Source organism: Rana temporaria, chromosome 4 (assembly GCF_905171775.1).
Source record: "Rana temporaria chromosome 4, aRanTem1.1, whole genome shotgun sequence".
NCBI classification, from domain to species: Eukaryota; Metazoa; Chordata; class Amphibia; order Anura; family Ranidae; genus Rana; species Rana temporaria.
In genome coordinates this window covers 441,730,111-441,802,199 of record NC_053492.1, presented here as the reverse complement: position 1 = coordinate 441,802,199, position 72,089 = coordinate 441,730,111, and positions in this window count along the sequence as shown.

Here is a 72,089-nt window from a genome sequence, read left to right as displayed (position 1 = left end):
TTACACTGGAAAAAGCCTAACGTAAACGACATAAAAAAATGCGCCGGGCGGACGTACGTTTCTGAATCGGCGTATCTACCTGAATTGCATATTCCTTGCGTAAATCTACGGAAGCGCCACCTAGCGGCCAGCGTAAATATGCAGCCTAAGATATGACGGTGTAAGACACTTACGCTGGTCGGATCTTAGGGAAATCAATGCGTAACTGATTCTATGAATCAGCCGCATAGATACGACCCCGCAACTCAGAGTTACGACGGCGTATCCGGAGATACGCCGTCGTAACTGCTCTCTGAATCCGGGCCATTAACTTCTAGCAGTTTTTTATTGTGGGACTTTATTTCCGCATTCGTTTCTGGATGGAGTTTAGAACTTTTCTTAAATTTGTATTGCTGTCTATGTCTTTGTTGGGTAGGGATCACTAATGGAGATTTAATGGAGACATTTTATATATATATACACATTGAGAAAATATGTCATCGTAACTCTGTAACTGCTTCACGTTATGTTACTTTGGTAGTCTGCACATTTAAAATCAACACCACCCTGTACTTTGGGGTTCTGTGATTCCAAAGCTTAGAGACTGAAAGCTATTCTAAGGAAGTTCTGGAAACTGTCATAGTGAGAGCGGTTCCCATTTGTTTGTTGTCCCACAGTCCATAATTAACGTAAAAGACGAAAAGACAACACCATAGCACAAGAGACTGCATACTGATCCTGGATCTGTTTTTCAGTAACTAAATAAATGATCACTATTTTCATAATTCAAAAGTTTATATAAAAAACATATTTCTGCAGAGAAAAGTTAAGGAAACATTTTAAGTTAAATAAATGTATTACATAGGCAAAAGTTTGAAATTAAAGTTTTCCTTGCAGATCACAAAAGAAAAAAAAAAGAACATCGGTATAAACATGTTAAAAGTGGCAGAGGTAAAACAATATACAGAATTGTATTAGATGTTATATTTTATGAAATGTTAAAATGTATATATTTATGTCATGAAATCAAATTAAGATGTTGGCTCGCTCCACAGTAAAAGTATTAACAAATTCTACATGGTATGTTCTGGATTGAATTAATACACCATAAATCTGATTAAATAATGAAGTATAACAACAGTATAAGAACACACCGCTATTGTACATCAATATCTACAGCATAAACCTAAACGGGTCAGTAGATGTGTTTATTTTATTAAGTCTTTATTATGCCATCTTTTCTTATGTATGTACATTGTATTCTATATAAAAAATAATTTGAAAATCACAATAAAGTGTATTGATTAAAAAAGGAAAAAACAAAAATGGAAATTTTGTTTTTAAAAGCGAAAAAAAGTTGTGACTTTTCTGTAAATCTAAAGTAGCAAATCTCACTAAACAACGAGACAAAGTACTTTAAAAATCATACAGTGATATTACAGAGCAAATGTTGACTTTGTCCATGTAAAAGTATAAAAAATGGTGCACACTGATCTCATTAAGAAAATGATTTATTGCAATTTCCTTTTGTTTTGCACCCGGCCCCGCAATATTTTCAATCTCAGGTCAGTTAGGCCTGGCTTGTCTCAATCCTGAATGTGCAGCCCATTTAACACTGTCATTTGCTTTGACCAACTTATTCAATGTCTCCTTCTGTTTTGAAAGTAATGGCTCTATATATTTTCTAGATATCAAAGCGCTCAACATAAAGACACCTGGGGATTCTGGTATGGCTGTTTCAACTTGCATCAAAGCAGAGACTGTCAAGTGGTGCAGAAATGTTAAACGCAAATCAAAACACCAAATTTTATGTGATTTTGAAAACTAAAGTCGTAAAGGCTTGAAACAAAAAAATAAAAGATGAAAAAGTTGGTAAGGTGGAAAACAGTTTTGGATTTTTGTTTTTCTCATATTGATCGATCTTTGGGTGGCTTCGTCATAGGTTTTACAATAAAGGTGGCCTTCACAAATAACGGTTGATAGGAAGCATCTAACTTTTTTTCCAAGGGTTTTTAAATTGAAATTCAATAAAAGATGTGACCTTGTTCCATCAAATTGTTCCATTAAATTTTGCACTGCTTTAGCGTGGCCATAACAGCTGCAAATAACACAACCCAATCGTGTACGGCATGCATCACAGGGTGGGAAGGCAATGTTGAACTGGTCAATGGAAGACTACAAGAAGACACTGGGGCAGATTCATCAAAGAGATACGACGGCGGATCTCCTGATCCGCCGTCGTACCTCTGAGTCCAGCCGGTCGGATCTATGAGGCTGATTCATAGAATCAGATTCCTCATAGATCTCCCTTAGATCCGACTGGTGTAAGTGACTTACACCAGTAGAATCTTAGGCTGCAATCTACCGCCGGCCGCTAGGTGTCGTCGCTTTTTTTTACGCGTCAGATATGCAAATGAGGAGAACCGCCGATTCAAGTCCGTACGCCCGCCCGCCGCTTTTTTTTAACGTTGTTTGCGTTCGGCTTTTTCCGGCGGATAGCTACCCCTGCTATATGAGGGGTAGCTAATGTTATGTATGGCTGTCGTTCCCGCACCGAGATTCAAATTTTTACGTCGTTTGCGTAAGTCGATCGGGAATACGGATGGCCGCAATTAATGTACCCGCCGGAAACAATGACGTCCTAGCGACGTCATTTGGAGCATGCGCACTGGGAAATTTCGCCGGCGGTGCATGCGCAGTTAAATCAGCGCGGGAACGCACCTGATTTAAATTGTACACTCCCCCTAGCCGCGGAATTTGCATTCCGCCGGGGGAGTTACGATCCGACGATGCAATTTTCGAGGTAAGTGCTTGATGAATACTGCACTAGCCTCGCTAAATTGCACCGGCGGATCGTAAAACACGTAGATCGAGCGGATCTAAAGATCCGCTGATCTACATGAATCTGGCCCACTGCCTCTAAAACGAGTCCCTACAACATGACATGACTGTCTCTTCAGCTCATTCAGTGAGATGGGGGGTGGGTAGGAAGAGTTAATTTCTTTATTTGAAATCAGGGAATGAAAAGCATTATTGTTGTTTCTTCTTTTCAAATAAATATACAGTAAAACCCTTGGTTTGCGAGCATAATTCGTTCCAGAAACATGCTTGTAATCCAAAGCACTTGTATATCAAAAACATTTTTTTTACAGGGTATAAAAGAGAAGAGAGGCACCTCTAAGTGTAGCAATAAGTTGCTAAATGTTGTACCTTCATTAAATGTAACCATATTGCTACACTTAGAGGCTCCTCTCTTCTTTTTTATACTCAGTTGTGACATGACGCTACTCTTATATCAAGACATCGCTTGTATATCGAGGCAAAATGTATTAAAACATTTAGCTTGTTTTTTGCGAAACGCTCTCAAACCAAGTTACTCTCAAACCAAGGTTTTCCTGTATGTATTCTTCAATATATCCTCCTCACCCACTCACACTAAGTAGCCAAGAAGTACCATTCCAGCGATGCCCCTTCTTAGGTGCAAGCGGTGCAGGAGGCCCTTCTGCACACACTCTAACACCAACCAATGGTGTTCACAGAATAATTCTCTATTTAGAGACACATCCTAAGTGAGGGTCTTTGTACAAAGCTAAATAACTGTCTTAAAAAACTAATTAATAAAACCAACTTGAATACTTTCTGCCAAAAAAAAAAAATCACAAATTTCTGACCTACACACCAGTGTCAGGGTGTGGCATCAGACTGAAATTCATCTTTGGGTGCTATATTTCCCAGCATGTTTCTTTCTACGTAGTTATCACACGTGACTATATCGAACTAATTGCTTGTGAATATATTTAACTAAAGGCAAATCTTTTTTTTGTATCCAAAAAAGACTTTCCAGTACAACAGTACAAAAGTACATTTCAGTGTTTGAACAAAATCTGTCAAAACCAGTACATCCCTGTTCCACAAAATATATGCCAGTAAAACCAATGCCACTGCAATCAAATTTTCGACTTGAATAAAGACATTTCTGAAGAGCGTGAGCAATGTACCAAAATTGAGTATCATACACCATTTAACCCTAGCAGCCTCTCCATGACCAAATCCGCTGGGGCAAGCCCAGGGACCTCCGGCCATGGAGCCCATAGCTTTTCATATTTACGTGAGCACCCCTATGTTGGTAGATCATTTTTTCCATCTGCAATGTATTACCAACTGTAGTGATTTATTCCTTGACTGTAGGAGGGTTTTCCAACTTTCAATGTACAATTATGAGCTTGTGAACTAAGAATAAAGTTCTCATAATTGCCTTTCTAGTGTAATTCTCCCAATCAAATGTGTCCAATATGCTAAGTAAGGAGGGTTTGGGGTTTAGAGGAAGAGATACCTGGTAGATCATGTTCAAAGTGTCTACCATCCCCCTCCAATATGTGTGTAATTTTGGGCAAAATGTTTTTTTATTTTTTTTATTTTTGGATAGAATGGAGAGGATTTAGAACCCTTGGTCTGTGCCCCTTCATCGGCTTCATAACAGGAATAGAGGGTAAATCTTCAAAAGTGTAAGCAGATTGTAGCTTTTCCTAGCTTGGTGATAAGGGCAATGAATGAATGAATCAATGCAGCCTGATCAATGCCCATCTGTAGACTCAAAATTTCCCATCAATGCAGCCTGATCAATGTCCACCTGCAGCCTCAAAATTGCCCATCAATGCAGCCTGATCAATTCCCATCTGCAGCCTGTAAATTGCCCATCAATGCAGTCTGATCAATGCCCATCTGCAGCCTCAAAATTGCCCATCAATGCAGCTTGATCAATGCCCATCTGAAGCTGACAACAATCTCCCGTATTCTTCATATTTGGGCTATAGGTTAGAGTGGCAAGACGGAAGCCTTTTCTTACAAAGAAAAACATACGGCTAAATTTCACAAAAACACATCGAAAGTCTCCGAAAAGCATGTGGGAAAATGTGTTATGGTCTGATGAATCCAAGGTTAAACTTTTTGGCCATAATTCTAAAAGACATGTTTGGTGCAAAAACAACACTGCACATCACAAAAAGAACACCATACCCACCGTGAAGCATGGTGGTGGCAGCATCATGCTTTGGAGCTGTTTTTCTTTAGCTGGAAAAGGGGCCTTAGTAACGTTAGATGGAATTATGAACAGTTCCAAATACCAGTCAATATTGGCACAAAACTTTCACGCTTCTGCTAGAATTTCAGAATGAAGAGGAACTTCATCTTTCCGGATGATAACAACCCAAAACATACATCCAAATCAACAAAGGAATGGCTACACCAGACGAAGATTAAAGTTTTGGAATGGCCCAGCCAGAGCCCAGACCTGAATCCAATTGGAAATCTGTGGGGGTGATCTGAAGAGGGCTGTGAACAGGAGATGCCCTCGCAATCTGACAGATTTGGGGTCTTTTTGCAAAGAAGAGTGGGCAAATATTGCCAAGTCAAGATGCGCCATGCTGATAGACTCAAACCCAAAAAGACTGAGTCCTGTAATAAAATCAAAAGGTGCTTCAACAAAGTATTGGTTTAGGGGTGTGCGCGCTTATGCAACCATATTATTTTATTTTTTTTATTTTTCCTTCCCTCCACCTAAAAGATTTCAGTTTCTTTTCAACTGAGTTGTACAGATTATAGGTCTCATTTCAAGGTGAAAAAAGTTCTGAAATTATTTATCTTTGTCTCATTTTTTTACATCACAAAAACCTGACATTTCAACAGGGGTTTGTAGATTTTTTATATCCGCTGTAGCTAACCCCTTTACATTGAGAGCCATTTCATTACTTAGCCAACTGCCACTTAAAAAGAGACACATAGCAACCTCTTCCTAAACATAGTGGGGCGGGCATAGTAGTTTCCCCAAAGATGTATATAATGGTCACAGGCATGGAAATACGGAGCTTGTTGCCTTTGGATCTCAATGCAGGACTTCATAAACACATTTCTTGGAACTTCCAACTAAACTGGAAAAACAGCTCATCGTCTGTCATGTTAAACTTGAAATTTCCATGAAATGGATATCCAGCGAAGCAGATTCTGGATTGTGCTGCATCCTGGGATTTCATAATGGCAAAACCGTGTATAATTTCCAGGGTGAGGCAAAAAAATTTAAAGTTGTAACATGTCAATTAATCAGAAAGAGTATTCTTATATCTGTTCAATAAGTTTAAACATACCTTTTGATCCTGCCAGGTATCTAGTGATTTATTACTAGACATGTGCACACTATATAAATATTTTGTTTTGGAATTTCGGGTTTCGTTCAAAAAATTCATTTATTTAGTTTCCCCCCAAAATTCATTTCTATTTCTATTGTTTTGTTAAAAAATGCATTTGTCCAAAAATCCAAATTAATTAGGGTCTGATCTGTCAATTGAAAGCTTATGGCGTCTGTCGGATGTTCTAAGAAGATTTGACGAAGCAGCTAAACTGTACGATGCCACGATCGTACATTTCCAGGCAAAGAGCTAGTAAACTCTGCTGTTTTTTTTATTGCTTTTTTCTCACCTGCAAAGTAAAGGCATAATGTGCTAGTATGCATTAGACTAGACTATGCATCCGGCTCTATGACTGGCCGGAGCCATGTGATGTCACTCCACCAGTGGGTCACAACACAGGGCTCTGAAGAAACAGCACCGGCAGCCGTTCCTTCCGAGCGCATGCGCCAATAAAGTAATTGGCGTAGTTTACAGTACTGTAAATATCTCCTAAATGGTACAAGTTTAGGAGATATTTGCAGTACCTATAGGTAAGCCTTATTATAGGCTTATCTATAGGTACCAACATTTGAGATATTAGAAAAGTAAAAATAAAGTTTTATTACAAAAAAACATATACACAATTTACATATTCATAGAATAAAGTTATTTTAGTCTTAACAACTATAAAGTGTCTAAAAAACATCCCTGTAACGAGACCCTTGCTCGCTCGGTTCCACTCTCCCGACACTCCTCTGCTGCTATTGAATCAGATTGCAGATTGCAACGTCTGATGGTTCGGTCATCCAAGGCTCCGGGATTCGAACTACAGCTATGTGCCATTCGAAATCCATCAGAACAAACACCAGGCAGGCTGTCTTTTATTGGATGCACACAACACACTTTTATACAGCAGTTTGAACACCCCGCCCCCAACAACCGCTTACCTATTGGTCAATTGTAAAGTACATTGTAGGTCCTCTTAGCCATGCAAATGAGGACTTGAAACAGGGTCAACAGGGATTGGTCTGATAGCTTGAATAGGATGACTGCTATGTGTAATGAGACAGAAGCCCCAGGGGGCAATCAAAGTACACAAACAGCCAGACACAGAACAATGCTTTTCCTCCAGACCATGGAGCCGTCTGGAGGGGGGGGTTAGCCTTAAGAGAGGGCAGAAGACCCCCCACTGTGTAACAGATTCAAACACTTCAGCATTCCAAGGTCCATGACAATACTCCCCCCTGAGAAACAGTCCAACAGCCACAGTGGGACCCCAAAGGGTCAACTCAAGGATTTTGGAAAAGTAGTCTTAAGGTTCCAGGTCTGTCTGCCGGGATAACCCATCCGCCTTCCTGTTTTGAGGCCCTGGCCCATAATCGGAAGGCAAGAGGCTCGCATTCAGTCCTCTCCAAAAGCCTCTGTCCCGGCTTGGTCTGTCACAATCCCATCATAGATAGAATATCAACATCATCTAGATTATATTGAAAATAAAAGGCTTGACATGTCTCACGGTTTCTTATATCACCCGCTTCTTCAGGAGCATTGCCCATACATACAATTGTCAGATGATGTATAAAATGTTGTCATGAGACTATGATTAAAGAGAAACAGCATTAATAACATAATCACATTGTGAATAAAAATCACGCTTTCCCCGACTTGTTCATTTCCCGACTTGTTCATTCCCCGACTTAGTTGGGGTAGGCGGTACACTTTGGTGGGGGTGGGTCAGCCACACCGTGTGACCTTTGACCTCTGGGAACCCGCCTTATGACCTTTGACCTTTGGGGGAGGTCCCTGTTCCAAGTCCTGAGTCCTAGCCATATTCTACAATGGGAAACCCTAACCCTAATCCTGAGTCCTAGCCATATTCTTCAATGGGAAACCCTAACCCTAACCCCAACCCTAACCCTAACCCCAACCCTAAAATAAGAGAGGCGTTCACCCCACAAAGCCCCCCTATAGAAAGGACCACCCATGAAAGTCTCACCATGGGGAGCGGTAACTGAAGTTCCCGGAGATTCGGGGCAGAAAGCTGACCCACCCCGAAGGACATAGGAAATCCTGAAACAGTATCCACACCCAGTATATACCTGGTTGATAGATATAGATAGCAAGTTGTGAATATGTTCACCAACCATAAACATGACCAGCATATGCGTTCATAGCAAGAAATAGAATAATAATAGTAATGATTACTTGGTATACCTTTAAATGGAGGCGGTTCCCTTTAACACTGTTGTGGCCATCAATGGTAGTAACAAAGCAAGCCCAAGGGCATGCAGATGATCTACAAAGGGTTTGGATAGAGATGTATACATAAAGGAACCCACCCATTAGGGAAATTTACAAAATATATTCACTTATATCCAGGATATACTTACCTGAAATTTCATTCCAAGCATACATATATCCAAGGAAAATTATAATAGTTGAATGTATAGAATCAATCCACCCCTGAGTTACCAGTAAGGAGGAACAGGGGGTTCCATAGAAAAGGAGAGACATCTGAGGTTGACTTAACCTCAGGAACTAGGATAGATAGAAATGTGTATAACAAACCAAAGTCTTTTTACCTGTATATACTGTATATACTCCTCTATATGGCGTATACAGGTAGAGGCACGATAGGTAAGATTACACCCTCCTATGGATCGGTGTCTCCAAGTTATGATGGGGTTTATCACCTATAAAGAACAGTGGCTAGGTTAAATCTAATCACTAGGTCACTGAAAAAGTTCCTTAACCACCTCAATACTGCACGCCGTCATATGACGTCCTGGTATTGAGGTGGGGATATCTGAATGATGCCTGCAGCTAAAGGCCGATATCCTTCTTTTCTGCCGACGATTCTGCGCACCATAAGAACGATCAGTTCCGCCGCTTGATCGTTCTTATAGGCGGCAGGAGGGGACATCCCCCCTCCCGCCGCCATCTGGCCACCAGGGGGCCTGGAGAACGAATCGGCCAGGGCCGGCTCACAACGATAGAGATTTCTCTCATTATGACGTCACGCACGGGTACCCGGAAGTAAACAAAGCCGCAATTGCGGCTGAATGCATGAGATCAGTGATTTTTTTTTTACAATCTCATGTTTTCAAGCCTGGAGGAGAGATGTGGGGTCTTATTGACCCTGCATCTCTCCATAAAGAGGAACTGTCACAGTGATTCCTATTACAAGGGATGTTTACATTCCTTGTAATAGGAATAAAAGTGATCAAAAAAAATATAAAAAAGGTGTAAAAATAAAAAATAAGTATTAAAATAATATTTTTTATTTTTTTTAAATGCCCCTGTCCCCAGTAGCTTGCGCTCAGAAGCAAACACACACATAAGTCCCGCCCACATATGTAAACACCGTTCAAATAACACATGTGAAGTATCTCCGCGTGCGCTAGAGCGTGTGCAACAATTCTTTTTATTAAGCGTGACAAGTTAGGTATCTACAGTATTTACTCGACGTAACATCATCTTTCACATTATATAAAAATTTAATTCATGAAACCGTTATTTTTCCAAAAAAAGGTGTTTGAAAAATTATTACGCAAATACCCTGCAAGATAAAAAGTTGCGATGACCACCACTTTATTCCCTAGGGTGTCTGCTAAAAAAAATATATATATATATATATAATGTTTAGGGGTTCTGGGTAATTTTCTAGCAAAAAAATTATGATTTTTACAAGAATGAGAGAAGTGCCAGAATAGGCCCGGTATTGAGGTGGTTAAAGCAGTGTTTCTCAACTCCAGTCCTCAAGGCGCCCCAACAGGTCATGTTTTCAGGATTTCCCTCAGATGAAACAGCTCTGGTAATTACAAGGCAGTGAAACTGATCAAATCACCTATGCAAAATAATGGAAAGCCTGAAAACATGACCTGTTGGGGCGCCTTGAGGACTGGAGTTGAGAAACCCTGGGTTAAAGTATAGCCAGTATTCTCATAAAAAGGCTTACCATTGACAGCAAACAGTGGGACATCCGACCAGTCCTCATAAACAGCATGTGGATGATATATCCACTGCTGTGTGTTAAATAGTGTGGGTCTGATCAGGAAGTCCCGCCCAGGACAGAAACCGTCTGACATCACCGCGCCCGGTCACGTGGTATATCCATAGACAGCTGTGTAAAATCCACTGCTATTGAGAATTGGATGCAGAGAACCCTCATCCAATTTGCAATGGTGTGAACCCAGCCTAATACTTCCTAACTTTTTAAAACAGACATATAAGGCCAAATTAGGCAAACACTGGAACCCAATTTGCCCATGTTAAAAAATCCTCTTTCAGAGACTTAAAGCGGGAGTTCACCCGAATTTTTTTTTTTAACATTAGATTGATGCTCATTTTGTCAAGGGGAATCGGGTAGTTTTTTTCAAATCGAAGCAGTACTTACCGTTTTAGAGAGCGATCTTCTCTGCCGCTTCCGGGTATGGTCTTCGGGACTGGGCGTTCCTATTTGATTGACAGGCTTCCGACAGGCTTCCGACGGTCGCATACATCGCGTCACGAGTAGCCAAAAGAAGCCGAACGTCGGTGCGGCTCTATACGGCGCCTGCACACCGACGTTCGGCTACATTCGGTAAATCGTGACGCGATGTATGCGACCGTCAGAAGCCTGTCAATCAAGTAGGAACGTCCAGTCCCGCAGCCCATACCCGGAAGCGGCGGAGAAGATGCATCGCTAAAACGGTAAGAACTGCTTCGATTGTAAAAAAAACACCCGATTCCCCTTGACAAAACAAGCCTCAATCTAATGTTAAAAAAAATGATTTTTGAGTGAACCTCCACTTTAAAAATTGGCACAATTCTGAACAAATCTGCATTGTTGTTTTTTTTTTGTTTTGTTTTTTTGGACCTCCTTATTCATAAATGTTTGTATCACAACTGTTAGTTTATGAATAAAGTTTCTCATGCATAGAACAGACATAGACTGACGTGTTCAATGTTTTGTCTGCAGGAGGTTTGTCTTGTGTTTACTCATTGACTGTGTTCTTCAGCGGTTCCCAGTCACACAGCGTTCTTTGTAATAGGATTGAGTACGGCAAATCCAAACAGGCCAGAGACGGATGATGACCAGTCAGAGCTGTCATTGCTTCCCCTGCCTGGCTTTCTTCTTCAGCTTGCTTGTTATGGTTGAGGGTGGAGAGAAGGTACACAAAGGATTTACAAACATTCCCGGTCCGGTGAAAAATGAATTAGACCATTTCATCAACCACAGACCCGTGTCTGCATCATGCATGGCTTCTGTCCGATTAGGTCATGTTCATTACTGTGCCATTAATTCTAGGGCTATGGAATTAATCCATTAATGCAAGACGGCTGCTCGTAATAGTACATGGCTGAAAGTGTGCTTTTCAGATTTAATACTAGCATGTACTGTTGGACAGCTTCTATATAAAAAAATCGGATTTAAAAAGCAACTGTCACTCTAGAGCAAACCACAGCTCATTGGTTGTTTCGTTACTGTGGGAGCAATGCCCAAAAAAGGGCAAGCAAAGAACTACCTAGTTTCCCCAAAAATAAGACAGGGTCTTGTATTAATTTGGGCTACAAAAAACACACTAGGGCTTATTTTCAGAGAATGTCTTATTTACGGTATGTACATAATACCGTATGTAATAACGGTATGTAAAAAGAATTTCTGTGTCCCTGTCTCCTCTCCCTCTCCCTCCCTGTCAGGTCAGGAGTCAGCAGTAAAAAAATCCTGTAATCCAGTGGTGGTCAGCGGAAATTTTTTTTTTTTGGGGGGGGGGGGGGGGTGGCAAACCGTATGCCAACCCCCCGGTCGGTATCACTTACCCCATCACAAGTAGGTTCCCATGCTTTGTTCCCAGCCTTCAGTTCGCCTGCTCTCCACGGGACTTCACGGCGGCGGTAGCTTCTGTTTCCTCCCTCCTCCTTGGCGGCCAATCGGAAGTCTTCTCTTTTGAGCAAATCGGAAAATGGGCCTCACACCCACTTCTGATTGCCCAGATTGAGGATCAGTGTTTTGCTGTTGTATCACACCTGGGTTGTATCGAAGTGCATTCTCTGCGACCTGAGCCACCCTATTTTGAAGCCTATTAGAGCCTCTGGTTCTAAACACGTGCTTCAAAAAAACCTGGCCACTGTAATTAATGCGCCCTGAAAGGGGCCAGACGCATGAGTAGGGGGTGGCCACGGCAGCCGTGGATAGATTCATGCTATGCATTAATTTTATCCATTGTATATAGGGGGTGGCATGGAGAGAGGGTGCAGAGCCTGGGCCCCTCTAATGGACAGGCCGCCGCTGCTGTAATCTCAAAATAAACCATAGTTAAATTCCTTGTAAAATCATGTAACAGCCTCTCAAGCTGCAAATATACAAATATGATGTAGGTTTCCCTGGGTGTACTCATTCCAGGAAGTACACTGTGATATTTCAGGAGGAATCCAAGACAAATAGTACATTTTTCAGGGTACTGTTTAGGGACAATTAAAAGCTCCAGCTCTCTGTCACTTATGTAGCACCCTTGTCCTAAGGGCTGCTAGTAAATTTAGTTGTGATAGGTGGTAACTAGCTTGGATTTAAATGTGATTTCTCTCTTCTTTCTTCTGTCAATAGGTGGCACTGTTACTTTTGGCATTAGGGTGATAGATTAAAGTGAATTCAGGTTATGAGTGAATATGCCTTTCTCAGCCAATCAGCAAGAGTTTCTTTGGCCACTTAGGCTGCTGGAATAGTCTATTTATTCAGAGAGAGTCAGGTGATCGGGTTCTTTCCACTTGGGCTGCAGCCTGGGTGGGTGTGTGTGAAGCAGCAGCAGAGGTGTAGGCCTGAAGCCTCAGGCCTAACCACATGTAAAGGGGCTCAGCCTGATGGGAGCCTGGTCATTGCCTGGAGGCAAGGGAGAAGAAGTTGCTCTTTTTTCCAGAGGCAAGTGTAAAGGGGATGGAGTTCTGAAGGAGTACCAGAGGAGACTCTTCATCAGCTGGGGACTGTGAAGTAGCTTGGAAAGCTTCAGGAAAGGACTCATTCACGAAGTACAGCGGGCAGCGTAAAGCTTAAAGGAGTACAGCGGGTAGCTGTAAGTAAAGCTTGAAGAGATACGGCAGGTAGCTGTGAGTAAAGCTTGAGGGATCCAGCGGGTAGCTGTGAGTCTGAGGAACCCAGCAGGTAGCCCTTTTTCTGTATTGCTGTCTGCCTAGTTCTATTTTTGTCCAAGGAGTCTGCCAAGTTGCTATTGCATTTGCCTAAGGGTGTCCTGTGCCCTACCCCTCTCTCTGCCCGTTCTGTTAATAGAAATAAGAATCTCTTTGTTCATTTTTAAAAGTGACTGGTGCCCATCTTTCCATCTTGCACTACACCCACCATGCCTAGTAACCTGCACCCTGAGGAGAAAAGTCAGCCCTCCCTGACTCTGGGGATCACCACTAGGCCTCTGGAGGTTAGAGAAAGCGCTACACTTAAAAATAACTTTCTTGGACCAAGCTGGCCCAAACAAACTATTATCTTCACTAACAGATATGCATGCTGGAAGTGCTGAAACAACTGTATATAGCAACAGCTATGTTCCGGTAGTGGGATGGGATTTCCTGTCCCGTTCCCAGAAAAAAAAAACGTTCACAGGAAAATTTAAATTAGTACACGTTTTTTTCTGATTGGCTAAGGTGGAGATAGTGATGTCATCTGACAGTTTCTCACCATGCACCGGTTCCTATGTTTTCGTGCCTAGGATGTGGAAACAAGGCTAAGCAACTCATCTATGGACAAAAACATAGGATAACAAAAACATGGGGTGCAGAAAAATGGCAACAGGTGTGCTAGATGAGTCAAAATATAAAATATTTGGCTGTAGCAGGAGCAAGGCTGCATTTCTGCAAATGAAGTTGACGATTTGATCAGGATCAATGGTGTCCTCAATGTTGATTGCTGAGAAATACAGGCAGATATTTATCCATCATGCCATACTTTCAGGGAGGCGTGTGATTGGCCCAAAATGTATTCTGCAGCAGCACAATGACCCCAAGAATACAGCCAATTAAGAACTATCTTAAAGAAGAACAAGGCATCCTGGAAGTGATGAGTTGGCCCCTACAGAGCCCTGATCTTAACATCATCATGTCTGTGTAGCGGATGGTTGCTACGAGTTACTAACATCCACCATATCACCCTGCTGCCAGACCTCCATCTATCACCTCAGAGACAATAAATGCGCTGTTATGTTTTTGTTTATTGGGGGATAGATCATGTTGCTTTGCCATAATATTAAAAGAACTTAGTCGAATAGGTTGAGCCTTGAAGAACTGTTGAACTCTAATATGTGCAGTCCCTTACCCTGCATAACCCATGAAGAGTATTGCTCCTCCTCTGCATCAATTTCTGCAGACTGTTGCTCACAGGACTTCTCACCTCCTGTACAAAACTTCACTGAAAACTATTAGTCTTCTGGTCCGATCATCTTCACTTGACAAAAGAGATCACTCTGAATAATCCCAGATGCTGGCTGTAATAGGCTGTGTTGTTACTAGGCCAGAGGTCTGCAGTACCCCTTCTTGCGGCCTAGTAATTTAGCAGCTTGTATTAGTAGGTGGACTACTGATCCCAGCTAGCCCAATTTGCAATCCTGTGCCCGCAGGCCACATCGATTTGACACAAACCCCTTAGTCTCTCCTCTGGCCTCGTACCCAGCTTCCCTGGCATGCCTCTTCCAGAAATCCACTGTGTCACACTCACCGACCTTCTCCTGCCCTGAGTCCATGATGGAGAACTTTAACTGGACATGCGTTCCAATAGCTTCTCCAGCCCCTCTGTTCCAGGACACCTCTTCCATGACCGTGTAAGGATGAGGCTCACTCCCAGCTCTCCCAGGCTCCTCCCCTGGGCCTCGCACCCCCCCAGATGGGGACCCTGCTGCTATCCATTTCCACTCAATTCTCCACATCTCCCAGCCGACAACTCCCCTCCAGTGAGCTGGACCTGAGCCTATATGGGAGGCCTGCCCTCTGCCAATACCAATTGGGGATTGGTCAGGGCTCCTCACATGAGCTCCCTGTCACTTCAGTCCTGTGCCTTGCCCCTCTTCCAGAACATTCACCCTGGAAGCAGGGGAGGCGCCCCAGAACTAAAGCACAGGTGGTCACACCCACTGCTACACTAACCACTCCCTGCCCCCAGATCAAAACAAGCAGGCCTAGCCTGAAGCAAAGGCCTGCCTAAATTTACCTGCGCTGGCAGCTTACCTCACAAAAATCCTCACTCTAGACCCTACCTATGGTAGAGGGTGCTACATGAAGAGACAGAAGGAGGCAGCTTACATCCAGAAAATATGTGGTTCTCTAAGATGTTTGGAACAACCTACCTGCCGAGCACCTTTAAAAAACGGTGTGTAAGTGTACACAGAAGAATTGAAGAACTGATGCTAGATTGAATGCAAAGGGTGGTCACACCAAATATTGATTTGATTTGGATTTTTATTCTACTCATTTATTATTATTATTATTATTATTATTATTATACAGGATTTATTTAGCGCCAACAGTTTACACATCGCTTTACAATATAAAAGGGAGACAATACAGTTACAATACAATAAAATACAAGAGGATTAAGAGGGCCCTGCTCAGAAGAGCTTACAATTTAATAGATTTACTCTTTTGACTAATTTTGTTAATTGATAAAAAATAAACTATAACCCAGCAGTGTCCTTTAGTTTTTCAGGTTAGAAACTTGTACGGATTGATAAATATCAAAAGGATGATAGGGGTCCGGAATTTTTTTTTACATTTTTGCTGACTATGTGATTATAGTAAAGGCAAAACTCCCACACAGCATTTATTTTGAAACATTTCATCAAGTGCAAGGAAGTTGATATCTCAGTATTTACAAAACATAAGCAGATAAAGATCTGCAAAGCATGCAAGGTCTGAAATCCATGTAAAGTACGGAGCTCACCGGAGTGAGATTATCCTCATTTAAAAAACAGCTGGCGGATTTCTGAATTATGAGCCCCGTCCGCTAATCTGCGATCGCATAACTACTATGTTCAATCCAATCACGTTGAAGAGAAAATTGAAACGTGGCCTTTCACTTATTAATTTAAGTGCCGGAGCTCCTACATTTCAAAGCCTCCCCCTGCTTCTCACATATTTTATCAATCTCCCAGACTTGTCGGTGATGAAAATTGGAAATAAAGCATGCAGAGACGAGCAAGGCAGCATCTGCCAAGAGTAGATTATTTTCCAACGCCCATTACCTGCTGTGCACTTGACGCTCCTCCAAGTGAGTGAATGAGCGGATTGCACAGCGTGCCAAGACACTAAGTCCGGGGAAAGGTGTAACACAGACTCAGCAGTGGCAGAGATGTCTACTGGCATCCTCGGCCATGTATTTTATTGCAAATTGATTTATTGGCAGACTTGGCAAACCGTCCTGTATTGGATAATGAAATTACTCAAGCCTGCGTCTCATTTTTAATATGTAACAATCATGGAGCTTTGCCACTTCTGTGGGAACCGACATACATAAATTCGGATTTTCCACTTCAGACACGGAGATGTTCGCCAGTTCCCCCTATCCTATTAGTCTTATTTGTCCCGAGGTGGAGCCACATTACTCTGTCCTATATTCAGCTGCTGTTTTAAATAGTTGAATACAATTTTATATATACAGTTGAACCTCGGATTACGAGCATAATCCGTTCCAGGAGTATGCTCGTAATCCAAAGTACTCTCATATGAAAGCGAGTTTTCCCATTGAAGTCAATGGAAACGAAAATAATTCATTCCGCATTGACTTCAATGGGATGCAATACTGAATGCGGCAAGAAGTGGAGAGGGGGCGCCAGAGAGCGCCAAAATGGCCGAAAAGGCCGAGGAAACTTCGGCTCATTTCCTGCGCCCCCGTACCTCAGGCCAAATGAGGTACTGCAGGCCAATGTTCGGCTTTTCTCGGCTCCTGCGCCCCTGTACCTCAGGTCAAATGAGGTACTGCAGGCCTATTTTCGGCTCTGCTCTGCTTCTGCGCCCCCATACCTCAGGCCAAATGAGGTACTGCAGGCCTATTTAGCTTGAATTCTGCTCGTCTTGCGAGTCAGAATTAAAAAAAAAAGTTGCTCGCAAATCATAATGCTCTCAAACCAAGTTACTCTTAAACTGAGGTTCCACTATATATATAATATATATATATATATACATAGATCTATCTATATAGATCTATATAGCTCTATAAATAGATGGATATAGATAGATCTATATAGATACAATGACCCCTTGGATTGCGAGCATAATTAGTTCCGGAACTATGCATGTAATCCAAAGCACTTGTATATCATAGCGAATTTTCCCCTTAAGAAATAATGGAAACTCAAATTATTCGTTCTACAACCATTTATTCATAAGTCCTTCAGTTTATAGTCCATATAAAAAGGTTATAGCAATGTGAAAAGTTGTGTAACCATAAAATGTCCATCCACAAATGGAAGCCTCCACAAGGGGATTAGAAGTAAATTCCAGCAGGAGCTACAGAGTATAAAAGAGAAGAGAGGCTCTAAGTGAAAGGAAAGCGATCCACATAGACCGTCCTTCGCAGTACCGGCTCTCACCGCTGTCAGTCTGCAATCGTGACTGGGAAGACTACCCTGCAGTAGAGCGATCTGAAAGCGAGGCTTGAACTGCTTGTGGAAGGGCCGACATCAATGGTGGTGCAGAGGACGGTCTATGTGGACAGCTTTACCCCGGATGCCTGCATACTTAGATGTGCCCATTTTAATCATCAACCATGTGAGTTTCTAAATGTTGTACCTTCATTAAATGTAACCATATTGCTACACTTAGAGGCGCCTCTCTTCTATTTTATACTGAGTTGTGACATGACGCTACTCTTATATCAAGACACCGCTTGTATATCAAGTCAAAATATATAAAAAAAAACGCTCTCAAATCAAGTTACTCGCAAACCAAGGTTTTACTGCATATAATTTTATAATAAATGTATACAAGAGATCTGTTTTTTTTATGTAAATGTTATTAGTAAGCGCTGTACAAACTGTTGGCGCTATATAAAACCTGTATAATAATAATAATAATAATAATAATAATAATAATAATAATAGTCTGTTTTAGCATTTAGAAAAAAAAAATACTTGCTTGTTGGTAGAGTAAGAGCCGGTTCACACACAGGCGTGCCGGCACGACTTTAGGGGCGACTCGGCAAGGCAATCTCAAGGCGACTTGAGAGGCAACTTGCAAATTGACTTCAGTATTGAAGTCAATGCAAGTCGCCCCGAGTCGCCCCCAAAGTCGTACAGGAACCTTTTTTTAAGCCGGAGCGACTTGCGTCGCTCCTATTAGAACGGTTTCATTGACTACTGTGGACCGCGACTTGTCATGCGGCTGAGTCGCCTGACAGGTCGCCCCTGTGTGAACCGGCTCTAACTCTTCCTCTATCATAATGTTTGTTCTTCTTTGCAGGTACGGTAAATAATGGATCCCAAGAAGAAGCAATGTTCTGTCATTGAGATCTTGATGAAGGAGGGGTGTGGTCTGATGGTCTCCCATTGCATGGTTTGTCTTCAGTGCTGGTTTGCCCCTTTTTTAAACCTCTTCATCCATCTGTGCACATATCTCTTGTCAATGGTGTCATCTCCGTAAACATTCTGTAGCCTTCTGTAGATGTCAGACAGCAACAAGATTGCTTTTTTTTAACCTATGGATAAATAACCGATGGGGCCCACACACGATCGGTTTGGTCCGATGAAAACGGTCCATCAGACCATTCTCATCGGTTTGACCGATCGTATGTACGCGGCATAAGTATTGACTGGCTAATTAAAATGAATGATCTCCCTGTGTGGCTGATATTATATTTCAAAAATCTGTTAGGCCTCATACACACGATAGGATAGCCAGAGGACAACGGTCTGAAGGACCGTTTTCATCGATCAAAACCGATCGTGTGTAGGCCCCATAGGTTATTTAACCTTCGGTTAAAAAAATAGGAACTTGCTTTAAAATTTAACCAATGGACTCCTAACCGATAGGTCAAAACCGATCGTTAGTATGCAAAAGCATCGGTTAAAAACCCGCACATGCACAGAATCAAGTCGACGCATGCTTGGAAGCATTGAACTTCGTTTTTTTCAGCACGTCGTTGTGTTTTACATCACCGCGTACTGACACGATCGTTTTTTTAACCGATGGTGTGTAGGCGTGAAGGACCATCAGTCAGCTTCATCGGTTAACCTAAGACAACGGTCCTTCAGACCGTTGTCCTCTGGCTATCCTATCGTGTGTACAAGGCCTAAAAGGTAGTGTCTACTTCTTAAAAACATTTATTAACATTTTAAAAACATTTAATAAATGCACACCAGCAATAAAATAAAAATGTGCATTTATTACATTTTTGCATTGCGGGTGCAGTGTACAAGCTCTTGCATTGTTTAACCCCAGCACCTGGTCTGTACATGGGTCTTTCCACAGGAGTCAATCAAAGAGCTGCCTGCTTTGAATTTTTTTTGTAGGCTCAGTTCCACTTTAGGGATACAATGCTGAATTGAGGCTGCGTCTTCTACTGGCAGGCTTGAGAGACATTGTGACTGCTGATGCCATAAACACTTGAGAGGTCTGTATGATGTGTTGCATACAAAAGGAAACAAGCAGTGGAAATCGATGAACAAGAGGCATAATATCGGAATAGGATTTTTTTATTTTTTTTATTCCATAACGGATTTGTAATTTAAAGCTGATGTTTAGATATGGCAATTTTTATATAGTAATATTGGTCCAATCAACCAATGTAAGAAGGTATGTGCCATACCTCTGGGATCCACATGGAAGCTGAAAATCACTGTATGGCCGCGTACACACGATCGGTCCATCCGAGAATGGTTTGATGGACCGTTTTCATCGGTCCAAACCGATCATGTGTGGGCCCCATCAGTTAGGTCAAAAAATAGGAACTTGCTTTAAAATTTAACCGATGGACGCCTAATCGATAGGTCAAAACCGATCGTTAGTACGCACGACCATCGGTTAAAAATCCACGCATGCTCAGACTAAATTAGGGGACGGGAGCGCTCGTTCTGGTAAAACTAGCGTTCGTTATGGAGATAGCACATTCATCACGCTGTAACAGACATAAAAGCGCAAATCGTCTTTTACTAACACAAAATCAGCTAAAGCAGCCCCAAGGGTGGCGCCATTGGATTTGAACTTCCCCTTTATAGTGCCGTCGTACGTGGTTTACGTGTCCGCGTTCTGACACGATCGGTTAGTTAACCTATGGTGTGTAGGCACAACTGACCATCAGTCAGCTTCATCGGTTAACCGATGACAATGGTCCTTCGGACCGTTCTCATCAGATGGACTGATCGTGTCTACGAGGCCTATGGACACCACCAGTTTTGCCAACCGTCAGTATTTTTACTGGCGGCCAGTAAAAAAATGGGCACTTTTCTCCTGCCAGTAAATGCCAGTGACAGGAAAAGGTTGCCAGTAAAAAATATGTCTGTGATGATCGGAGTCGGTCAAGACCATCATGTAGTGCCTGCTACATTGCATATAGGTGGTGTCGGCGGGGGGTTTAGCAGAGGCGATGCCTGAGCATTTCGTGTGATGTCATGGTGCAAGTGAGCTAAGTGGAGCGGCAAAGCCTCGTATGCGGGCGTGGAGAGAGACTGTCACTGTGACTCAGGAGTAGGACTTGTGTCAGTGAGGTGTTAACATATCATCATCAGAGTCAATTTTATGTTTATGCCTGCCCATTAAATTTTTTTTTAGAGTCCTGTCTGAGCTATTTACTTACTATAGCTGATATAAAATAAGAAATATGGGGTAGATCCACATAGAATTGGATCCGTGCAGCGTATAAGAGATACGCTACGCCACCGTACCTTACCTGGCGTTCTTTCGAATCCTCAGAGATTTTGCGCCGTAAGTTACGGCTGCGTAGTGTATTTCTGGCGGCGGAATTCAAATCGGCGATTAGGGGGCGGGTTTCATTTAAATGAAGCGCGTCCCCGCGCCGAATGAACTGCGCATGCATCGTCCCGAAATTTCCCGCCGTGCATTGCGCTAAATGACGTCGCTAGGACGTCATTTTTTTAACTTAGACGTGAGTTACGTCCATCCCTATTCACGGACGACTTACGCAAAAAAAAAAAAATTCAAATTTCGACGCAGGAACGACGGCCATACTTAACATGGCAAGTCTATCTATACGCCGCAAAATACTAGCTTTAACTATACGCCGGAAAAAGCAGACTAGAGACGACGTAAGAGAATGCGTTGGCCGCGCGGAAAACGACGAGAACGCCACCCAGCGGACGCCAAAGTATTGCATCTAAGATCTGAAGGCGTACGAAGCTGTACGCCTGTCGGATCGAACCCAGGATTTGAGGATTCAAACTAAAGATACGACGCGGGAAATTTGAAAGTACGCCGGCGTACTTGCTCTGTGGATCTGCCCCTATGTTTTTTGCCTTAATATCTACCTTGCTATCACATTGCTAGTTGCATATTGTACTTGTTTGTAGACTAAATACTGAAATTTGCACTGTCATTTTATAACTTTCGGAAATGGCAGTAAAAGCTTGGCTGTGATCTACACTAGCTTCTGGCCCCATGCTGAGGAGCTGCCCTTGTGCAATGTGAACACAGGAAGTCACTCTTTCAGCATGGGCACCATTCAGGGAACATTTTGGATTCTCTCAGTGAATGTAAAGCGTTCTCTGATTGGATAAGGTGGAGAGGCGGGGCAGTGACATCACTCCTCGTCCAATTAGAGAGAACACTTTACATTCATTGAGCAACTGCAAAGTGTTCTATGAATGGCACCTATGTTGAGTAGGCAACTTCCTGTGTTTAGTGAGCAGCAGGGCAGCCACTCAGTAGGGGACCCAGAAGCTAATGGAGTCCACTGTATTAAAAGTGCCTACTACAGTAACTTCCAGCATCCATGAGAATCCCACAGATTACGTTGGTCTAAACTTGACCAAGTGACTGTAAAAATTGCCATAACTGGAATTTACCTTTAAAATAAAAATGGCCCTAGGGGGATTCACCCTCTCTATTTGTCCTGGTATGCCTTGTCATTGAGACTGAAATGAGGGACAATCCAAATATTTCAGTTATTACCAGAAATAAAAAAGAGGGATTTTTTTTTTATTCGAACATGGTTCTGGTGATAACTTTAAAGCGGAAATCCACCCAAAAATGGAACTTCCGCTTTTCAGAATCCTCCTCCCCCCCCCCGGTGTCACATTTGGCACCTTTCAGGGGGGAGAAGATACCTATATAAGCCATGTATTTTCTCCCACTTCTGGGCATAGATAGCCGCAGTAGCCGCGAATATTTATGCCGTGTCCGGCCCCTCCTCCATCCTCCCTGCTGTCTTCTGGGAGACACACAGGTCTCAGAAGACAGCAGGGACCAGTAAGGACAGGCAGCAAGACTTGCACATTCACAGTAGGGAACCGATCCCCTTAACGAAGATAGTGGCACCTCCACCTGAGAGCCGAGGGACAGATCGGCTTCGGGTGCCGACATCGTGGGCGCCCTGGACAAGTAAGTGTCCATATTTTAAACTTCAGCAGCTGCAGTATTTGTAGTTGCTGACTTTAAAAAATAAAAAGTTTGGTGAAACTTTGCTTTAAGAGGACTTTTCCCTCACTTTGAGAAGATCTCTTTTCACTTTGTGTTATTGAAGTTTACAAGAGTTGTCCAATTTGTGGACATGCCAGTTGGCCATTGTGGTAATTGCACTCCTATCCCTGGTTGTTATGCTGATGCTTTAGGTTTAATACCTCTTAAGTCAGTTAACCAGAAAAAGTATAAAGAGATAATGTAAGAGATTTTTGCAGGGTGTATGCTCTGGCTTTATGACTCAGAAGTACTAATTGCTTTGTCATGGTAGTTACATTTATGTACTGGCACAATGCACCAACCACATGACTGCTTCTAAGACTGCATAGTCCCAGAGGAAGGGGGCATTCTAAGTCTGGGCATACATGGCTTTGATTTTTTACAATTCATCCCATGATGAAACACAGAGAGAAAACTATTTGAATCCCTTCTATGCTAAACAACACAGATGGAAGAATCTCCATTGTATTCAGGAAGCCGTGGCACCCACAGCTGCTGACATTTCTGGATACAGTAACTGCACCTGAAAAGATGCAGTCATTATCCAGCCCATAATTCTTTCTCAGTTGTTTTTTGATTGACTTTTGTTGAGTCGGTGGTGCTTGCAGGGTTACCCATACCTCAAATTCCATCTGATTTCTTCTAAATTAAATTTAAGCCATCCATTTTTTGACTTTGTTGCTCTCACAAGGGATAAACATCTCTTGTAATAGCAATTAGCTTGACATATCCTCTTTATTGAGAGATCTGAGGTTTTTAGACCCCAGATTTCTCCAGTGCCATTAAAGCATCTGATCAGATGCGTTACAAGCCGGTAATGGCTTGTAGACATCTAACCGGAACTGGAAGTGATGAAATCCTCTTTGCTCCAGGTTTCTTACATTACAGAGGGGAGGCAGATATGAATGTTTCTTCCTGCCCTCTCAGAGCACAAGTGCATTAAGTGGCGGCAGTGCAGGGATCTCCCGTGAGATCAGGGAGCCTGGTACTGCCGCCACTTGGTGACGGTGGGTCCTTTCCACATCCTGTCGATTTTATAAAGTGGATGTGTAGCCACCCGGATAATTTTTATAGTAAAGCAAATCAATGGCTGAAAATTTTGATATCGGGATGACGCGTGACTTACACATAGGGGGGCCGGGGGAACTGGACAAAGAGATTCAAATGCTCCCTAAGTCTAATGCCCTGTACACACGATAGGTTAGTCTGATCAAAACGGTCTGATGGATTTTTCCATCAGTTATCCGATAAAGCTGACTGATGGTCCGTCGCGCCTACACACCATCAGTTAAAAGACCGATTGTGTCAGAACGCGGTGATGTAAAACACAACGACGTGCTGCAAAAAAATGAAGTTCAATGCTTCCAAGCATGCGTCGACTTGATTCTGAGCATGGGAAAGAGAAATTACCACTCAAGGTGGGTCTGCTGGACAATCAGTAGCTGCTCAGGAGGCCAGGAGTGCCGGCAATGCACGAGGCAAAATGTAGAAACTAAAAGGATGGATAGCCGCACCTCCAAAAAAAAACCTTAGGTTGTCTTTATTTTTAAAAAAATGATGGAAAATGCACTACAAATGCACTACAAATAACAGCAAAGGGTGGAATACAGCCTTTTTTGTGATGGAAAATGCACTACAAATAACAGCAAAGGGTGGAACACAGCCTGCGCGTTTCGCACTGCGATCAGTGCTTAGTCATGGCTAACAAATGAATGAAACAAACTTCATATATATGTGATAGAGATCAAAAACATGTTACCAATGCTACCACTCACAGCTGAGAACCAGTGAATAAGGGGAACTCCCAGAAGTGGAAAAACATTAACACATGTGCACAAAATGGCTGTATTCCACCCTTTGCTGTTATTTGTAGTGCATTTTCCATAATTTTTTTTTAAATAAAGACAACCTAAGGCCCTGTACACAAGAGGAGACATGTCCGATGAAAACGGTCCGCGGACCGTTTTCATCGGACATGTCTCCTGGGAGCTTTTGGTCTGATGTGTGTACACACCATCAGACCAAAATCCCCGCGGACAGAGAACGCAGTGACGTAGAAGCCACCGACGTTCTCAAACACGGAAGTTCAATGCTTCCACGCATGCGTCGAATCAATTAGACGCATACGCGGGATTTCGGGGCGCTGGTTACACGTCATAACCAGCGGACATGTCCAATTAGGTGTACTAACCATCGGACATGTCCGACGGACATGTTTCCAGCGGACAAGTTTCTTAGCTTGCTGAGAAACTTTTGTCCGCTGGAAACCTGTCCGCTAGGCCATACACACGGTCGGACATGTCCGCGGACCAGTTTCAGCGAACATGTTCGACGTGTGTACACGGCCTAAGGGTTTTTTTTGAGGTGCGGCTGTCCATCCTTTCAGTTTCTACATTTTGATTCTGAGCATGCATGGATTTTTAACCGATGGACGTACCCGTTTTTTTCTATAGGTTTTTTATCCATCAGATAATTTTAAAACAAGTTCCTATTTTTTTAAAGTGGAGGTTCACCCGGAAATAAAAATTTTTAACCTTAGATGGATGCTCATTTTGTCTAGGGGAATCGGCTAGTTGTTTTAAAATCGAAGCCGTACTTACCGTTGTAGAGAGCGATCTTCTCCGCCGCTTCCGGGTATGGGCTGCGGGACTGGGCGTTCCTATTTTGATTGACAGTCTTCCGACAGGCTTCCGATGGTCGCATACATCGCGTCACGATTTTCCGAAAGTAGCCGAACGTTGGTGCGCAGGCGCAGTATAGAGCCGCACCGACGTTCGGCTTTTTTCAGCTACTCGTGACGCGATGGATGCGACCGTCGGAAGCGTGTCAGAAGACTGTCAATCAAAATAGGAACGCCCAGTCCCGAAGACCATACCCGGAAGCGGCGGAGAACATCGCTCTCTACAACGGTAAGTACAGGTTCGATTTTAAAACAACTAGCCGATTCCCCTAGACAAAATGAGCATCAATCTAAGGGTAAAACATTTTTTATGGGTAAACTCCCGCTTTAACCTATGCATAAATATCCGATGGGGCCCACACACGATCGGTTTGGTCTGATGAAAACGGTCCATCAGACCGTTTTCATCAGACTAACCGCTATCATGTGTACGCAGCATAAGTCTCTAAGTCTAACTTAATTACATATTTTGGGATGTGAGGGACCACCTGGAGAAAGCTCACACAAACTCAGTGCAGATATAGTTAGAATTAAACCAAGAATTCTACTACTGAAAAGAAAATCCGCTAGCCACTCCAACACCATATTTCCCTAAACTTTGCCATAATAATATAGTCCTCACTTCACCCACACACTAGATTCCCTTTACATTATTTAAAAAACATTTACATGTTCATTTTTTTTAAACCCATGAATGTTCTGGGCTAGATCCACCCATATGGGATATATCTGGATTGTGAAATGTATTATCAAGGAAGCAGCACATCATAAGCACATCCTCCTCTAAGAAAAACGTTGAGCCTCCCAACGGGACGGTGGAGTGGCAAAATCCATCTTGTTAATCTGTAGAAGAATAACACAGGAATACAATAAAACTGGTATACAAGACCAGAAACCTAAACATTTTAATATTCATCTTTTAAGATTCTGGCGAAAGTTTCATAGACGGGAAATCTGTTTATTTTACAGATAGCTTTGCTGCAGAACAACTTTGAACACCCTTCTAAACTGCTGTCTTTAAAGATATATCGTACATTTCACAGACTTATCCTTTTTTAGTAAGGAAGACGCCAAGAGGCAATTAAAAGATTATAATGCTTGCACTGTCCACCGCTCAAAGCTCTAATGTCTGCAAAAATATAAATATGCTTCCATTAGGCTCCAGACTTTACTACAGGAGGATAAAATCTAATGTTTCTATGCTCAACCTCGAGGTTCCATGTGGTATTTACACCGTCGTATATATCTTCATGAATGATGGCCTATAATGGATTTGAATAAAATTGAAGTGCTGAGGCTAACATGGCTTGTATGATTGTAGCCAGGAGCTATTTATTACAATCAAGGGCCATGGTTTTGCTCCTGAAGGTCTGAAAATACATTAAGCATAATATACACATAATATACAGCAGGTAATTAGGTAGTTTGTTTATTCATGGTTTGTGTATAACACTGGCTGTTCGGATATCATTCAGACCAATTTTTATCAGCTTTAGAAAAATGTCTAAGCCTTGTCTTTCAAAAATGAAGGAAAAATGTATATTGCCCACAGCATCAGTTAGATTCTTTACCCTGTTATACTATTTAGTAAAAGTGAAATTCCAGCCTAATTATGCTTAACCTGCCTGGCGGTATTCCCGAGTCTGACTTGGGGTTAGATTTTCATGCTGCGAGCGGTAACCCCGAGTCAGACTCGGGCTCGCCTCGCTGGATCCACAGGGAGTGTTTACTTACCTTGTCCCTGGATCCAGCGATGCCACCGCGCTGTGTGAGCGAGTGGGTGCTCGCTCGATTCACACAGCGTCCTCCTGTGCCACCGATCTCTGTTCCCTGCGACGTTACGACGCACGGGAGCGGAGAACGGCGCCAGATTCAAAAACGTAAACAAACACATTACATACAGTGTACTGTAATCTTATAGATTACAGTACTGTATGTAAAAAATACACCCCCCCCCCCTTGTCCCTAGTGGTCTGTCCAGTGTCCTACATGTTCTTTTATATAATAAAAACTGTTCTTTCTCCCTGCAAACTGTAGATTGTCCATAGCAACCAAAAGTGTCCCTTTATGTCAAAAATAGTTTTAGAGCAGCTAAAAAACAGCGATAATAAATTATAATCACTTGCAGAATTGTGCGATAGCGATTTGTGGGGAAATTCGTCATAAAAAAAAAAAAATAATGACAGCAACAATTCTGCAACTGAGCAAATTTCAGTGATTTTGATTTGATTACATTATTGAATAATTTTTATTATAATTATATTATTATTTGTTATAATTATTTATAATTATTTATTATATTATAATTTATAATTTTGTTTTTAAAAAAATGTCATACCCGGGATGCCTATTAGTCTCTTGTTTGGTCAGATTTAAGTGAGTTATTTCTAAAAATTACAGGCCTACAATATAAAACGCCAAATTTCCTTGCAAATAATGGTACCGCTTTCAGCACCTTTTTTCTGAAACAATCATACCGCCGGGAGGTTAAAGGGTAACTGCACTTTTGTTGAGAAAAAAAACTCCCCTCTGGGTGATCTATGTACAAGGATTTAACAAACTTTGTTGCAGATTGCTACCTTTTGTTATTCTGAAGAAATCCATGTGTGTTTTTCTGTGCCTCTGTACCGAGTGGGTCTAATGGGAGTGGTTTCATAATTAACTGTCAGGTGTGCAGCTGCAGATCACTAATGAGGATTAAAGCGGATCTCCCACGCCAAAAAAGTTTTTTTAGTAATGGCTATTTAAAATTTAAATGACACTAATTTGCCAAACTCACGTGTCCCGTCTCCCCCGGCCGCTCCGCTGCTATCAAGTCTCAAAAAATAACTTTTATTCGTCCTTCCGGTTTCCTCTCCATTTTAACTGTGGGCGTAAGCCCACAGCCCGGCTCTTTCTTGTTGCGGTGGATGCTGATCTCCCAGCATCCACCGCTCGATCTCGCGCATGCGCGCGAGCAACGAGGAGCAGCGGCTTTGGCGTCTGTGTTGCCATGCCTCTTCCTCGAAATCGCGCAATATCTTGTCTAACAGGGTAGAATACGATATCAAGGGAGCTATGACACAAGCTCCCAGAAGACACTACGTGGGACAGAAGACTAAGAGAAACCCGACAAAAAACCCGAGGGAGGCAGACCGGAAGCCCATGCAGTTTCATGGTACAGTAAATATTATTTTAATTCAAAATATCGGTTTCAGCATTCTTTAGGAGAAGTATTATTTATGCGATCAAGTTTAATTTTGGGTGGAGATCCGCTTTAACCAGTTGAGATCCGCGCTATGGTCGAAAGACGTCCACAGCGCGGCTCTCAACTGCCGGGTGGACGTCTATGGACGTCCTGCTGTTGTTGTTCCCTGTGCGCGCCGCTGGGGGCGCGCAGCGGGGAAACAACGTGCCCGGCGCATCGCTCGGGAGCCGATGCGAGTGCCTGTCGGCCGCGATGTCTGCCAGACACTCGCGATCGTCGGTAAACACAGCAGGACGTGGAGCTCTGTGTGTAAACACAGAGCTCCATGTGCTGTGAGGGAGAGAGGAGACCGATGCTGTGTCTCTTTACATAGAGACACAGCATCGGTCACCTCCCCCAGTAACCCCCCTCCCCCCGTCACCCCCCTCCCCCCACACAGTAAGAACACAATGAGGGAATACGTTTAACCCCTTCCTCACCCCTAGTGTTAACCCCTTCACTGCCAGTCACATTTTAGACAGTAATTAGTGCATTTTTATAGCACTGATCGCTGTATAAATGTGAATGGTCCCAAAATTGTGTCAAAAGTGTCCGATACGTCCGTCGCAATATCGCAGCCCTGACAAAAAAAAAAAAAAAAAAATCGCAAATCGTCGTCATTACTAGTAAAAAAAAACAAAAAAAAAACATAAATCTATCCCCCATTTCGTAGGCACTATAACTTTTGCGCAAACCAGTCGCTTATTGCGATTATTTTTATTTTTTTACAAAAATACGTCGAAAAATACGTATCGGCCTTACCTGAGAAAAATTTTTTTTTTTTTTAAAAAAATTGGGATATTTATTATAGCAACAAGTAAAAAAAAATATATATTTTTTTAAATTGTCGCTCTTTTTTTGTTTATAGCGCAAAAAATAAAAACCGCAGAGGTGATCAAATACCACCAAAATAAAGCTCTATTTGTGGGGAAAAAAGGACACCAATTTTGTTCGGGAGCCATGTCGCACGACCGCGCAATTGTCAGTTAAAGCGACGCAGTGCCGGAAGCTGAAATTTCGCCTGGAAACGAAGGGGGTTTATGTGCCCAGTAAGCAAGTGGTTAAGGATGAGCTCCAGCGTGTTCGCATGGTACATGTGCAGAGCCCGCCAGGAAGTCTGCACGGCACTGCGCTAATCACAGCCAGGGACACATTTGCCGATTTCTGCAGACTTCCTGGCGGGCTCTGCACGCGTACCATGCGAACACGCTGGAGCTCATCCTTAATGAGGATATCTGCTGGGCCTGCATCCCTTTGGACATGTTTCTATTGAAAGTATATCTCCAAAAATTAAATTTTTGTTGCAGGAGATGCCTGAAATCTGACTTGTATCTTAAGCCGCGTACACACGACCATTTTTAATTTCCTAGAAAAAAAAGTTTTTTTCAACGTGATTCTTGTCAAGCCTGCCTTGCCTACACATGATCGTGAAAAAAAAAATGCTCGAGCAAAGCGCGGTGAAGTACAACACGTACAACGGCACTATAAAGGGGAAGTTCCATTCGGATGGCGCCACCCTTGGGGCTGCTTTTGCTGATTTTGTGTTAGTAAAAGTTTGGTGAGAGACGATTCGCGCTTTTCAGTCTTCGTGCTTTTCTGTCTGTTACAGCGTGACGAATGTGCCATCTCCATTACAAACGCTAGTTTTACCAGAATGAGCGCTCCCATCTCATAACTTGCTTCTGAGCATGCAAGTTTTTTTTCACGTCGTAAAAGCCTACACACGACCATTTTTCACAACGTGAAAAACGACAACGTGAAAAAATAGAGAATGTTCTAAATTTTTAATGCCCATTTTTCACGTCATGAAAAATGCTCTGGAGCCTACACACAATCGTTTTTAATGACATTTAAAAAAAATGCCATTTTTCACGTCATGAAAAACGATCGTGTGTACGCGGCATAAGCCTTGTGTTTCAAAAATGAAGACAAGGAAAATTGTATATTGTCCACAGCATCAGTTAAATTCTTTACCCTGTTATACTATTTAGTAAAAGTGAAATGTCAGCCTAATTCTAAGTATGCTTAACTACTTGCTGACCAGCCGCCGTCATTCTACGCTACGCTATTCTACAGAATTCTACGCTACCCTGCGCGAGAGCCCGTACAATAAAGTCCGCTCCCGGTCCTGTCAGGGGGAGAAATGCCTGACCGTCTGTTCATACAATGTATGAACAGCGATCAGTCATTTCCCCTAGTGGCCTCCTACAGTTAGAAACACACCCAGGTAACATACTTAACCCCTTCCCCGCCCCCTAGTGTTAACCCCTTCCCTGCCAGTGGCATTTTTAGAGTAATCCAATGCATTTTTATAGCACTGATCGCTATAAAAATGCCAATGGTCCCAAAAATGTGTCAAAAGTGTCCGAAAAGCCCGGCATAATGTCGCAGTACCGAAAAAAAAATGCTGATCACCGCCATTACTAGTAAAAAAAAAATATTAATAAAAATGCCATAAAACTACCCCCTAGTTTGTAAATTGTCGCTCTATTTTTGTTTATAGCGCAAAAACTAAAAACCCGCAGAGGTGATCAAATACCACCAAAAGAAAGCAGGCTGTCGTATCTTAGCTAGGTTTAAGTGTATCTCAGTTTGAGAATACACTGAGGCCCCATACACACGGGAGTATTTATCGGCGGATACGGTCCAGCGGACCGTTTCCGCGGATAAATCCTCTCGAGGATTTCAGCAGATTTTAATGCGATGGAGTGTACTCACCATCGCATTGAAATCCGCGCCGAAATCCTCTGGCGATGACGTGTCGCACCGTCGCCGCGATTATGACGCGGCGACGTGCGCGACGCTGTCATATAAGGAATTCCACGCATGCGTTGAATCATTGCGACGCATGCGGGGGATCCCTTCGGACGGATGGATCCGGTGAGTCTGTACAGACCAGCGGATCCATGCGTTGGGATGGATTCCAGCAGATGGATTTGTTCTGCATGTCAGCGAATATTCGATCTGCTGGAATCCATCCCAGGGGAGATATATCCGCGGATAAAGATCCGCTGGCGTGTACACACCATAGGATCTATCCGCTGAAACCCATTTGCTGGGATTTATCTGCGGATGGATTCTATGGTGTGTATGGGGCCTTAAAGTGGTTGTAAACCCACTTTTTTTACTTTTGCCTACAGGTAAGCCTATAATAAGGCCTGTACGGTTTAGGAGATATTCCCCTCGCAATGCGCCGCTGATTGCAGCGGCGCATGCGCAGGGGGGATCCTCGGCTGAAGGACCGGGCCCGCCGACCCATGCCGGAAAGGAAATCTCAAGCGCGCATGGCGGGAGTGATGTCATGGCCGCTCCAGCCAATCACAACGCTGGAGCGGCGATACCCGGAAGACACGCTCGGCTCGGCGTGGACCAGGTAAGTTCCCTACCTCGTTCCGAGGTAAGTATTTCATAATGAGCTAATATGCGGTGCATACTAGCTCATTATGGCTTTTTCCTTGCAGGTGTAAAAAAAAAAAAAAATTATGTGCGGGTTTACAACCACTTTAAACTTACGCCGGCGCAGATTCCGAGTCTACTGATACGCCGGCGTAACTCTCTCTGAATCTGGCTATGTGAACTCTCTTGGCTCTTGCTGTTGCAGTAAGAGGGGAAAATTGTCCCAGAAATTTTCTTTGAAATCTTGATCAAAGCTACAAATGACCACCTCTATTCTGCATAAATCTAATCCAAAGCCATAAATGTAATCAGAGCAGATTCTGTACATATTATGCTGAGTATAAATTACAAGACACAATTCTTTAAGCAGCTAAAACTAGTTTTAAAAATATGCTTCTGAGTTCTTTGCTCATGTTTATGTGACTAATGGTGGAGTATTCCATAGAAGCATGATATAACAGCAAATAAATTATTGAGAAAAAAGGGAGCAAAAGATAAGGGCTATTTAAAATATGATTCCCCTCTAGTGCTGTCTCCAAAATAAACACATGCATAGATACGGATTTGACTGCCGCAGATAAGGAAAAGTATGCATTTCTATAAAAATATAAAACATATTTCTTTAATATAATGTTACTTACGCCACTGAAACCCTTGGCATCCCAAAAAGGTCTATTTTACAGGGGAAATGAGCAAGACTTTTTATGGAGCAGTCATTAGGAATTATTATAATGAAATTAGCTTAACTACCCCATGACTGGCCGGTCGGGGCAACTTCTAACAGAATAGCTAATATAACTTAAGCTTCTGCTGATGGTAGGTCCAGGGGTGGCCCAACCATTAAGGGCGCATGGGCCCAGCCCCCCCCCCCCACCCCCGTCCTTCGCTCCTTTGTAAACCATGCGTCTGGCCCTTTTCAGGACACTGGCGCATGGATTCCAATGCTGGAAGGGGCCTGTTTTTTTTAAGCACAGAGTAAGAGCCGAAGGGCTTTAACCTTCTGAGCGGTATTCCCGTGTTGTGGCTCGGGGCGAGATTTTTAGGGCTACGATCGGTAACCCCGAGACACACACGGGTTTGCTTCGCTAGATGCAGGAAGAGGTTTTCTTACCTTTTTCCCTGCGATCCAGCGATGTTCAGCGATGTCAAGCGATGTCTTTTCCCCAGTGCACGGCGGCCGATGTCCGCCCGATGCACTGTGTTCCCCTGATTCCCTTCCCTGGCGAGCGTCGCGACGCAGGGGGGGGCGGAACGGGGGGGGGAACGGCGCGAAATTCAAAAGAATATAAGTAACACATAGTAAAACACACTGACACAATTGGATAAAATTAAAAATAAATTACAGTGACCTTTGATTGCCCCCAGTGCTTTCCCCAGTGCCCTGTCTGCAGATTGACTGTACCTGTACTGTACCTGTGTCTGCAAACTGCACAGCGATCATGGCAAAGCGCACCTGTACATCAAAATCGCTATGCGACCTGCTGCAAAACTGCGACAGCGATACAGAATCACTTGCGGAGGGAGCTGAGTGACAGCGACGCATGGCAAAGTTCGTCATCAGACGCAGAAAGTGATATAAGCGACGATCCTGTGCCCAGCGATGGTGCGGACTTGGTGCGCAATTGATTGCGGTGATGACCACGTAGCGCCCTCCAAGATTTCCATTTACAGAGCACCTGGGATAAAAGTGGACGTTGATGACAATCCCCTGGAAATACCTCCAACTTTTTCTGACCGCTGAAGTGATCGACAAAATAGTTATTGAGACAAATCGATACCAAGAACAAGAAGCTGCACCTCTTCCTCAGCGATTTTCAAGGCGCAGAAAATGGGAGCCTGTAACCAGCGAGGACATTTGGTAAGTTTTTGGGCCTCATTAATTTACAGGGAGTGGTGGGGAAACCCCTGCAAAAATGGTACTGTTCCACGAACAAATTATTGGCCACACCTTTTTTTGGATCCGTGATGTCGAGTACAAGATTTCATTGATCATGAAATATTTGCACTTTGCAAATAATGAGGACTTTGATGAGCATTCTCATCCAGCTCCCAAAGCTGAAAAAAATTTGGGAGGTTTACCACTTATGTTGCAGAACTTCCAGCGGACCTATATTCCTGAGCGCGACGTTACCATCGATGAAAGTCTCAGTGGCCTACAAAGGTCGGCTCAGCTGGATACAGTTCATCGCATCAAAGCGAGCTCGCTTTGGTATAAAAACTTTTATGCTGTGTGAATCCAGCTCTGGATATATTTGGAACTCAGTCGTATTACACTGGAAAGGGACCAAGGTCGGCGAGCGATTCAGCGATTTTGGGATGGCAACCGCTTCAGTTCTGTCATTGATGGAGTCCTTGCTTCAACCAGGGCTATTGTGTCACCACAGACAATTTTTATACCTCCCCAGAACTGTACGAGTTCCTTATCCAAAATAAGACCGATGCTTATGGAACCGTGAGGGCCTAACCCGGCGTAACATGCCGTCAGCATTCCCAGCAAAAAGCTTGGAAAGGAGAAGTAGCTGCATGGCAAAAAGGGAAAATGTTGACACTGAAGTGGTGGGACAAAAAAGAACGTTTCCCTTATGAGCACAGTCCATAACACCTCGACCGTCATGGTGCATACCAAAGGTGGCAAGGATATTAAGAAGCCACAAGTTGTGTTGGACTACAACCACACGATGGGGAGGTGTGGACAGGGCTGACCAGGGCCATGACTTTTTACCCTGCGATGAGGAAGCAGCAGAAAAAGTACTATAAAAAAAATTTCCGACATCTTGTCGAACAATGTCTCTGGAATTCCTTCATCCTGATGAAAAAAAAAGTGACAGGCCTATAGCCCATTCAGACTTTGTGTGGAAGGTGGCAGAACAAATCTTTCTGAAGCACCAAACGCCAATGGCGGTAAACCGATCTGGACGTCGGGCTTCTGGTGTAGTGAACCCTGAAAGACTGACCGGTCGTCATTTTTTTGGACCACATTCCACCTACTGAAAAAAAAAACAGCACCCACAAGGATGTGTGTGGTTTGCTGCTCCAAACGCGACGAAAACGAAAGAAAAATCCGTAAAGAAACGCGTTTCTATTGTGCCGACTGCGACGTTGGACTTTGCGCTGTACCCTGCTTTAAAATGTTTCATACCCGAGACGTTTACTGAATAATGATTTTGCACCCTTGTTTGACCCCCCAAAAAATCAGAGTATCTGAATATATTATTTGTTAAGATTTATTGAATAAAAAGTATTGTTATTATTAAATTATTACTTGTTATTATTTATTATATTATAATTTATGATTTTGTGTTTCAAACTTCATCATAGTCTACTAGAGACTCTGGTTTGGACAGATTTAGGTGAGTTATTCCTAAGAATTACAGGCCTGCAATCTAAAACGCCAAATTTCCATGCAAAATAATGGTACCGCTTTCAGCACCTTTTTTCAGAAAGAATCATACCGCCAGGGAGGTTAATAGGCTTCAATATAGGGTGGGCTCGGGTCGCAGAGAGTGTGCTCCAAGCCCACCAGGGATGGACTGGCCATTGGGACTACAGGGAGTTTCCCGGTGGGCCGATGGCTCAGTGGGCCGGCTTCAGTGACAGCGGACTGCCGCCCCCCTCTGTCTCTCCCTCCCCACAGCGCTCACCTGGGGGTAACAAAGAAGCAGGGGGAGGACCAGAGGAGCAGGGCGGATGACAGAGGAGCATGGGGGGAGGGGACAGAGAGCTGACTCAACAGCTATGGCCTGGGAGTTTCTCACTTCTGCCTAATCTTGTCCCATAAGGGGGGGCACCGAACTGATTCTTTGCTCCGGGTAAAATAATGTCTTGGAAAAGAAACGAAATAAAAAGGAAAATTAAAAAAAAAAAAAAATAAATAATGTCTAGCTTCCTGGTACTGGTACTGCCTATAAAAGTACCAGTACCAGCCGTTCTACTCTAATAAAGTAGAACGGCCAGTGGCTAGTGAAGGGGGAGAGGGGGCTTGGGTGGCCGTGGGGGGGGGGGGGGTGCAGATGTTGTCCGGACCGCCATGGGAGAAACCTGTCAAAGTGGGCCAGTCTGGATAAGTCCAGGGCCAAATTTCTGTCCCAGTTCCTGCCCTGAAGCCCACCCAGGTGTGTGTTGAATCAATATTCGCTGTTGTAACACCGATCCTCCTCCCGGCCAATCGGGAAGCAGGGTTTGATATGGGGTTTGGATGGAGGGGAGGAGCTGGAAGCCACCATGGAGGACACGACACTCGGAGCCAAGCCGCTGCACCACTCTGCCTGCCACCTGACACGATGGGGTAAGTGCCGGACCGACCGGCAGTGGTGTATTTAGGTTTCGTGCTGCCCTAGGCCTGACTAAACTTGTGCACCCCCTAATTTAAATAGGAGCCACCCCTTCCTGTCAAGGCCACACCCCCTTTCTGTTTAAAACCCGTCCTGAAATTTTTTAGTAGGGAAAATAGTTCTTAGGGCCTAGAGGGGGAGGGGGGGGTGGATTCCCTTAATCTGCATAGATTTCCTCTCACTTCTTGTTTGGCTATGGGGCAGGAAGTGAAGGGAAATCTCAGCAATGGGTCAAGGATGGTAAAAAATAAACTGACAGGGGCTATAACCCTCCCTTACTCTATCCAAAATGAAAAAAAAAAGTGTTGCTTATTGTTCTACTTTAAGCACAAATTTCGGATAATTTTATGGAGAGGACTAAGAAGATATAACCATGACAATGGTGCAGCAGAAAACATATAGCACAGTGAGGAAGGTTTGTGGTCCAGGATGATAGGACAGTCAAAATTAGAAGCAGCTTGTGTTATACCAACAGTGTAGCACAAGCCAGCGGGGACACTTTCCATGCTGCCCCCCTGCAAAGTGCTGCCCTAGGCCTGGGCCTTGTGGGTCTAGACCAGGATACAGCGTTGCCGACCGGCAAACAGCGGGGGGAGGTGGGTATTGTGGGTGCCACTGGGGGAGATGGGTGGTTGTTTGCTCCCCCCCCCCATAAAAAAAACACAAACTGCCACTGCGTAGGTCGCTAATGCAGTGGTTATCCCAGGTGATGCCTCTAACTGAAGTCATCATCCTGATATTGTATTTTAGAGCCAACGGTTGGCTTTCTTCTAAAAGCAATCCTAGTGGCTAATAAGCCACTGGATTGCTTTGACAAGCAGCAGGAGGGGACATCCCCGCCTTCCACAGCTTTGTAGGCTCTCCAGTCCCACCGGGAGACCCGAGCGAACGGCCGGTGGCTGACCATAGAGGTAATCAAGGACAGGAGCTCTTATCTCCTCTATGTTATAGGAAACTGGAAGAGATGAGCATTCTAACTTCCGGCTTCCTATGATGTAAACAGCACCATTTTTAACCACTTAACCCCCGGACCATTATGCAGCTAAAAGACCAGGCCACTTTTTGCGATTTGGCACTGCGTCGTTTTAACTGACAATTGCGCGGTCGTGCGACACGGCTCCCAAACAAAATTGGCGTCCTTTTTTTCCCACAATCAAAGCTTTCTTTTGGTGGTATTTGATCACCTCTGCGGTTTTTATTTTTTGCACTATAAACAAAAATAGAGCAACAATTTTTAAAAAAATATTAATATTTTTTACTTTTTGCTATAATAAATATCCCAAAAAAATATATATAAAAAAAATTGCAATAAGCGTTTATTGATTGGTTTGCGCAAAAGTTATAGCGTCTACCAAATAGGGGATAGTTTTATTGCATTTTTATTAATAATTTATTAATAATTTTTTCTTTCTAGTAATGGCGGTGATCATCGATTTTTATCGTGACTGCGACATTATGGCGGACACATCGGACACTTTTGACACTATTTTGGAACCATTGTCATTTTTACAGCGAACAGTGCTATAAAAATGCACTGATTACTGTACAAATGACACTGGCAGTGAAGGGGTTAACTAGGAGGGGCGCTGTAGGGGTCAAGTGTGCCCTAGTGTGTGATTCTTACTGTGGGGGCGTGGCTGTGCGTGTGACGTCACTGATCGTCGTTCCCTATGACATGGAACAGACGATCAGTGACAGGCTCACTAGGAAGCACGGGGAGAGGTTTGTTTACACTTACCTCTCCCCGTTCTTCCTCTCTGTGACCTGATCGGGTTCGCTGTTCCCGCGGGGACGGTCACGGAGAAGAGGACCGGGTCGTGAGTGCGCCGCTGTGTGTGCGCTTGTGTCACACGGCTGGGATCTTAAAGGGGACGTACATGTACGCCCTTGTGCCCAGCCGTGCCATTTTGCCGGCGTATATTGTCGTGCGGCGGTCCTCAAGCGGTTAAATAGGGAAAGAATTTGATAACACCAATCTTGGTGTGATCAAATGCTTTTAAGAAAAGAGGAGACATGTGGTGTCTACTAGACCCCAGATCTCTCCATGAAGAGTACCTGTCATTGCCCATTGCTATCACAGGGGATATTTATATCCCCTGTGATAACAATAAAAGTGATAAAAATAAAATAAAAAATAATGTAAAAAAAGGATGAAATAATGAAACAAATTTTTTTAAAGTGCCCCCCCTTTAAAAAATTCAAAAGTTAAACACACGCGTCAGTCTCGCACACAAGCAAACAGCGATCCCCCCACACATGTGAGGTATTACCACGAACGTCAGATAATGGGCAGTCATTTTTGCACCTGGTTTCCTGTAAAAATCGAAGTGGTAACCTGTAAAGGTTTTTTAAAACGTCACAAATGGATAGTAAAATGTACGTATTTTGGGCCAGATTCACAGACATTTGCGGCGGCGTAACGTATCGCATTTACGTTACACCGCCGCAAGTTTTATGGGCAAGTGCTTAATTCACAAAGCACTTGCTGTAAAGTTGCGGCGGCGTAGCGTAAATCCCTCCGGCGCAAGCCAGCCTAATTCAAATGGGGCGTGGATCATTTCAATTAGGCGCGTTCCCGCGCCGAACATACTGCGCATGCTCCGTTTTGAAATTTCCCGCCGTGCTTTGCGCGAAATGACGTCGCACCGACGTGATTTTTTGAATGTCGACGTGAGTTACGTCCTTTCCTATTCACGGACGACTTACGCAAAAAAAATAATTAAATTTGACGTGGGGACGACGGCCATACTTTAACATGGCAAGTCTAAAGATAGGCCAAGAAATAGCAGCTTTAACTATACGCCGGGAAAAGCCGACTAGCGACGACGTAAGAGCATGTGACGGCCGCGCATACCTTCGTGAATCGCCGTAAACAGCTAATTAGCATACCCGACGCGAAAAACGACGCGAACTCCACCCAGCGGGCGCCGAAGTATTACACCTACGATCCGAAGCCGTACGTCTGTCGGATCGAAGCCAAAAACCGTCGTATCTTGGTTTGAGGATTCAAACTAAAGATACGACGCGGCTAATTTGAAAATACGCCGGAGTATCAGTAGATACTCCAGGCGTATTTCTTCTGTGAATCTGGCCCCTTGTTGCTATTACATGGGCCTGCGCAATTTTAAAACGTGACATGTTTGCGATCTAATAACTCCGCATAACATTATCTTTTGTATCTTACCAAACAATTGGGCATTATATTGTGTTTTTGTGCATTAAAATTCAAAAAAGTGTATTTTTTCCCATATAATAATAATAAAAAAAAAAAAAATATATATATATATATATATATATATATATATATATATATATATATATATATATATAAAACGTTTGGGGGTTCTAAGTGATTTTCTAGGAATAAAAAACAAAAACAAAAAGTGGCAGAAAAGGCCCGGTCTTCAAGTGGTTTAAAAACATCTTTGTTTAAAAGGATAAGTCCACCTTTGGGAACATGTCACATGTTCAGCGTGGAACAGCCGGCGCTTTCAGTGTGAAAACAGTCTAACTGACACGGATACTCATTTCAGATTTTCTGTAATCCTACCTATACACTGACCCTGACCTTTGACTGTGCTCTTGACTAGCCTTGACCCTAACCCTGGCACTGACCTGATCTAGCTAATTGTTTTTTATTTTAGTATTATTATTATTATACAAACACATCTTTGTTTACTCTTTTCCAAGGAGTAAAAGATAAAATCTCTCTTTTTTTCCATTTGAGAGAAGAAAAAAAAACATGGGCAGGCTACACAGTAACTGATCACTGTGATAGCCAATCAGGGGCTATCACAGTGATCAGCTCATCAGGAACACTTGGAGCCAGATTCACGTAGAATTCCGGCGGCGTAACGTATCCCATTTATTCCGGCGGCGTAACGTAAATTCAAGCCCGCCTAATTCAAATGGGGCGTGTATCATTTAAATGAGGTGCGTTCCCGCGCCGAACGTACTGCGCATGCTCCGTTTTGGAATTTCCCGGCGTGCTTTGCGCGAAATGACATCGCACGACATAATTTTTTGAACGGCAACGTGCGTTACATCCTTTCCTATTCCCGTACGACTTATGCAAAAAAAATAAAAAAATCGACGCGGGAACGACGGCCATACTTTAACATGGCTAGTCGAAATATAAGCCATTGAAATAGCATGCGTAACTTTACGACGGAAAAAGCCGACGTAAGAGAATGCGACGAGCGCGCGTAGCTTTGTGGATCGCCATAAACAGCTAATTAGCATACCCGACGCGGAAAACGACGCAAACTCCACCCAGCGGGCGCCGAAGTATTGCATCCTAAGATCCGAAGGCGTACAAAGCCGTACGCCTGTCGGATCTTAGCCAAATGCTGTTGTATCTTTGTTTGAGAATTCAAAATAAAGATACGACGCGACAAATTTGAAAGTACGCCGGCGTATCAGTAGATACACAGGCGTACTCTCACTGTGAATCTGGCCCTTGGTTCCCAATCATTAATACGCGACCCAGGGCTCTTGGTGAGCCAAGTCCCTGTGCTAGGAGCACGCTGTACAGTGTAATCCCGGCACAAATACAGGTACGCATAAATGCGGCCTCATGGAAAAAGATCCACTTCAATGAGGCCACACATACACTATATTGCCAAAAGTATTGGGACACCTGCCTTTACACGCATATGAACTTTAACCACTTCAGCCCCGGACCATTTGGCTGGACCAGAGCACTTTTTGCGATTCGGCACTGCGTCGCTTTAACTGACAATTGCGCCGTTGTGCGACGTGACTCCCAAACAAAATGAACGTCCTTTTTCCCCACAAATAGAGCTTTCTTTTGGTGGTATTTTTATCAACTCTGAGGTTTTTATTTTTTGCGCTATAAACAAAAAAGTGCGCCAATTTTGAAAAAGAAACTATATTTTTAACCTTTTGCTATAATAAATATCCCCCAAAAATATATAAAAAAACATTTTTTCTACATATGTTTGGTAAAAAAAAATTGCAATAAGCATTTATTGATTGGTTTGCGCAAAAGTTATAGCGTCTACAAAATAGGGGATAGTTTTATGGCATTTTTATTAATAATTGTTTTTTTTACTAGTAATGGCGGCGATCAGCGATTTTTATTGTGACTGCGACATTATGGCGGACACATCGGACACCTTTGGCGCTATTTTGGGACCATTCACATTTACACAGCAATTAGTGCTATAAATATGCACTTATTACTGTGTAAATCTGACTGGCAGTGAAGGGGTTAACCAGGAGGGGGCGCTGAAGGGGTTAAGTGTGTCCTAGGGATGTGTTCTAACTGTAGGGGGATGGGCTGTGTGTGACAGGACACTGATCACCGCTCCCAATTACAGGGAGCTGTGATCAGTGTCATGTCACTAGGAAGAATGGGGAAATGCTTGTTTATATCAGCATTTCCCCGTTCTTCCTCTCTGGGAGACGATTGCGGGTATCCCCGTGGACATCGAGTCCGCAGGACCTGCGATCACACTAATGGAGCTCGCGGCGGGCGCACGCCCACAATGCTGCATCTTAAAGGCGACATACAGGTACGTTAATCTGCCTGTATGTGCCATTCTGCCAACGTATATCGGCGTGAGCTGGTCAGCAAGCGGTTAATGGCATGCCAGTCTTATTTCGTAGGGTGCAATATTGAGTTGGCCCACCCTTTACAGCTATAACAGCTTCAACTCTTCTGGGAAGGTTGTCCACAAGGTTTAGGAGTGTGTCTGTGGGAATGTTTGGCCATTCTTCCAGAAGCGCATTTGTGAGGTCAGGCACTGATGTTGGACGAGAAGACCTGGCTTGAAGTCTCCACTCTAATTCATTCCAAAAGTGTTCTATCGGGTTGAGGTCGGGACTCTGTGAAGGCCAGTCAAGTTCCTCCACCACAAACTAGCTCATCCATGTCCGCTGTCTGTGTGTGTCTTTTCTTTTTGTAACCTGCATACTAGCACATTATGTGAAACTTACCTGAAAAGTAAGACCTCCAGCGCACCACTTACAGGGCTTCCATCTTTACCCGATCTTCCTTCCAGATTCGCGGACTACGGCTGTGTGAGTGGCAGGAGCCACGATGATGTCACTCCCACACATGCGCACGGGAGCCGCCTTTTGGCACAGAACTCGGGTGGCCATTGCTTTAGAGCGCATGCGCCAGTGACATCACCGACTGCATGTACAGTAAATATCTCCTAAACGGTGCACCAGTGGCAGTTCGTCCATAGAGGGCGCCAGAGAGCGCCGCCCCCTCTGGCTCTTGCACTGCCACTGAAATACATAGATTCATGCATTGCATGAATCTATGTATTTTCGCCGCTGCCGCCCACTATTCAGATGGCCGGATGGTGAGCGCCAGCCACCTGAATAACGGCAGCTGGTTGGCTGTGTGGAAGTGCCTATCAGAGCCAGCGCCCTCAGGCTATAGTCGGCTTCCGAATGCTTATCTAAGGGACGTACCGGCGGTGCGTTCCTTGGATAAGACTGACAGGCGTCTCAGCCAATCAGGTTCACCGGTTCTGGTTACCGGTAACCTGATTGGCTGAAGCGTCATCGAGGGCGGGAGAAGACATCGAGGGACGTGGAAGGAGGATGGCTGACCCCCAGAAAAGTAAGTGCCAGGCGGGGGGGGGGGGTTTTACAGGGCACAGCGGCGACAATGGGCACAGTGGAATCAATGGGCACAGTGGCGAGAATTATAGGGCACAGTGGCGTCAATGGGCACAGTGGCGACAATGGGCACAATGGCGACAATTAAAGGGCACAGTGGCATCAATTGGCACAGTGGTGACAATCAAAGGGCACAGTGGTGACAATCAAAGGGCACAGTGGCGACAATTAAAGGGCACAGTAGCATCAATTGGCACAGTGGCCACAATTAAAGGGCACAGTGGTGACAATTGCCACAGTGGCGACAATTGATGGGCACAGTGGCTGTGTTTGATGGCATGGCACAGTGGTGACAATTGATGGCACAGTGACTGTGTTTGATGGCATGGCACAGTGACTGCGTTTGATGGCATGGCACAGTGGTGACAATTGATGGCACAGTGGCTGCGTTTGATGGCCTGGCACAGTGGTGACAATTGATGGCACAGTGGCTGCGTTTGATGGCATGGCACAGTGGTGACAATTGATGGCACAGTGGCTGCATTTGATAGCATGGCACAGTGACTGCGTTTGATGGCATGGCACAGTGGTGACAATTGATGGCACAGTGGCTGCGTTTGATGGCATGGCACAGTGGCTGCGTTTGGCATGGCACAGTGGTGACAATTGATGGCACAGTGGCTGCGTTTGATGGCATGGCACAGTGACTGCATTTGATGGCATGTTACAGTGGTGACAATTGATGGCACAGTGGCTGCGTTTGATGGCCTGGCACAGTGGTGACAAATGATGGCACAGTGGCTGTGTTTGATGGCATGGCACAGTGACTGCATTTGATGGCATGGCACAGTGGTGACAATTGATGGCACATTGGCTGCGTTTGATGGCATAGCGCAGTGGCTGCATTTGATGGCATGGCACAGTGGTAACAATTGATGGCACAGTGGCTGCATTTGATGGGCACAGTGGCTGCATTTGATGTGCACAGTGAGGCTGCAATTGTTTTTTTTGTTTTTTTTTTCGTTTGCGCCCCCCCATAAATTTTAGCTAGGGGGCAAATTGCATACTAACACCGATTCACAATGTTGCGTGGGCCCTACGTACGCAAGTTACCGAGTTTCCATACGGCGTCTTTAGCGTAAGGCTGCCCCTTCTAATAGTAGGGGCAGCCAATGCTAAAGTATACCCGCCGTTCCCGCGTCGTGAAATTGGAATTTCACGTCGTTTGCGTAAGTGATTCGTGAATGGCGCTGGACGCCATTCACGTTCACTTGGAAGCAAATGACGTCCTTGCGACATCATTTGCCGCAATGCACGTCGGGAAAGTTTCCAGACGGAGCATGCGCTCTACACTCGGCGCGGGAGCGCACCTAATTTAAATGATTCCCGCCCCCTACGGGATCATTTACATTAGGAGCCCTTACGCAGGGCAATTTTAAAGAGCGCACACGCAATTTACGGAGCTACTGTTCCGTGAATCGCGCGCAGCGCAGATAATTTGCGGGGGCGCAGGGCAAAAACGCTGCCCTGTGCCTCCGTAAAAAAGGGGCAAATTCTACATGAATCTGGGCCAGTGTATTTTATTTCTTGAGTTTAGATACATTTTAATGAAGTAAAAAAAAAAAAAAATACAGAGGAAGTCGCTTGTTCAAGCTGGTGTGGAACGTCTGTCTCTGTGTTCCTTTTTTTCTTTTTAAATGTAAATGCAATTTATATGCAGCACCATCCACAGCTGCTTCTCAGTTCTTTGCCTGCATATTTTATCGAAATATTTCTCCTTAATGGAGCAATGTTCTAAGATCCATTCTCTGTGTATATACATACTTTCACAAGAGCACAGAAGCTCGCCTACAACTGTTTTGATAACTGGGAAAGCACAACAAGAGCTAATGCATCCAACCACTCGACTAATTCTCAACAAACATTCCATTAGGAAAGGGGTATAAATACGAGATTGCTGTCTTCCTCTTGGACGTGTCATCTCAAAGTCCTTTTGTCATAACAAAGTCCATCAGGGCTGCCAGAACAGTCCGATCTATTCATCTTACTGAGTAAACACATATTGTCATTTTAAAGCACAAAAAAAATGTCTGCTTCTGGACATTAAAAGTCTGCTGCTCCAACCTTCACGAGCCTGTAAACAAAGAAGACAATTTGTCAGTTGATGTGTGCAGCTAATGTTGGTGGCGGTCCAGCAAAAAGCTGAATAGAAGGGAAGCGAGAAAATAAATAAAAAATGTAAAATGTCAGACTAGGAAGGATTTTTATTGCAGAAGAGAGTCTGTATTGTAATAAAAGATTCTTACCTGCCCGTGCAGCTTGGTGTACAATTTTTCCATCTGTTGGGATGAATTGACTTCTGCAAGAGTTTCATCATTCTGGAGTGGCCAATCAAGATGACCAACGATCCCAAAAACTGGAAGAAGACCAGGCAAACATCTTTGTGAGGCACTTGCTTCAGGGCAGCATAGTTCTGCTTTAAAGGAGTAGTAGGGATAAAGGTTATTTGGCCCTACTTCTCCTGTAGGTCACAGGAGTGCACTTCATTCTGCATTTCTGTGACCCATACTCAGCCGACAGTGGGATGCTGAGAGCCTGAGACAGACCCATACTCAGCCGACAGTGGGCTGCTGAGAGCCTGAGACAGACCCATACTCAGCCGACAGTGGGCCACTGAGAGCCTGAGACAGACCCATACTCAGCCGACAGTGGGCCACTGAGAGCCTGAGACAGACCCATACTCAGCCGACAGTGGGCCGCTGAGAGCCTGAGACAGACCCATACTCAGCCGGCAGTGGGCCACTGAGAGCCTGAGCCAGACCCATACTCAGCTGACAGTGGGCCACAGAGAGCCTGAGCCAGCTGCTCCCACTCCCTCCACAGTCAGGCCTCGTACACACGACCGAACATGTCTGCTGAAACCGGGCCGACCGGACAATTTTCCGACCTAGCGGACAGGTTTCCAGCGGAAAAAAGTTTCTTAGCATGCTAAGAAACTTGTCCACTGGAAGCCTGTCCGTCGGACATGTCCGATGGTCAGTACGACTCATCGGACATGTCCGCTGGCCCGAGAACCCGCGCATGGTGTCGAAGTGATTTGACGCATGCGTGGAAGCATTGAACTTCCGGGTTTGCGGACGTGGTGGCTTCAACGTCACCGCCACGTCACCGCGCTGTCTGTCCGCGGGGATTTTGGTTTGATGGTGTGTACAACCATCAGACCAAAATCTCCGAGTGGCCATGTCCGATGAAAACGGTCCGAGGACCGTTTTCATCGGACATGTTCGCTCATCTGTACAAGGCCTCAGGCACTCCAATGAGGGGCAGAGCAGAGAGTGATGCCTGCCACTTACTGCTCTCTGCTTGCTGAATTCCAGGAACTAAACAATCAGTGGTCTTTGATAACTCATGTAGGTCTTAGAGGTGCCAGGGAACACCTAGGTAAGTATGTAGGTTTGTTTTTTTTTCAAAAAATGTATGCCTTGTATTTATTTTAATGAATGCAAGATGTTCTTTGATTAGAGAAGGGATGGTGATGTCATGGTGATGCCACCTGATGACGTCATATGTGATGAAACGCGTCTTGAAATGCCTACTTTCGGCTTTTATGATAGATTTGACTGACCCACTCTTTTGTGGACCCATCGTCGGACGATTTGGTCCCTTGCTCCTTAAGTGCAATTGCATGTCTGAACTGGCTCACGCAACTTCAACTCTTCCACTCTTCTGGCTAGTACATAAATCCTTCACTGAATTTGAGAAACTATGTCTCCTTTTCGGGGGCCCTCTGCCACACTTTCTCCACTGTATATAAAGTTTTTTTACTCCATTCTTACAGGACTTTTCCTAACTTTACTAAAGTATGGTCTAGGGACCTGGGACACAAGATCTCACCCTAAAGATTGGCACACAGCCTTTACCTTTAGGCCCTGTACACACGAGGAGACATGTCCGCTGAAACTGGTCTGCAGACCAGTTTCCGCGGACATGTCCGACCGTGTGTACGGCCTAGCGGACAGGTTTCCAGCGGACAAAAGTTTCTAAGCATGCTTAGAAACTTGTCGGACATGTCCGATGGTTAGTACGTCTAACCAGCGGACCGAAATCCCGCGCATGCGTCGAATTGAATCGACGCATGCGTGGAAGCATTGAACTTCCTGGTTCGCGCACGTCGCCGCGTCACCGCCACGTCACCGCGTTCTCTGTCCGCTGGGATTTTGGTCTGATGGTGTGTACACACATCAGACCAAAATATCCCAGGAGACATGTCCGATGAAAACGGTCCGCGGACCAATTTCATCGGACATGTCTCCTCGTGTGTACGGGGCCTTACTTATAAGTCCTCCATCTCCTGCTTTTCCCAGGACAAAAATGATAAATTGATCTCCTGGTGGTATAAGGAACCCTGTTTCTTTGCACTGTATTTTCCCTTTAAACTCAGAATGGTGTTGGGGTTTCAACAGAAGCAGGGGGATGTAATTGCACATATTGTGGGAATGTTTGATCTATTCAATTCGGAGTAAAAAATTTCAGATAAATAATGGGATCTACGATGACTCTCTCCCCTTCCGCTAAAATCGCTCTTTTATCTATCTTAGCATGGTCTGTCAGATCACAAAAGGCTTGGCTGTTACCGTTTTTCCTATCTGCTGCAAAGCAGTTTATATCTAGATTCTGGAAGCCCACTACTGAACCCCCCCCCCCCCCAATCCCGTGGGTTGAGATTGTGAATGACATTATGCTGATGGGGGAGATGCATACACAAGGGATAGATACTTGGGACCAATTTAAAACCTTATGGTACGTTTGGATGCACTATTCCACTTCAGACTTTTGACTGCCATTAAATCCCTGGGGAGACTTTACGCTTACTGAAAGGCCAGTTTTCCAACCAAATTCCTAGCTAGGTAGTCACACCTCTTTTCCAGAGTTGGTATGGCTTTTAGGTTCTGTCTCGTTTCTCCACCAAGTATCCTATTTACCATGCTTTGTATTCATACAGCGAATCCTCGGGATGTCCAGGTCTATTCCCTTCTCCCCTCCCTTTTCCCTCTCCTTCTTTCTTCATAGTGCTTATATTTAAGATGAACTCAATTATTGAGTTATTGGTGAAGGTTCCCTTCGAAAATTTTTGTTTGCAAAAGTCAGAATCGGATGTCGAAAGTTGTGTACACACTATACAAAAATTAAACGATCGTACTGAATTTGTATCCCAATTTTATCATGGTGTGTACCCACCATAAGTCTGAGTAACCCTCACGCCGCATACACACGACCGGTTTTAATGTCATGGAAAAAAACAAAGTTTTTCTCGATGTGATTCTTGTCAGGCCTGCCTTGCATACACAGGATCGTGAAAAAAAAATGCTCGATCAAAGCGCGGTGACGTACAACACGTACGGCACTATAAAGGGGACGCTCCATTTGGGTGGCGCCACCCTTTGGGCTGCTTTTGCTAATTTCGTGCTAGTGAAAGTTTGGTGAGAGACGATTCGCGCTTTTCAGTCTTCTTGCTTTTCAGTCCGTTACAGAGTGACGAATGTACTATCTCCATTACAAACGCTAGTTTTACCAGAAGTCTCATAACTTGCTTCTGAGCGTTTTTTTCCCATCGTTAAAGCCTACACACGACCATTTTTCACTACGTGAAAATCGACGACGTGAAAAACGGCAAGAAAAATTAGAGCATGTTCTAAATTTTTCGGACCGGATTCACAAAAGAGATACGACGGCGTATCTCCTGATACGCCGTCGTATCTCAGAGATACGATTGTCGTATCTATGCGGCTGATTCATAGAATCAGGTTACGCATAGATAGCCCTAAGATCCGACAGGTGTAACTGTGTTACACCGTCGGATCTTAGGCTGCAATTCTAGGCCGGCCGCTAGGTGGCGATTCCATTGCGTTCGGCGTAGAATATGCAAATGACTAGTTACGCCGATTCACGAACGTCCGCTTTGCCCGTCGATCTAAATTTACGTCGTTTCCGTAGAGATGCGTCGCGTAAAACTAAGCATGCCCTCTAGGTGGTCTAAGCAATGTTAAGTATGGCCGTCGTTCCCGCGTCAAATTTTTTAATTTCACGTCATTTGCGTAAGTCGTCCGTGAATGGCGCTGGACGCCATTTACGTTAACGTCGAAACCAATGACGTCCTTGCGACGTCATTTAGCTCAATGCACGTCTGGAAATTTTAGGGACGGAGCATGCGCAGTACGTTCGGCGCGGGAACGCGCCTAATTTAAATGGTGCCCGCCCCATTTGAATTAGGCGGGCTTGCGCCGAGCGGATTTACGCTACGCCGCCGCAAGTTTACAGGTAAGTGCTTTGTGAATCAGGCACTTACGCTGTGAACTTGCGGCTAGGGTTGCCACCTCATCCCTTTAAAACCGAACACATATGAATTACACAGGTTCTGAGGCTAATTAAGGTGGTAATTAGACTCATTTGGCTTACTGGCTTAATGCCTTACCTGCATTAAATTAGCCTCAGAACCTGTGTAATTCATATGTGTTCGGTTTTAAAGGGATGAGGTGGCAACCCTACTTGCGGCGGTGTAACGTAAATGGGATACGTTACGCCGCCGCAGCGTAACGTAGTTCTATGTGAATCTGGCCCTTAATGCCCATTTTTCACAACGAGAAAAATGCTCTGGAACCCACACACGGTCGTTTTTAATGACCAAATAAAAAAATAGAATTTTTCTTGTCATGAAAAACGGGCGTGTGTATGTGGCATTAGGGTTTACAACCACTTTAAGAAAAAAGAAAGAAAGAAAAAAAATAACAGTGATTTTCTAGAAGGTAAATAGATGTTTTAAAATGAAAAACTGTTAAGACTGGAAAGCAGCCAGTTCTCTCTATGCCACATTTCAACCTCATTCACTGAAGTGCTTATTGTTCATTTATTCCCAGATAGTCTTGTATTTTTATTTCTCCACCAGACACTGGAGATAAACAAAGCGCATGAATAGACTGTGCAGAATCATTTCTAAATCCTCTTTCCTTCTTACTTTGACTTCAACTCATGGCCACTGAACTTTTGTCTAAACACAAAATGATGTCGCACTTTCCCCTTTAAATCACATAGTCATTAACCAACCATTTATAATCCACATTGAAGATTTTTTGTAAACATTACAAATAATTCACAATGTAACAAAAAATATGAACACCACCATTCAGCATTAAAAACAACCAAATGTACAAAAATATCCAATAAACGAGAAATCAGAATGCAGTATCGCCCTGGAGTGCAGGGCCACCATCAGGAATTTTACACGCAGGGGGGCGCAAATTGATAATTGGGGGGCGCAGCGAATCGGGAAGCAGGGGGGGGGGCTGCCGCCAAGAATTGAGGTCGGGGGGGCTTTGGGTGCTGAAAAATTCTTTAAAAAATAATAATAATAATATAATATAAAAAAAAAGGGGATGCCATCCAGGGCCCTTTAGAGGTCGGGGGGGGGGGGGGGGGCTTTGGGTGCTGACGAAAGATAAAAAAATAAAATAAACAATAATAAAAAAAGGGGATGCCAATCCAGGCCCCTGGGGACCACCAGGCCTCTTAGAGGCCCCATAGAGCTTTGGGGGCTGACGGGAAAAAAAGGGGGATGCCATCCAGGGCCCTGGGGATCATCGGGCCCCTTAGAGGTGGGGGGGGGCCCTGGGTGCTGACGAAAAAACAAAAAACAAAGCGGGGGATGCCATCCGGGGCCCTGGGGACCACCGGGCCCCTTAGAGATCAGGGGGGGTTTGGGTGCTGACGAAAAAAAAGGGCGATGCCATCCGGGGCCTTGGGGACCACGGGCCCCTTACAGGTCAGTGGTGGATTTGGGTGCTGATGAACAAAAAAAGGATTTCATTAAATAAAAAAAAAAAAAAGGGGGATGCCAGCCAGGCCCCTGGGGACCACCGGGCCCCCTACAGGTTTACTGCCTGTACCCCCTTGATTAGCGGCGCTGCTGGAGTGTAATCCCCCCTGTGCTCCACCACCAATGCACACTTTCTCCGCTTACCAGATACTGTAATTAGACCCCAAATATCAAGAGGTCTAACAGCACATATGTGTACCAGGGCACTCCATCAAAATACCATTTGACTGCCGCAAAATGAATCTCAGCCAGATTGGACACCAGTCAATATAGAGGAAGAACAATGATGCTTCATGAATAGGCTGCCCCTGTTCGCCACCTGTCTGGGATTCATCCAGATAATCTGGGTTTTGAATCATGTGTCCGGGTTTCCGGTGGACTGAAACCCGGACACATTATTCAGACCAGGCTGTGGCTCCTCAAGTAACCAAGATAGTCACACACAAATCTGGTGCCGCCCAGGAACTGCGGGCGGCCATCTGGGGGCAGGTTTAGCGTCACTGGGGGGCAGGGCCATTATGTCAACATGAGCAATTTGTCCACACCCACTGTTCGCTGCATTATTACTCTTCTTTGGGCACCCAAAGGTGTCCCAGGGTGCTAAAGGATTCGGGTTTGGCCTGAAGAAAAGGTGGCAATCCAAGGAAAGGTATGTTTAGCGACGCTATAAAGCCCACTTAAACGGCCACATGATTTTTTTCTATCATGTGACCACACATGGCTTTCACAGCAGTCACATGATTGAGAGCCTGTGTCCCAATGACTGCCCATCAGAAGCCATGACCGGGAGCTGACAGTGGCAGCTTGGAGCATGCTATCAGCACACAACTTCTTGCTGCCAGATACAGTCTATTAGGGTCACCCGGGCACCTCCTTCTCTATCCACGCCACCCCCTATATGAATAATGGATAGCTTCATGCATAGCAATTACAGCTGCGGAGGCTCTAATAGGATGAGCTCGGATCGCAGAGAATTGCGCCATGAGCCCACCCAGGTATGGATATTCACTGCTGTAACACTGATCCTCAATCTGGCCAATCAAAAGCAGCTATGAGACCGTTTTCCGATTGGCCGAAAAGAGAAGACTCCCGATTGGCTGCCTAGGAGGAGGGAGAAAATGGAAGCTGTCTATTCCCTTGGAGAGCAGAGGAAGGGAAAGCTGTCGCCGGTGAAGCGCTGCATAAATGGGGTAAGGCTGCATTCACACCTTTGCGTAGGCGATTTGCGGCGTTTTGTACCAAGATTTGCCGCGACAAATTGCAAGCGTTTTGTACCGCGATTTGCCGCGACAAAACGCGTAGTTTTTAACCGCGGTTTTTGTATAGGTCATTGTCGGCTATGGAAAACGCCAAAGCCGCCCGATACGCGCAACAAAAAAGGGTCCGGGACTTGTTTCAGCTTCAGGCGTTTCAGCGTTCGGCATGGAGATGTGAACCATCTCCATAGACAATAATGTTATTTTTCCCCTCCAGCGTATTGTAGCGTCGCGCTTCAGGCGACAAAAGGCCTAGGTGTGAATGCAGCCTAAGTGCACCAGACCCGCCCACCGACCGGACGGTGGTAGTGGCAGCCAGTGGTAATTTGTTTGGGGGGGCGGCAAACAGTACCACCCCAACCCCCCCCCCCCCCTTAAAAAAAATGACCAACAGCCGCCACTGGCCAGATATGCAGCATGCATCACGCAATCAACAATAAAGTCACAGCAGTTTACTAATCGCTGAAAATTATGTTTAGTCTTCCCACGAGGTGCCACAATTTGTTCTTTACAGCAGAATTTATAACTATTTAATGTTGTACATATACAAACGGGAGAGGGAAGCATTTACATGTCCCTCTATATACAAAACCTCATAAGAGTTGTTTATACGCGAACACAACATGCCGCTACATTGTATACAAACACACAGAAGTTTATTTGTACACAAATCTACGACAAAACATTCCAAGTGGATGGAAACTTGACTTCCCTTTGTAACATCTGTGGAAGAGTCGCATCAAAGAGGACAGCTTCGATTTTTCAACTGGTGAAATGTATATTTAACCACTTCAGCTCCGGAAAGATTTACCCCCCCCCCTTCCTGACCAGGACATTCTTTGCGATACACCACTGCCTTACTTTAACTGACAATTGCGTGGTCGTGTGACACTGTACCCAAATAAAATCAATGTCCTTTTTTCCCACAAACAGAACTTTCTTTTGGTGGTATTTGATCACCTTTGCGATTTATATTTTTTGCGCTATAAAAAAAAAGACCGACAATTTTGAAAAATAAAAAAACAATGGGCTAGATTCAGGTAGCTGTTACGGCGGCGTATCTCCAGATACGCCACCGTAATTTCAAATCTGCGCCGTCGCATCTGTACGCCGATTCTCGAAGGCAGATACGTTAAGAAAAATAGGCTTTCTCCGCCGAGGTAACTTGAATGCGGCGGCGTATAATTGTCTGCAATATTACGCTGGCCGCTAGGGGCGCTTCCGTTGTTTTCGGTGTAGAATATGCAAATGACCTAGATACGCCCATTCACAAACGTACGTACGCCCGGCGCAATTTATTTACGTCGTTTACGTTAGGCTTTTTCGACGTAAGGTTGCTCCTGCTATTAGGTGGCGCACGCAATGTTAAGTATGGACGTCGTTCCCGCTTAGATTTTTTAATTTTTTACGTCTTTCGCGTAAGTCGTTCGGGAATAGGGCTGGACGTAATTTACGTTCACGTCGAAACCAATACGTCGTTGCGGCGTACTTGGGAGCAATGCACACTGGGATTTGTACACGGACGCGTCAATCACGTCAGTTCATCAGACATTAACTTAAAACTCGCCCCCCCTTCCACATTTGAATTACGCGCGCTTACGCCGGCCCCATTTACGCTACGCCGATGCAACTTTCGGAGCAAGTGCTTTGTGAATACTGCACTTGCTCCTGTAAGTTGTGGCGGTGTATCGTAAATACGATATGCTGCGCCGCCGTAAGATCAAGCGCAGCTACCTGAATCTAGCCCAATATTTTTTACATTCTGACATAAAATCCACCCAATAAAAAATCAAAAAAATCATATTTCTTCATCAGTTTAGGCCAATATGTATTCTGCTACAAATTTTTGGTAAAATAAATCGCAATAAGCGTATGTGGATTGGTTTGTGCAAAAGTTATAGCGTCTATAAACTATGGGAAATATTTAGGGACTTTTTATAATTTTTTTATTGTTTTTACTGGTAATGGCGGCAATCTGCAATTTTTAGCGGGACAGTGACATTGCGGCGGACAAATCTGACCTGAAAATCCCAATAAGCATATATTGGTTAGTTTGCACAATAGCATCTACAAACTTCATAGAATTTGTATTTATTTACTTATATATTACTAGCAATAGCAGCTATGAGCGACTTATAGCGGGACTGCGTCATTGCGGCAGACAAATCAGACACTTCTAATGCCGCGTACACACAACCGTTCTTAATGCCATGGAAAAAACAACATTTTTTTCCGACGTGATTCTTGTCAAGCCTGCCTTGCATACACATGATCATGATAAAAAATCCTCGAGCAAAGCGCGGTGACGTACAACGCGTACAAAGGCACTATAAAGGGGAAGTTCCATTCAATTGGCGACACCCTTTGGGCTGATTATTCAAATTTCCCTTCTCATAACTTGCTTCTTTTCCCCGTCGTTAAAGCCTACACACGACCGTTTTTCACTACGTGAAAAACGACGACGTGAAAAACGACAACGTGAAAAACTACGAGAAAAAATAGAGCATGTTCTAAATTTTTAATGCCCATTTTTCACGTCGAGAAAAATGCTCTGGAGCCTACACACGGTCGTTTTAAACCACTTAAGGACCCCTTCACGCCGATTTACGTCGGCAGAATGGCACGGCTGGGCACATCAACGTATATGTACGTTGCCCTTTAAGCCCAGACGTGGGGTCGTGGGCGCGTGCACGCGACCCGGTCCGAAGCTCCGTGACCGCGGGACTCGCGGACCCAATCTCCACTGGAGTCCCACGATCGGTCCCCGGAGCTGAAGAACGGGGAGAGGCGTATGTAAACACGGCTTCACTGTGGCGGCGGCATCGATCGTGTGATCCCTTTTATAGGGATTCACAATCGATGACGTCACACCTACAGCCACACCCCCCTACAGTTGTAAACACACATGAGGTCACACATAACCCCTTCAGCGCCCCCTTGTGGTTAACTCCCAAACTGCAACTGTCATTTTCACAGTAAACAATGCATTTTAAATGCATTTTTTTGCTGTGAAAATAACAATCGTCCCAAAAAATTGTCCAAAGTGTCCACCATAATGTCGCAGTCACAAAAAAAAAAAACGCTGATCGCCACCATTAGTAGTAAAATTTTGTATTTTGTAAACGCTATAAATTTTGCGCAAACCCACCGATAAACGCTTATTGCAATTCTTTTTACCAAAAATAGGTAGATGAATACGTATGGGCCTAAACTGAGGGAAAAAAAATGTTTTTTTTTTATATATATTTTGGAGATATTTATTATAGCAAAAAGTAAAAAATTTGGCATTTTTTCAAAATTGTCGCTCTATTTTTGTTTATAGCGCAAAAAATAAAAACCGCAGAGGTGATAAAATACCACCAAAAGAAAGCACTATTTGTGGGAAAAGAAGGACGCCAAATTTGTTTGGGAGCCACGTCGCACGACCGCGCAATTGTCTGTTAAAGCAATGCAGTGCCGAATCGCAAAACCTGGGCGGGTCCTTTAGCTGCATTTTGGTCCGGGTCTTAAGTGGTTAATGACCAATTTAAAAAATTGCATTTTTCTCGTCATGAAAAACGGTCGTGTGTATGCGGCATGACACTTTTTGGGCACCAGTGACTCCAATACAGTGATCAATGCTAAAAAATATGCACTGCCACTGCACTAATGACACTGGCAGGGAAGGGGTTAACATTAGGGGCGATCAAAGAGTTAAATGTGTCCCTAGGGAGTGCTTTGTTACTGTGTGGGGAGTGCTTGTACTGTGGGAAGACAGCGATCCGTGTTCCTGAAACACAGGATGTCACAGAACGGCAATGTGCCTTGTTTACATCAGCAGACCGCTGTTCTGCCTCTGTCAGGAATGATCGGCAGGTCCCAGCAGACATCAAGGCCGCCGGACCCACTGATTGGCTCTTGCTCTTACATTGGGAGCTGGCCACCGGCAGCGTGCGTGCACACCACAAACCCAGGAGTAGAAGAAGACGTACAGGTACGTGATTCTGCCTGTAGAAGCCGCCACACCACAGTACATGTATGTGGGGCAGTCGGCAAGCGGTCAAAGGGTAACTCCACTTTCATAGAAAAAAAAGCAAATCAAAAAAATTATAATTCAGGGCCTGATCCACAAAAGGGATACGCCGTCGTATCTACTGATACGCTGTAGTATCCCTGTTTCTATCTATGGAACTGATCCACAGAATCAGTTTCACATAGATAGGCAGAAGATCCGACATGTGTAAGGGACTTACACTGTCTGATCTTAGGATGCAGTACCGCATCCGCCACTGGGGGCATTTCTCGTCGAAATCCAGCGTTGGGTATGCAAATTAGCACTTACGGAGATCCACAAAGCTTTTTCGCTTCGTTTTTTCTCCGTAAGTATTAGTTTGCCGTCGCAAAATTAGGGCTGCTTTTACAAAGTGTAAACTGTTTACACCTTGTAAAAGTATACCCTTCTATCCCGCGTCGCTGTCATTTTTTTTTTTTTATTTTTTTTTTCCCGCCGCAACTCTTTTTTTTTTTTTTACGCCCGTCGCGATTCTCAAAACCCGGCACAACGTAAATCTGTGCAAAGCACATTGGGAAAATAACGTCGGGAGCATGCGCAGTACGTCCGGCGCGGGAGCGCGCCTAATTTAAATGGGACTCGCCTTGCGCCGGACGGATTTAAGTTACACCGCTGAAAATTTCTAGGTAAGTGCTTTGTGGATCGAGCACTTAGGTAGAGATTTTGCGGCAGTGTAAATTAAATGGCAAAAGTTAAGTTACGGCCGGTTTTTGTGGATCAGGCCCATAGAGTATACAATTGCGATACGAGTCATATTGTATTTGAATGTTATTAAAAATTACCTTTTTGGGAGATACTACCAATAGGAAATCACCTCTAAAGGGATGCAGACCCTGCAATTTTCCACATTAGAGCTTTGCAGGTGCAGCAGCTGGTTGATAATTATAAAACCACTCCCATTAGACTCACTTATGCCCATGGTCCAGGACACAGACAAACACACATGGATTTCATCAGAACAACAAAGGTAGGAATCTGCAAGATCCCAAGAAAAAAAAAATTCTTGCAATACACTCCAAAACTTAAACCTCATACACACGATTGGACTTCAAACAAACTTTTCCGTGGATTTTTGTCTGAAGGGAGTTATCCGGGAACACCCATAGCATACACACGGCAGGACTTTTTCTGCAAACGTTTCCAAAATCACGTGATTTTTCTGCTCTTTACCGCCACCCTTTGGTCAACTTCTATTGTTAATTGATTTTAACATTGGTTATGGGCATGCATGTTTGTACTTTGGACTAAAGTCTGATGGATTTCTGTACACATGATAGAACTTTGCACCGTAGGACTTTTGTTGCCGAAAAGTTTGCAGAGCGAACTTTTGTCCGATGAAAACCGAAAAAGTTTGTCCGATGGAGCGTACACACAGTAGGATTTTTTTTAAAAACCTGCTCATTTTGAAGTCCTACCGCGTGTATGGGGGCGGGGCTTTAGCATGTGCAGCTTGCCATTAAGGCTCTGTTATAACAGCAGGTGGATTGGGGACTGTGGAAGAAGTGGAGGATCAGAGAAGACAGGATCGAACAGCCAATGCAGAGGATCAACCCCTTAGGTTCCACAGTGAATATAACAAGCATGCTTTACTGCATATACAGACTGATTTCACTGTTGTGGGTTTTGTAATACTTTAAGAGGTGGGGGGTGCTTGGTCGGGAGTAATAAATGCAGCTCAACTGTGCATTTTTGCCACCCTCAAACCGCAATTCTAAAAGAGTCCTGATACTCCTATCTCAAAAATTTACTTGGATAGTAAAGATTTTATGTGTGCGAAAAAGTACTGTAAGCTGGCCCTATCTATTAAGTACAGCTCAGCGCTTAGGAAGATGTTTACCCAAATAATGAAAAATGAGATCAAATATCTTATATAAACAATCCAATTATTCCGCGGTTACAAGCAGCTGCTTAAAAATTAAAGTCCAATAAGATAAGCAGAATAAATAAACCAGACTCCCACAGAGTCTGACCAAGATCCTGCAGCAGCACTATGCGTTTGTTGTAATGACAGTTCAGTGTTAGTTGAGCAGATTAAATGTGCTTCTAAATTGAGTGCTCCATTCACCAAAAACTTTTCACCGCATTGGGGGATACACTCACCAGACGTTTCGTCACTTCCGGACTTCGTCTGAGGGCGCCCTCAGACGAAGTCCGGAAGTGACGAAACGCGTCAGGGCGTGACTCTCTTGCATCCAAACCGGAAGTGACGCGTGCGTTCCACGGGGGAAAACGAACCATGAAGTCGCCAGAGGAAGTGATCCAGGGCGGTCTTCAGGGTCCAGAAACCATGATATACTACAGACGGAGATTAAGGCCCCATGCACACGAGACGCTATTACAAACGCCTCTAATCTCAGCTTTTCAAAGGCAAAAACCGGCATTTAAAACGCCCGTTTTTGCCGCGAATTGCGCGGCGTTTTGCCGCGATTTGCGGCGTTTTACCGTGATTTGCGGCTGTCAGCGTTTATCCCCAAAACACTGTAGACCCTCCCCAAGCTCAGAATCAAACTATTTGTGCCGCGTTTTGCTGCGTTTAGCGGCATTTTGCCGCGTTTAGCGGCGTTTTGCCGTGATTTGCGTCTAAAACGCAAAAGCTGAAAGCTTCTGAACCCAAAATTTGGGGTTTGGAAAAACGGCCCTAAACCCAACTGCTTTGAAACGCCAAAAAACGTGATCGTGTGCATGGACACATAGGATAACATTAAATGTGTTCAGGGGCAGTTGAAAAAAATGCCAAATGCCTCTGAACTCGAGTTTAGCAGCGTCTCGTGTGCATGGGGCCTAAATGTCCCCCACGCGGTGAAACTTTTTTGGTGAATGGAGCACTCAATTTAGAAGCACACTTAATCTGGTCAACTAACACTGAACTGTCATTACAACAAACGCATAGTTTGCAGCGCTGCTGCAGGATCTTAGTAAATATTTTATGTCAACTATTTAAAACAATATAGAAAGCATCATCTTGAAATCATAATCTTGCAAACATAAATAAATAAAAATAAACAAAAAATAAATATATATATTTTTTAAATAACAAAGCTGTCTGTTGTGCAGTTCAAACACTATTTAGATATTTATTAGGGTCAAGCGTCTTTTGGCAGGTTGTAAGATTCTGAACATATTGATTGTGAATATCATGTTTCCTGGACTCTAAATATGTCACTTTACGCAGACAGGTCAAGAGTGTGCTACAGAGGAATCAGTGACGGCTGGCTCGTTTTCAGGGCATATGGTTATCTTATAATCACCACATCAATTATTCAGGCGTGTTCACGAAACCGTAGCACCAAAATTCAGGTTTAGAAAATATACCCAGTATTAAAAATTGTATTAAACCCAATAGCAAACATGTATTATTTTTCCGCTTGCCAATTCTAATGCCGCGTACACATGGTCGTTTTTCGGCATGAAAAATAACCCGTTGTTTTTCAGCATGTCCAAAAAACGAAGTTTTTCCAACTTCATCATTAAAAACGACGTTGCCCACACACCATCGTTTTTGAAAAATAATGAACAAGCCGCGGTGACGTACAACACGTACGACGGCACTCTAAAGGGGAAGTTCTATTCGCCTTTGGGCTGCTTTTAGCTGATTTTGTGTTAGTAAAAGACGATTTGCGCTTTTTTGTCTGTTACAGCGTGATGAATGTGCTTACTCCATTATGAATGGTAGTTTTACCGGGACGAGCGCTCCCGTCTCATATCTTGCTTCTGAGCATGCTCGGGTTTAAAACGTCATTTTTGCCCACACACGATCATTTTGTACAACACGAAAAATTACGTTTTGAGAAGACATTTTCAAAAGCCGAAAAACGATGTGAAGCCCACACACGATTATTTAAAATTACATTTTAAAAAATGTTTTTTTTTTTCATGCCGAAAAACGACCGTGTGTACGCGGCATAAGATGTGATGGCTGCATTAGTTTTATTTTTTTAAGGCTTTTTTCCTTCATTTTCACCTTGTGCTCCAGCCAGTGAGGCTGTTATTTGTTCAATTTTTTTTAACAGAGAAAGCTACCCAGCATAAGTGGCAGTAAAGCCTCATACACACGATCAGACTTCAAACTAACTTTTCCTTGGATTTTTGTTTGAAGGGAGTTGGCCAGGCTCACCCATACACACGGCAGGACTTTTCTGCAAACTTTCCTACAACTTTTCCAACATCACGTGTTTTTTCTGCTCTTTTCTGCTCTTTACCGCCACCCTTTGGTCAACTTCTGCTATTGGTTGGGCATGAAATCCATCTGACAAAAGTCTGATGGATTTCTGTACACACGATAGGACTTTACACCGTAGGACTTTTGTTTGCGAAATGTTTGTCCGTTTGCAGAACAAACTTTTGTCTGATAAAAAACGAAAAAGTTTGTCCGATGGAGCGTACACACGGTAGGATTTTTTTGAAAACTTGCTCATTTTGAAGCTTTTTGTCAAAAAGTCCTACCGTGTGTACGCGGCTTAAGAGGGTGGAGACAAACCATTTACTATTGGCAGGGGTGTCTACAATGGTCAGCTTTTAATTATTTATGTAAAACTCTAATTCCAAAAGGAAAAAAATAATGTTGTTTGTCAAGTCCATCTAAAGGCCCGTACACACGGTCTGACTTTTTGCCAACAAAGGAAAGAATCCATTATGTCAGTGCTTATGTTGTGAAGATGCATTTCTCAACAATGCCTATGGCTACAGAGGTGAATGACTGCTTGTTTTAAAGTGATTTTACTATTTGTTATTCCTTATACTGACACCAATGGTAGTTACATAGTTACATAGTCAATCTGGTTGAAGAAAGACACAAGTCCACGCAGTTCATCCAACATATAAAAAAAAAAACACACACACACAAGTAAATAACCTCCATATATACAATCCTATACCCACAGTTGATCCAGAGGAAGGCAAAAAAAAAAAGCAATAAAGCGTGATCCAATTTACTCCAGTGGGGGAAATATTCCTTCCTGATGCCACAACAGGAAATTGGATATTCCCTGGATCAACTTCCAGCCCCCCCTGGATGGGGCACAATCTCTGCCGCTGACATAAATGATGGGGCACAGTGTGGTTCATTGTTTTAGAGAAGTGGTCTCCAAAAACTGTGGCTCAGGGGGCAAGATGTGGCCCTTTTCTTGCCATTATTCGGCCCTTATGACACTTTTCATTCCACTGATACAAGGCACTATTCCTTCCACTGACACCAAGAATGGGGCCCTATTTCTTCTCCAGATACCAACAATGGGGCCCTATTCCCTCCCCTGAAACCAACACTGGGGCCCTATTCCTTCTACTGACACCAAGAATGGGGCCCTATTCCTTCTACTGTCACCAAGAATGGGGCCCTATTCCTTCTCCTGACACCAACACTGGGGCCCTATTCCTTCTACTAACACCAAGAATGGGGCCCTATTCCTTCCACTGACACCAAGAATGGGGCCCTATTCCTTCTACTGACACCAAGAATGGGGCCCTGTTCCTTCCCCTGACACCAAGAATAAGGCCCCTTTTTCTTCTACTGACACCAAGAATGGGGCCCTATTCCTTCCACTGACACCAAGACTGGGGCCCTATTCCTTCTACTGACACCAAGAATGGGGTCCTATTCCTTCCACTGACACCAAGAATCGGGCCCTGTTCCTTCTCCAGACACCAAGAATGGGGCCCTATTCCTTCTACTGACACCAAGAATGGGGCCCTATTCCTTCCACTGACACCAAGACTGGGGCCCTATTCCTTCTACTGACACCAAGAATGGGGCCCTATTCCTTCCACTGACACCAAGAATGGGGCCCTATTCCTTCCACTGACACCAATAATGGGGCCCTATTCCTTCTACTGACACCAAGAATGGGGCCCTGTTCCTCCTCCAGACACCAAGAATGGGGCCCTATTCCTTCCACTCACACCAACAATAACTTTTATTATACCTTTTGGCTTTTCACTGGATTTCCTAATAATTTTACTCTTCACATTTATGAAACAATGATGTATTTTGACCGATGTCCAACTTACTGAAGGGAGTTGTGGAATTTTTCATTTCGATATCACTCATCTTAACTTAAACACAGTTCGAGAAGTGTCCTCTTGTGTAAATAAGGCCAGTCTAGCTCTTTGATGTCATTATCAAAAGATAGCGCCAGGATCCAGGGTTCCGTACTGGAGTTTTACAGAACATAATAAGAATTTCACTGTTTCCACTTCAGAAACAATTTTTCAAAGGACATTTCTGTAAATAGATCTGGTTTAAAGAGCAGTAAATTATTCAAGTGGAGCTGTAAGGAAGTTTAGGAGTGTTATAAGAACAAAGACCTGCTGTTACGCTTTTTGGAAAGACACAAGACCTCTTTTAAGGGAAAAGGTCTTGTCAAAGCTATAAGCACCATTTTCACTTCAAACTTTAACACTTTTGTTCGGTTGTCTTAGAACATCCCAAGAAAACTAAATGGATCAAGGGGAGTCAGAATGTTTGAACTAACTAAAAGACAAGTATTACCTTCCAGTAAAAGTTTCCTTCGGTAATCACATGACTTTGAGTCGGTATGGTGACGTGCCAATCATTAGTGATTTTCTGGTGCCCTATGGTTTTAAACATTTAACATTATGGAATGCTATTATGTCCTTCGTGTCAACTGGTCACTATGCCAATGGGTCAAACTGATCACAATTTGACTGGTCCCTGCTGAGCCACCCAAATTTTAATCAGTGGATAGCCAGCTTAACCGCTTCAGCCCCGGACCCTTTTGGTGGTCAAAGACCAGGCCACTTTTTACGATTTGGCACTGCGCCACTTCAACCACTTAAGACCCGGACCTTTAGGCAGCTAAAGGACCCGGCCAGTTTTTGCGATTCGGCACTGCGACGCTTTAACTGACAATTGCGCGGTCGTGCGACGTGGCTCCCAAACAAAATTGGCGTCCTTTTTTTCCTACAAATAGAGCTTTCTTTTGGTGGTATTTGATCACCTCTGCGGTTTTCATTTTTTGCGCTATAAACAATAATAGAGCGACAATTTTGAAAAAAATTCAATATTTTTTACTTTTTGCTATAATAAATATGCCCCAAAAAATATTTATAAAAAACATTTTTTTCCTCAGTTTAGGCCGATACGTATTCTTCTACCCAAAAAAAAAAATCGCAATAAGCGTTTATCGGTTGGTTTGCGCAAAATTTATAGCATTTACAAAATAGGGGATAGTTTTATTGCATTTTTATTATTTTTTTTTTTTTACTACTAATGGCGGCGATCAGCTATTTTTTTCGTGACTGCGACATTATGGCGGACACTTCGGACAATTTTGACACATTTTTGGGACCATTGTCATTTTCACAGCAAAAAATGTTATAAAAATGCATTGTTTACTGTGAAAATGACAATTGTAGTTTGGGAGTTAACCACAAGGGGGCGCTGAAGGGGTTATGTGTGACCTCATGTCTGTTTCTAACTGTAGGGGGGTGTGGCTGTAGGTGTGATGTCATTGATTGTGTTTCCCTATAAAAAGGAACATACAATCGATCACAGCGCCACAGTGAGGAACGGGGAAGCTGTGTACACAGCTCTCCCCGTTCTTCAGCTCCGGGGACAGATCGCGGGTTCCGCGGTCACGGAGCTTCGGACCGGGTCGCGGGCGCTTAAAGAGGATGTACCTGTACGTGCTTGTGCCCAGCCGTGCCATTCTGCCAACGTAAATGTGCAGGAGGCGGTCCCTAAGTGGTAACAATTGCGCGGTCGTGCGACGTGGCTCCCAAACAAAATTGACGTCCTTTTTTTCCCACAAATAGAGCTTTCTTTTGGTGGTATTTGATCACCTCTGCAATTTTTTTTTTTTAGCCGCTATAAACCAACAAAAGCGAAAATTTTGAAAATAATCCAATGCTTTTTAATTTTTGCTATAATAAATATCCCCCAAAAAATATATAAAAAACATATTTTTTCCTCAGTTTAGGCCGATACGTATTCTTCTACCTATTTTTGGTAAAACAAAATCGCAATAAGCGTTTATTGATCATATCAATATTGATACAAAATAGGGGACTGTTTTATGGCATTTTTATTAATAATTTTTGTTTTACTAGTTATGGCGGCGATCAGTGATTTTTATCGGGACTGCGACATTATGGCGGACGCATAGGACACTTTTGACACCATTTTGGGACCATTGTCATTTTCACAGCGATCAGTGCTATAAAAATGCAATGATTACTGTAAAAAATTACACTGGCAGTGACAGGGTTAACTACTAGGTGGCGCTGCAGGGGTTAAGTGTTCCCTAGGAAGTGATTCTTACTGTTAGGGGGCGTGGCTACTCGTGACACGTCACTGATGACCATTCCCGATCACGTGGAACGGTCATCAGTGACAGTGTCCCTAGGCAGAATAGGGGATTGCCTTGTTTACAAAGGCATTCCCCTGTTCTGTCCTTGCCGACTTGTGGACCCGCGGCCGCACTTACTGATATACTAAATTCCTTTTTTTTTTAATAAGCGCCTGCCAGATTGTGCAGAAAATGTATATGCCAGAATTTCTGGTGCTAAAATTCTCTTTTTTTTTTAGTAGTCCAATACTAGGGAACTACAGATGCAAAGTTGCACCAATTAGGGCAGCGTCATTGCCGGCAAATGCCGCCGATTTTACATGTCAAATCGCATGTCAAACCAGGGCTAACAGTTATTATCTTTTTCTTTTCAAATGCAAAATGCTTAATACTATGTATAAAAAGTTTGCTATACTAATGGGACAAACATGCAGACAGCCCCAAAGAAACTTGTCATAATCTGTGTAATATAATCCTATGATCTTAACCACTTAAAGACCGCCTAACGCCGATATACGTCGGCAGAATGGCACGTGATTGTTAAATGCCCAGTCGTGGGTTGCTCTGTGACCGCAGCCGTGGGACCCGCGGACCCGATCACCGCCGGAGTCCCGCGATCGGTCCCCGGAGCTGAAGAACGGGGAGAGCTGTGTGTAAACACACCTTCCCCGTTCTTCAAAGTGGCAGTGTCATTGATCGTCTGTTCCCTGATATAGGGAAAGGCGATCAATGATGTCACATGTCCAGCCCCTCCCCCCTACAGTTAGAAACACATATGAGGTCACAATTATCCCCTTCAGCGCCCCCTAGTGGTTAACTCCCAAACTACAATTCTCATTTTCACAGTAAACAATGCATTTTTATAGCATTTTTTGCTGTGAAAATGACAATGGTCTGAAAAATGTGTCAAAATTGTCCGATGTGTCCGCCATAATGTCGCAGTGACGAAAAAAAATGCTGATCGCCGCCATTAGTAGTAGTAAAAAAGAAGAATTAATAAAAATGCAATAAAACTATCCCCTATTTTGTAAACGCCATAAATTTTGCGCAAACCAATCGATAAACGCTTATTGCGATTTTTTTTTTACCAAAAATAGGTAGAAGAATAAGTATCAGCCTAAACTGAGGAAAAAAACTTTTTTTTTATATATTTTTGGGGGATATTTATTAAAGCAAAAAGTAAAAAATATTGAATTTTTTTCAAAATTGTCGCTCTATTTTTGTTTATAGCGAAAAAAATTAAAACCGCAGAGGTGATCAAATACCACCAAAAGAAAGCTCTATTTGTGGGGAAAAAAGGACGCTAATTTTGTTTGGGAGCCACGTCGCACGACCGTGCAATTGTCAGTTAAAGTGCCTAATCACAAAAAGGGGCCTGGTCCTTTACCTGCATTTTAGTCCAGGTCTTAAGTGGTTAAAGTAATACTAAACACACACTGTTTAATTTACATTATCATTATCCCAACTCTTTCTGGATGATGGCACTGTAATTATTTTAATTAAAATCTAGGTATCTTTTTCCTAATCGATATACAGCTGTCACATGACCCAGATCTCTCCCAGCTTGTCTGCAGGGAAACATAAGCAGGAGGAGCTTCTAGTCCTCTGCTGCTGGTCACATGTCCAAATAAAAAAAAGCTTTTGGAACACAGAGTAAATATATATATATATATATATATATATATATATATATATATATATATATATATATATATATATATATATTTGAAAATCAAATCTTTATTATATTTTGGCATCAACATGGTGTGGGCGGATTTCTGCCAGTCACAGTGTCATGTCCCTCCAGCCTGTCTCATAGAATATGAAGGAGGTGAAGTCTCCACCAATCTACATATAATATCCCGCCCCTATTGTGTTTAGATGATAAGGGGTGATGGAGGAGGAGGAGAGAGGGAGTGGGCTGTCATTTACCACTGTGTATATGCCCACATGTGTGACTCTATAGTCATATGGGCGGCTCAGATGTGATGGGGCGGAATTGCTTGGCAGAGAAACTCACTGAAAACTGGGCAACTACCAACACTGCTCTGCAAACTTGCTAGCTGAATTGGGGACATGTGTAGAAGGAGGAGACAGAGAGCAGCAGGATCAACCAGTTTTTTTGCAGAATACAGAAAATTAATCTCATAGTGACTGATGAGTATGAACAGCATGTAATACGCCATTTATTGATCTTTTTTTATGATGTGGGCTTAATGACACTTTCATACGTACAGTATATCTCCTATGATCATAAGTACCATCTAGTGCCCATAATGTGGAATGCTTTTAAATACCTCAATCAGGAAAAACATGGCCACTAGCTGACACTTCCGATCATAGGAGATAAAGGTTGCCTGCAGGCACTAGGTATCTCTGGAACAAAGAAAAATTAAGACCCCTTTCACACCGAGGAGTTTTTCAGGCGTTTTAGCGCTAACAAAAACCTGAAAAACTCCTGCCCAGCAGTCTCAGTGTGAAAGCCCGAGGGCTTTCAGACTGGAGCGGCGCGCTAGCAGGACCGCTCCAAAAGTCCTGCAAGCAGCATCTTTGAAGCGCTGAAGGAGCGGTGTGTTTACCACTCCTCCCCATTGAAATCAATGGGAAACCGCGGTAATACCGCCGGCAATGCAGAGGCGCATTGCGGACGGTATTAACCCTTTTTTCGGCCACTAGCGGGGGTTAAAACCGCACCGATAGCGGCCGAATGCCACCGCAATTCCGACGGTATAGCGCTGCTATACTGTCAGCGCACCTCCCACCCCAGTGTGAAAGGGACCTTAACCTCCTTAGCAGTACCCCCCGAGCGTGACTCAGGGGGGGGGTTTCAATGCTAGGATCGGTATCCCCGAGCAGCTTACATGCTCGCAGCATCCACAGACAAAGTTACTTACCTTGTCCCTGGATCCAGCGATGCATCCCCGCTGTGTGAGCGAGCGGGACCTCGCTCGATTCACAGTGTCCCTGTGTGCTGCCGATCTCCGTTCCCTGCGACGTTACGACGCACGGGTCGAAGAACGGTGCCAAATTCAAAAAAGTAAACAAACACATTACATACAGTATACTGTAATCTTATAGATTACAGTACTGTATGTAAAAAATACACCCCCCCTTGTCCCTAGTGGTCTGTCCAGTGTCCTACATGTTCTTTTATATAATAAAAACTGTTCTTTCTCCCTGCAAACTGTAGATTGTCCATAGCAACCAAAAGTGTCCCTTTATGTCAAAAATGGTTTTAGAGCAGCTAGAAAACAGCGATAATAAATTATAATCACTTGCAGAATTGTGCGATAGCGATTTTTGGGGAAATTCGTCATAAAAAAAATAAAAGTAATGACAGCGACAATTCTACAACTGAGCAAATTTCAGTGATTTTGAGTTGATTACATTATTGAATAATTGTTATTATCAATATATTATTATTTGTTATAATTATTTATAATTATTTATTATATTATAATTTATCATTTTGTTTTTTAAAAAAATTCATACCCAGGATGCCTACTAGACTCTTGTTTGGTCAGATTTAAGTGAGTTATTCCTAAGGCCGAGTACTCACGACCAAACATGTTCGCTCGAAATGTCCGACGGGCTGTTTCCGGCGTACAAGGCTGTTTTTTCATTTGGCCCGCTGGCTTGTACACACCAGCGGACGATATTTCCCTGCGGACCTGAACGCGTGCACGTAATCCACGTTTGACGTCACTATAAAGGGAAAGGCCAAAGTCAATGGCGACGCCCTCTGTTCCGCTTTTGCTAGTTACGGCTTTGCTCGTGTTAGTGAAGGTTTGGTTAGAGCTGATTCGCGCTTCTCGGTCTCCAGGCTTTAGCAGGTAGTATTTTCTCGTTCAGTGCGTGTGCTTGTGGGTACGTAGTTGGCATTCGGGTACAGGCGTGCAGTTCGTTCTGCTTAGCAGATTCGTACTGTGCGTTCGTATCTGTGTGTCGTGCGTTCTTTGCAGGTACCGCTGGATTTGATTGTGCTTTCTGTTGGAGTGTGTTCTTGACTGACCAGCCGGCCGGTTTGAAGCCATGATGGAGCAGCAGCGTCAATTTTCGCGAGTTGGTGCTGTTTATGGGATGGCTGCTGGATATGTTCATTATTCCAGTACTTTGGCCAGAAACAGGGGGCGGAGGCGTTTCTGGACCAAGAATTGGTTGCGCCAGCGTGACCAGTTCTCTCATATGCCTCTGCTTAGGGAACTCCAGGAGAATAATCCTAATGACTATAGGAATTTTCTCCGCATGACGGACCCCGTATTCAACAGTCTGCTGGAACTTCTGTCCCCCTATATCACGAGGCAGGACACTGTGATGCGCCAAGCCATCACGGCCGAGCAGAGGCTTATTGCCACGTTGCGGTACCTGGCGACTGGGAGGAGCCTGCAGGACCTCAAGTTCTCGACAGGCATCTCTCCGCAGGCGCTTGGGGTCATCATACCGGACACGTGTGCTGCCATCATTAAAGTTATGCACGAGGAGTATATGAAGGTAAGTTTCCTCATTTTAACCTCACAATGTGTCTTTAATAATGTGGCAAACTAACTTTTTATTTTATTTCCCAGATATGCTGTGTGTTTAACTAACGTTCCCTTTTCTCACTATGCATGTTGATATCAGCTTTTACATGTTCTTTTTATTTTGGCCTACCTGCATATTTTGATCTTACCCAATATTAACCTGTCCAGCATGCTATCTTCGGGCCAACCCCCACCATGCCACTTTTTTTTTTTTTTTTTTTTTCTAAAAACAGTTTAAACACCCCCCACCCCCCCTTCAAAGTGTTTTTGTCCCCATCAGAGGGCTGTGGAGTCTCTTATTAATTAAGTGGGCCTATCTATTTGTGCCCCGAAATTCTCCCTTCATAATTAGCAAATGCTATTTTAAAAATGTAAAGTTGCACAAGGATGCTTGTAGGATTATGTTTGCAATGTTTATGTGCCAAAGTACTAAATCTCTTTTTTTGTTTGTCCCCACAGCTACCCTCCACCCCACAGGAATGGCAGTCTCTGGCTTCCCAATTTGCCGAGCGGTGGGATTTTCCTAACTGCGGTGGAGCAATAGATGGGAAACACGTCCGCATTGTGCCCCCACCCCACTCGGGGTCCTTCTATTATAACTACAAGGGTTATCATAGTATCGTGTTGATGGCGGTGGTGTCGGCACAGTATGAGTTTCTATATGTGGACGTGGGGAAGAACGGCCGGATGTCAGATGGGGGAGTGTTCGCACGGACTGATTTCTATGATCGTCTCCAAACTGGTGGTCTGGCATTGCCACCAGATGAAGATAATGTGGAAGGACTTCCGTTTGTGTTCCTAGCGGACGAGGCTTTCGGCCTTGGACCTCACCTAATGCGGCCTTTTCCCCAGAGGACCCTCACCTCAGAGAGGAGTGTGTTCAATTTTCGGTTGTCCAGGGCTCGGAGGGTAGTCGAGAATGCCTTTGGGATCCTCAGCAACCGGTTCCGCCTGTTCCTGACATCGATACATTTGGCGGAATATAAATTGAACACCATTATATTTGCCTGCTGCATTTTGCACAATTTTCTACGCAGGCACTCCCAGACGTACCTAGCCTCCATGGGCTCTGAGGCAGGACTACCCTCAGAGAACATTCCTGGCCTGGACACTGGTCGCGCTGGCTTGGCCCCCCAATCTGCTCGTGAGGTACGCGACAAATATGTTGAGTACTTCATGGGTCGGGGGGCCATTGCTATGCCAGATCATATTTCTTTCTAATTCGGCCCCCAAAGAAAGGAATATTCTCACAACTAATAAATAATTAGACCATTGGACTTTATACAGTTGTTTGTCATTACTGCTTTTTCTCTATTTTTCTGTCTTCCAGGTTATCTCCAAAAATAGTGCACTTCTAGTGCCAGATTTACTTACTCAGATGTATTAACTAACCACATTAGCACATTATTCACTCATCTACAAACTGGGTATTCAGTCTAGAAATAAGAAGCCACTCATTTTTCTGCTTTTGATGTCACATTTCTTTTTTTTTATTTTAGTCATTTTTTAACAAGAAATGTGTATTTTTAGGCAGAAAACATTTCCTGCAAATTTTTGCAACAAAATATTGGCTTTTAATTATTTATTTTTTTGTCTTTATTGACAGTGATTAGCAATAATAATGATCGAAACACAATGTAAGAATAATTTCACTGAAACTATACGCAAGAATTTTTGGGCTTGTCTCCTATATATCTATCTCTAGAGATATATATATATATATATATATATATATATATATATATATATATATATATATATATATATATACACACTTCTAAACACAATTTTTTTAGACTTTGGTTAAAAATTTTAGTTCTTATTTAGTTTGGTTTCCAATAACCCAGACTAATTTATGTAGAAATTTTTTGGGTAATTTTTTATTTTCTAATTTTTTTTTGGGTATTTGTTTCGAAGACATTTATTTACATTTAGAAATTTTTGTGTATTGTTTTTATACAAAACATTTTTTGGCTTTGTATTTGTTTGCGTGTAATTTTTTCAACAAGATTTTAACACAACACAAATTTTTTTATTTTTTTTACAAAAATTAGTTAACTTCTTTCTTTAGGTGAGATTTCTTGTTCGTTTTGTGATCTGAAACTGGAAACATTTACAAACCAAAAAAGATCAACACCAAACAAAAATTTAAAAAAAGAACAGCAGTCAGTCATATGGATGGTGTGCTTTCACACTGGAACACGCCAAAATTTCTAAATGCACACATTCAGTGAAAACTCGCCAAATGTCATTGGTAAAACAAATAAATGGCCACATGTGCTATCTGACATCATGGGTGATCAATGTCTGTGTTTTGTGGGAGCAAACCCTTCCTCTCAACTACTTGAGGATCGAGGAGGGGTTTGTACCCACAAAGCACAGACAATAGATAGTCTGTGATGGCAGATAGCACATATTGGCACACTGTGTGTGCATTTAGAAATTTTGGCGTATTATAAAGTACAAAAATTAAAAAGGGTTTTGTGGGCGGGGGATGGGCGGGGGATGGGCTTCTGTGGTTCAGTCTTTGACACGGCCCATCATGTCAATGATATTTTTGTAATTTTGTTCGATGACTAGCATCCTTTGTCGCATGTTCTCCATTTCCGTGCTACACTCTGAAATGACATTTCGCACATTCTGCTCCATGACTAGCATCCTTTCCCGCATAATGTCCATTTCCGTGCTGCACTCCATTAGTTGCTGTACAATTATAGAAGCACTTGCACGTGAAAAATGTGCTACACCATCTTCATCCCCTAAAAAGAAACAAATTGGCATTCAAAATATGTAAATAATTTCCAGCCTATCTGCATATGTTTGGCCCTATTAATATAGGGGTGACACTGACCTGATGGCCTGATAATTTCCACATCCCCAATTTCTTCATCTTCTATCACTCCTCCTTCTTCCACCACCTCCCCATCATCTTCTATCACTCCTCCTTCTTCCACCACCTCCCCATCATCTTCGACTCCTCCTTCATCCATCAATCCACCTTCTTGCAATTCGCCAAATTGTTCTTCCGCCACTTGCCCTTCATCTGCTATAAATTCTAAGTCCAAAATAACTTCTTCCTCCTCTCTTCCTTCCTCCTTTCTTCCTTCCTCTTCTCCTTCC